Raw genomic sequence first — 56,049 nt, forward strand, 5'->3', positions numbered from 1 at the left:
GGTGGTGGTGGTGGTGGTGTTAGTGTGTGTTGTGCTGGTATGAGTGGATCAGGCACAGCAGCGCTGCTGGAGTTTTTAAATACAGTGTCCTCTGATTGTCCACTCTATTAGACACTCCTACCTAGTTGGTCCACCTTGTAGATGTAAAGTCAGAGACGATCTCTCATGTATTGCTGCTGTTTGAGTCGGTCATCTTTCAGACCATCATCAGCGGTCACAGGACGCTACCTACGGGGCGCTGTTGGCTGGATATTTTTGGTTGGTGGACTATTTTCAGTCCAGCATTAACAGTGAGGTGTTTAAAAACTCCAGCAGCGCTGCTGTGTCTTATCCACTCATACCAGCACAACACACACTAACACACCACCACCATGTCAGTGTCACTGCAGTGCTGAGAATGATCCACCACCTAAATAATACCTGCTCTGTGGTGGTCCTGTACTTCGCAGCAATACATTTCCCCCTCCCAACTTTTTTGGAATGTCTTAAAGGCATCAAATATTATATGCCTCTGTGTTGTTTTTTTGTCAATCGTTTACACCGAGTTCTGTATTTATCTGCATTGTATTAGTGCAGCTTTTTTAGAAATGGTTATGTAGCATTTATTCTTTGAAAAAAAAAATGGTTACATGCCCATCCCTGCTAGTAGTTTTCCCATGTTGTTCATCTTGAACCTTGATCCTCTCACACTGTTTCATTGTTTTAAATAATGGAAATCATGACATTTCTAAGGGGAAGGGAGTGTATCACATAGAATCAAATAAAGTAAATCTTACAAATCTTTGTATGTTGTTGAGTGCAATAAACCGGTATCTGTGCAATAAAACTATTATGTGTACATTTTACTGAACAAAAAAATCACAAAGATGTATTAGTACTTTCACCTCTATTTCTAGACGCTTTACAGCATTAAGTACCTGATCGATGCAACTATCCTGCTTTGTTGTATCTGTGATAAACTGTTTAAAACCAGATCAAAATCTGGTGCTGTATTTTCCATTCGCTAGTGTTTTTATTTAAACCACTAATCTAACTGTATGGTCACTTTATCATCACCTTCATGACAACTACTTGATGATAATGATTAAAGCCTCTTTGGGGCTAAAAACAAAACCCATGTAATAATAGTGTTTCCCCTGCAATTTCAAAATCAAGTGCCAATAGTGCCAAGTGCTTTAAGGATCTAATCAAATTCATAGACTGACAGAAGTGAACAACTAGCTGCCCAGTCCATCATACACATTGTGTCACTGGAACTCACGCTTGGTGAAACCTAATCTTTCCCAGCCATCCTTTTTCATCCAGTTTAATCTTTTATAAATCCCCATTGCAATTACTCTGCCACATGCACCACTTCCAGTGGGCAAAGAGAGCCACAGACTAGCACCCACCCCCTCTTGAAGCCTCTGGTTGCTTCTTCAGCTTCAGCTCCTTTTTCATCAACAGATTCTTACAAAGACACTTACCCACCAAGACAACATGAAACACTATTAGGGAAGAAGGGAGATCAATCGTCATCCGCCATTCCCTCCTTTAAACACCCTTGTGTCGGTTGGCAATGCTGAGACTCGAACCTTGCAGTGATGTGGTGGCATATTTGACTGCTGTGCCATCACTGCTCCATTTATTTATCATTTTAATTGATTAAAAGGGTGGCACGGTGGGTAGCACTGTCGCCTCACAGCAAGAAGGTCCTGGGTTCGATCCCCAGGGGGGGCTGTCCGGGTCCTTTCTGTGTGGAGTTTGCATGTTCTCCCCGTCTGTGTGGGTTTACTTTGGGTGCTCCGGTTTCCTCCCACGGTCCAAAGACATGCAAGTGAGGTGAACTGGAGATACTAAACTGTCCGTCCATGACAGACATATATCACATGTGTTCGATATAACCTTGTGAACTGCTGAACCTTGTGTAATGAGTGACTACTGTTCCTGTCATGAATGTAACCAAAGTGTAAAACATGACGTTAAAATCCTAATAAACAAACAAATTGATTAAAAAGTTCCCAGTGCACAAGACCTTACCGTTTGTTACCCGGCCTGGCGCCCTTAAATGCTGAGGTAACTTGTTTACAATTCGTCGTCGACATAAACGGATAATTTATCAGGATTTATCTACTTTTTGATATTACAATATTAGTTTTAAGATATTAAATGAGTATTAGTATAATATATTATACTAAATGAATTTCTAAATTGTAAGATATTTACTTGTTTTTGGGAAGATAAACGTAGGCGATAATGGTTTCTTTCATCACGCGCGGTTAATACATTTATTAAGATAGCAGCGACATCTTAAGGTGGAACGGAAATAAACCGAAATACTTCAGTAAATAACAGCATTAAATATGAAGTAAAACGAATGTTTGTTTATTAGGATTTTAACATCATGTTTTACACTTTGGTAACATTCATGACAGAAACGGTAGTTTTTTATTACACAAAATTCATCAGTTCACAAGTTTAATGTTAAACACAGTCATGGACAATTTAATGTCTACAATTCACCTCACTTGCATGTCTTTGGACTGTGGGAGGAAACCGGAGCTCCCAGAGGAGACACGGGGACACGCAGACACGAGGAGAACATGCAAACTCCACACAGAAAGGACCTAGGGGTCGAACCCAGGACCTTCTTGCCGTGAGGCGACAGTGCTACCCACTGAGCCACCGTGCCGCCCAGTAAAACGAATGTATCGGTGTTAATAGACTGAATAAATCATAATGTGACATATCGGTCACATTTTACACGTTATTGTCACACCATCACAAGCCTGATAGACATATTCTAATCACAGGATGCTATTTTGTTGGAGCACTGAACTCACCAATTGAGAGGCATAAATAATTGATGAGTTCATCTTTCAGTTCACATCACTTGTTATAACCTTTGTTAGAGATGTTATTTTTACACACACGCACACACAAAGACACACACCTCTTGATCGTGACCCTCTGATCATGCAACTGATGGTGGAAACTTCCTCATCTGGGTCTGCTTCAGCTGGATCTGCATCAACAATTGAAAATCAAAATCTTTGGTAGTGCCCATCTGTTGACCCTTGCACTTTTGAAGTGGACGAAACAAACATCTGTCCATTCTCAAAGACCCGGCGTAGGCTATAGGTAGTTTAAAATAGATTAATATAACATCACAAAAGATATGAAGTCTGTTAACAGCATCATGTTTGATGACTTTTACTCTTCTGAACAAAATGCAAAAGGACCCCTCTCTGACCACCAGGCGGGTCATTTATTACCGGGCTGCACAAAAAGAATAAATAATTAGAGATTGCTACAAGAGCAATTCAATTTCCAATACTTTTCAGGTGTTATTGCCCCCAATCACCACTAGGTGGGAGCAGCTCAGGATTCACACTGATTTTCCATTCTATAGTTATTCTAATTTTAAATCCCCTCGCCCCCACCGGTCCTTGAAATTATATCTTATATGAAACCGATCCGTGGTGCAAAAAAGGTTGGGGACGACTGCCCTAGTGGACTGACCACAGCCCCCTGGTTAAGAACCACTACTATAACAGCCTATACAACTGAAAACAAGAAAAGGTTTTTATTATTATTTATTTAGGTTCGTTTTTATTTGAAGGTTAATCCCATGCTGTGTTTCAGTAAGAATACAGACGGTGCTATTTGGCTCCGATCAGAATATCCAGTAGTACAAATCAGATTCAAGTTACACATAATGAACAGTTGGGATGAGAAAGAAAATCGAGAGAGCAGGAGACACAAAAGCATGAGGCAGGCCAAGCAGAGAGCAAGGAGACTGAATGGATGTCACATGAAAGGTTAATTTCATTTTACAATTGCAAAAAAAGAACCCCACAAACAAACAATAATGCCTGCTGACTAGTGTTCTGCATGAGAGTGTGTGCTGAACAATTCCGCTGGGTTTCTAGCTCAAAGTCAAAAAGAGATGGACAGGTGTGGTGTGGTGTGTTCACATTCACTGTCGAACTGACATTATGCATAGAGGACCGCGTGTGCAAAGCCACAGGAAGGAGGACTGAATATGCGTTCAAGACGTCAAGCTGTTCGCGATAGATCCGAGAGCCTAAACCTGCTTTAAAATACAGTAAGAGACAGAGGGCACTTAAAAAAAATAGCTATCCCTTTAAATCCAAGCAAGGCCCTTTCCAGCTTGTTGCATCTCCCAAGAGATACGCGATAACACGTGATGAAAGCAGAAATAAACCCTGTCAATCACATGCCAGAGCAAATGATGCCGTACCACTGTTGCACACTGAATTAAAAGCAAAGCGAGTAATAAAATATGCCCCTACGCAGACAAGACTGGCAACTCAACGACTGGTAATACAACTAAACCGGCAGGGGAAATTCTCCGTTTTGGACGTCAGATCATGTCTAGGAAAACAAACAAAAAACATCTAAAAATGCCCAGGGCATAACCCGAAAGAGCACGGAGAGAAAGAGAGACATACAGGACAAAGAAAGATGGACAGAGCACGTGCCAAAGAGGGTGGGTTTGGAGCTCTTTTCGGTGGCACCACAGAGACCTGAGAGGGGAGGGACGAGACTTGAAGAAAGACAGAGGTAAGAGAAAAGGGTTTCGTGACGGCTGTGCCGTGTCTCACTGGTTTTCATCTTCAACATCCTGCAGTGCTTCTTTATTCTGTTCTTCAGCTGTGGAATACAGAACAGAGATCAGAGCCCAATGAGCATTAATCTCATTATTATTAATACTGACAATGTTATTGACATCATTGTTTGATTTAATTTTATTCGCACATGCCCATACACACCATATAAAGAAAAAAAAAACATGGTGCAAAAACAACTGGTGCATGTGCAAAAATAAAAACTAGAAATTAAACTATAAAGACAACATTAGTTCATAAATCAATGAGTATTTCTGGGTCACTTGCAGCTTGGCAATGTGCACAGTGACTGCATGACTACCGTATTTTCCGCACCATAAGGCGCACCGGATTATAAGGCGCAGTCTCAATTACGGGGTCTATTTCTGTACTTAACCCATACATAAGGCGCATGCAAACAAATGTTGTTTTGCAGCATACCAGTAGTATACCTACCGGAGGCGTGGTGGAGGTAAGCGTATTGCGTAATGTTCTCTGATTGGTTTATCGCTGCCAGCGTACGTAGTGTACGTATTACGTCCCTGTGTCAGCGGGAAATGGTCCGATAGTCAATCATGCGGAGCACTTACCAAAGTCTCACAACAACATTTTTACAGATTTTGGAACTCAGTGCACACATAAGGCGCACCGGATTATAAGGCGCACGGCAGATTTTTGAGAAAATTGAAGGCTCTTAGGTGCGCCTTATAGTGCGGAAAATACGGTAACTGCCATGTGCTGGTGCGGTAAAGAATTTGCAATGGGCGACAAAAAGCCTATTAACAAAAGAGACAAAAATAGCCCCTGGTGACAAAACACACACTTGGCTAAACCGCTTGTTTAGTAAAGTGCTAGGCTGCCCTTCAATGCAACGCTGCTCAGAGTACAAAGACCAAATCAACAAACGCAGGATTACAAGGAGCAAAAACTCAGGTGGGGGAAACAACCCTGCAATGCGATTGAATCGGAGAGTTGAGTGAGGGTGCAGATATACACTTGGAATGTTTCCAACTGAACGATTAAATAAAATGTGATTAAAATTCTGAGGTAGACTCGGTGCGAGTGGCATTGTGAAAGCATAAAGGTAATCAACACGTCTTCATACGCAGCAGGATGCAGTGTAGTTAGTGAGAAACAGAGGTGAGGTAAACGGGTAAGAAAAAGCACAAAGGACATGAGCACTTACAAAGAGGAGTTCTACAGGGAATTGGGGGAGATGGACTGTCCTTATGAATCTACACCAGTAGGATGGAGGAGAGATGTTAGAGAACTGTGGAGTACAGGTTAGAAATGCAAAGACAGAAAGCAAACAGCGAAAAGAAAGAAGTGAAGAGACAATGGAAAAACAAGAACGTGAGAAAGGGCAAAAATGAAAAAATGTTTAAAAAAAAAAAAAAAAAAGTAGTCGTGTAATGAAATTACTAATTTAACTAAATACCATTATTTTAAAAGTACTAACCAAGAAGAAGAGTGTTAATAATAAAAAAAAGAGGACCGTTCTCATTAGGGTTTAAAATAGAAGAGTGACTAGATGGGAAAAAGGATGGTTGAAACATGGGGGGGGGGTTATGTATGAATGGATAAATATATGTGTATGTATGTATATGAATGTTTATGGAAGGATGAATGTATGTATGAAAGGCTAAATGTGTGTGTATGTGAGTGTGTATGGATGTGAATGTGTATGTATGGAGGGTAAATGTATGGATGTATGGATGGATAAATATATGTGTATGTACAGTGTATCACAAAAGTGAGTACACCCCTCACATTTCTGCAGATATTTAAGTATATCTTTTCATGGGACAACACTGACAAAATGACACTTTGACACAATGAAAAGTAGTCTGTGTGCAGCTTATATAACAGTGTAAATTTACTCTTCCCTCAAAATAACTCAATATACAGCCATTAATGTCTAAACCACCGGCAACAAAAGTGAGTACACCCCTAAGAGACTACACCCCTAAATGTCCAAATTGAGCACTGCTTGTCATTTTCCCTCCAAAATGTCATGTGATTTGTTAGTGTTACTAGGTCTCAGGTGTGCATAGGGAGCAGGTGTGTTCAATTTAGTAGTACAGCTCTCACACTCTCTCATACTGGTCACTGAAAGTTCCAACATGGCACCTCATGGCAAAGAACTCTCTGAGGATCTTAAAAGACGAATTGTTGCGCTACATGAAGATGGCCAAGGCTACAAGAAGATTGCCAACACCCTGAAACTGAGCTGCAGCACAGTGGCCAAGATCATCCAGCGTTTTAAAAGAGCAGGGTCCACTCAGAACAGACCTCGCGTTGGTCGTCCAAAGAAGCTGAGTGCACGTGCTCAGCGTCACATCCAACTGCTGTCTTTGAAAGATAGGTGCAGGAGTGCTGTCAGCATTGCTGCAGAGATTGAAAAGGTGGGGGGTCAGCCTGTCAGTGCTCAGACCATACGCCGCACACTACATCAAATTGGTCTGCATGGCTGTCACCCCAGAAGGAAGCCTCTTCTGAAGTCTCTACACAAGAAAGCCCGCAAACAGTTTGCTGAAGACATGTCAACAAAGGACATGGATTACTGGAACCATGTCCTATGGTCTGATGAGACCAAGATTAATTTGTTTGGTTCAGATGGTCTCAAGCATGTGTGGCGGCAATCAGGTGAGGAGTACAAAGATAAGTGCGTCATGCCTACAGTCAAGCATGGTGGTGGGAATGCCATGGTCTGGGGCTGCATGAGTGCAGCAGGTGTTGTGGAGTTACATTTCATTGAGGGACACATGAACTCCAATATGTACTGTGAAATACTGAAGCAGAGCATGATCCCCTCCCTCCGGAAACTGGGTCGCAGGGCAGTGTTCCAGCATGATAATGACCCCAAACACACCTCTAAGACGACCACTGCTTTACTGAAGAGGCTGAGGGTAAAGGTGATGGACTGGCCAAGCATGTCTCCAGACCTAAACCCAATAGAACATCTTTGGGGCATCCTCAAGCGGAAGGTGGAGGAGCGCAAAGTCTCGAATATCCGCCAGCTCCGTGATGTCGTCATGGAGGAGTGGAAAAGCATTCCAGTGGCAACCTGTGAAGCTCTGGTAAACTCCATGCCCAGGAGAGTTAAGGCAGTTCTGGGAAATAATGGTGGCCACACAAAATATTGACACTTCAGGAACTTTCACTAAGGGGTGTACTCACTTTTGTTGCCGGTGGTTTAGACATTAATGGCTGTATATTGAGTTATTTTGAGGGAAGAATAAATTTACACTGTTATATAAGCTGCACACAGACTACTTTTCATTGTGTCAAAGTGTCATTTTGTCAGTGTTGTCCCATGAAAAGATATACTTAAATATCTGCAGAAATGTGAGGGGTGTACTCACTTTTGTGATACACTGTATGTGAGTGTGTTTGGATATGAATGTGTATGGACTGGTGAATAGATGTATGGATGTATGTATATATGAATGCATGTGAATGTGTATGGAAAGGTAAATGTATGTATGGGTGAATAGATGTATTGGTAAATGTGTACATACAGTGGGGCCAAAAAGTATTTAGTCAGCCACTGATTGTGCAGGTTCTCCTACTTAGAAAGATGAGAGAGGTCTGTAATTTTCATCATAGGTACACTTCAACTACGAGAGACAAAATGAGAAAAAAAAATCCAGGAAATCACATTGTAGGATTTTTAAAGAATTTTATTTGTAAATTATGGTGGAAAATAAGTATTTGGTCAATAACAAAAGTTCAACTCAATACTTTGTAACATAACCTTTGTTGGCAATGACAGAGAACAAACGTTTCCTGTAAGTCTTCACCAGGTTTGCACACACTGTAGCTGGTATTTTGGCCCATTCCTCCATGCAGATCTCCTCTAGAGCAGTGATGTTTTGGGGCTGTCGCTGGGCAACACGGACTCCACAAATTTTCTATGGGGTTGAGGTCTGGAGACTGGCTAGGCCACTCCAGGACCTTGAAATGCTTTTTACGGAGCCACTCCTTCGTTGCCCGAGCGGTGTGTTTGGGATCATTGTCATGCTGGAAGACCCAGCCACGTTCCATCTTCAATGCTCTCACTGATGGAAGGAGGTTTTGGCTTAAAATCTCACGATACATGGCCCCGTTCATTCTTCCCTTAACACGGATCAGTCGTCCTGTCCCCTTTGCAGAAAAACAGCCCCAAAGCATGATGTTTCCACCCCCATGCTTCACAGTAGGTATGGTGTTTTTGGGATGCAACTCAGCATTCTTCTTCCTCCAAACACGACGAGTTGAGTTTTTACCAAAAAGTTCCATTTTGGTTTCATCTGACCACATGATATTCTCCCAATCCTCTTCTGGATCATCCATATGCTCTCTGGCAAACTTCAGACGGGCCTGGACATGTACTGGCTTAAGCAGGGGGACACGCCTGGCACTGCAGGATTTGAGTCCCTCTCGGCGTAGTGTGTTACTGATGGTAGCCTTTGTTACTTTGGTCCCAGCTCTCTGCAGGTCATTCATCAGGTCCCTCCGTGTAGTTCTGGGATTTTTGCTCACCGTTCTCATGATCATTTTGACCCCACGGGATGAGATCTTGCGTGGGGTCCCAGATCGAGGGAGATTATCAATGGTCTTGTATGTCTTCCATTTTCTTACAATTGTTCCCACAGTTGATTTATTCACACCAACCTGCTTGCCTATTGTAGATTCACTCTTCCCAGCCTGGTGCAGGTCTACAATTTTCTTCCTGGTGTCCTTCGACAGCTCTTTGGTCTTGGCCATGGTTGAGTTTAGAGTCTGACTGTTTGAGGCTGTGGACAGGTGTCTTTTATACAGATAACGAGGTCAAACAGGTGCCATGAATACAGGTAACGAGTGGAGGACAGAAGAGCTTCTTAAAGAAGTTGTTACAGGTCTGCGAGAGCCAGAAATTTTGCTTGTTTGTGGGTGACCAAATACTTATTTTCCACCATAATTTACAAATAAATTCTTTAAAAATCCTACAATGTGATTTCCTGGATTTTTTTTTTCTCATTTTGTCTCTCATAGTTGAAGTGTACCTATGATGAAAATTACAGACCTCTCTCATCTTTCTAAGTAGGAGAACTTGCACAATCAGTGGCTGACTAAATACTTTTTGGCCCCACTGTATGGGAGTGTGTATGGGAGTGTGTATGGATGTATATATGTGAATGTGTAGAGAAGGGTGAATGTATGTATGCATGAAGAGTAAATGAGTGTGTGTAGATGTATGGATGATGAATGTGTGTATGTATGTATTGATGGATGTCTGTTGGGTGTCTGTGTATGTATGGATGAGTGTGTGTATGTAAGAATGGATAGAGGAGTGTGTGTATGTAAGGATGGATAGATGAGTGTGTGTATGTATGGATGAGTGTGTGTATGTAAGGATGGATAGATGAATGTGTGTATGTATGGATGAGTGTGTGTATGTAAGGATGGATAGATGAGTGTGTGTATGTATGGATGAGTGTGTGTATGTAAGGATGGATAGATGAATGTGTGTATGTATGGATGAGTGTGTGTATGTAAGGATGGATAGATGAATGTGTGCAGGTATTTGTGTATGTAAGGATGGATGTGTGTATGTATGTATGAATGTATGTATGGATGAGTGTGTGTATATAAGGATGGATAGATGAATGTGTGTATGTATGGATGAGTGTGTGTATATAAGGATGGATAGATGAATGTGTGTATGTATGGATGAGTGTGTGTATATAAGGATGGATAGATGAATGTGTGTATGTATTTGTGTATGGATGGAGATGTGTGTGTATGGATGAATGGGTGGATGAATAAAATTAATCCTGAAAAAGAATAAAGTTCAAAAATGTTGTCATTTTTAAGTTTTTCTTGGGCAACAATGAACACTAAAGATAAAAGGTAAAAGAGGGAGTTATAAAAGAAAGATCACTTAGTGTGGCAGTTAACTGAAGTTATAAGAAAAGAAAAGAAAGAAAAATAATACAAATCTTGTACACTTTGGCTGTATGAATGAATTAATTTGCGACATAGTGAAGACATAGTGATTTCTGTCAGCCCTGACCAATCAGAGGGAACAGTTTGACTGAAGTTAGGGCTGGGCGATATCGATCAAAAATAATATCTCGATATTTTTTCGCTGAACGGCGATATACGATATATATCTCGATATTTTTTTATCCCATAAGGTAATAACAAAAAGACACTTCTGAGACAAAGCTACATGTTCCAAATTTTTTACAGGCACTTTTATTAAAATTCATGCTGGGAAAGCTTCACACAAGAACAAGAAAAAACAAGAAAAGAGCTATTCTAAGAAAAAGAAAGTTGTTTCTAAGGTATCTCCTGTTGTGTAATGTAAACGTTTTTTCAAAAATCCACCCAAACGTTTTCTCAATGATCCACCCAACCATTCCCAACAATCTACCCAAACGTTCCCTCAACGTTCCCCCGAACGTTCCTTCACGAACGTTCCCCCAACGCTTCCACACGAACGTTCCCCCAACGTTCCCCCACGAACGTTCCCTCAACATTCCTTCACAAACGTCCCCCCAATGTTCCCCCACGAACGTTCCTTCCCGAACGTTCCCTTAATGTTCCTTTACGAACGTTTCCACACGAACGTTTCCACACAAACGTTCCCTCAATGTTCCCCCCGAACGTTCCCTCAACGTTCCCCCACGAATGTTCCCTCAACGTTTCCTCTACGCCCCCCCAACGTTCCGTCAACTAATCATTAATGTTACTGTGTAACTATTACAACATTTCATGCATTTTAATCAGCGTTCTGCTTCATGCACTTTATTATTATTTAACAGCTTTATTTGTTGTTTAATTGCTGTTTGCTCCTTGTTTACTGCAGTTAGTTCATGCAATTTTATTAATTTTTGGTTGTTTATTGGGCAAGAACAAGAAATACTATTATAGAAGATAAATAAATAAATGACGTGTCGGACGTCGAGCGATCATCCAGTATAAACTAACACGACCACTTACAACATCCAGTACAGAAATCACTCCCCATAATGTTTTTTACAGATAGAGCAAATATCTATACATGCACATCACATATACATACACAAGAGTCAGAACAACAGGAGATGCCCCGTTACGTTATTATTACTGTTTATAACACTTGTGCATAATTTACACTGTTTAAATATGAAGTAAACACGTGCATGTCAGCGCGTGCATGCGCTTGTATGTATTTCCCTTTTCCAATATTGGTTTTTGAAATGAATAACGACTCGTTTTCTTGTTTTTCAACTTTGGGATTTGAAGTGAAAAACGAATGAAGGTACACGAAGCTGGAACCTTTCGTCTGGACTTGTTTTCAGAATTCTCTACAGAATACATTATTCTGCTGCTCATCTGACACTTGAATCCGAACCATCTCCAAATAACTGAGCCATTATTATTCTTTTTACTAACCAGCTCCTCCACCGTTTACATGCTATCATGGGAGTTTTACTTACAGAAATGTGTTCTGAGGGCAGAAAGAATTGGCGGTGGGGAGGGAGGGGCGAGTTGTGTTCAGTGAGGGAGAGAGGCGGGGCAGGTGAACATGTGCAGAGACTAACTGGGAGAAGAGAAAGACGAACTGTCGGATCTAATTGGAACGCAACATCTATATCGATATACGCGATATTGTCTTATCTTAAATCGCGTATGAAAATATATCGATATTTTATAAAATCTCGATATATCGCCCAGCCCTAACTGAAGTACTCACTGGATGTTGAAGGTTAAACTGTAGAAGATCAGGTAGAGTCAGTGGTAATGGGTGGGTGTGGTGGCTTACCGTCTCCCTGCATGTCTGAAGTCCATAGCGTCAGGTTGTCACGTAACAACTGCATGATGAGTGTTGAATCCTTATAGCTCTCCTCACTGAGCGTGTCCAGTTCTGCTATCGCATCATCAAACGCCGCCTTCGCCAACCTATGCAGCAATCAAATGTAGGTTAAAGGTCAGGGTGGTGTGAGCTCAATAAGACCATGATTTCAACATACACTCCTACCAAGAGGAATGCAAGCAAACACAGACGATACGTAGATATGCATCAACATTATACAATTTTAATGCTATACTGACTCTGAGAAACAATGAGAAACAAGCCAGGGTCGATAAAGGGTTTTTCAAACCCTGGGTCGCGGGTCGAGCCAAAAAATGGGCCACAGGCCGCTCAGGTGGCGCAGCGGTAAAAACACATGCTGCAACCAGAGCTGGGATCTCGAATACATCGTATCGAATCTCAGCTCTGCCTTGCCGGCTGAAGACTGAGCGGCCAGATGAACAACGATTGGCCGGTTGTTCAGGTGGGTGGGACTAAGTCGGATATGGGTCTATCTATGTCAGACTGGTGCAATTACGACCTCTGCTGGCTGATTAGAGGCGCCTGCACAGAGATGAGGAAGGAATGCTCTTAGGGTGTGTCTCTCCATACACAACGCTAGGTGGCGCAACACTCATCAATTTGTGGGTGATGAGATGCATACGGCTTGCTGCCCACGCGTCGGAGGGGGCGTGGTTTAGCTTCGATCTCCTCGGTCAGAGCAGGGATCGGCATAGGCGGAGAGGAAGCACGATGCAATTGGACGTGCTAAAGGGGGAGAAAAAGTGGGTCACAGAGAAAAATAATCATTAAAAAAGCTTGAATGCGAACGCATCCTTGTGGAGGCTTTATGTTACATCTTGTAAACCAGAGTGGGACCAGATTGTACAGAGCAGATGCATTTTTTGTTGCCTGGGCCACGTAAAAAATCATGGACAAAATGTAGGGCTACACTGTCTCCTTTCATCGTGCTTTGTATAAATGCTTTGTTTCTGAGAACTGCTGCTAAGCATGTGTATCCCTTCACGAACAAGTGATATAACGGCTACTTCCTGCATTATAAACACACATTACTACACACTATGGCGATCACGGTTACCATAGCAACAACGAGAATACGAGTAGAAGAACCACTTCACAGCGTTTCATCGAACTTGTATTGGGATAAACATGCTGATGCCAGATAGCAATTCTGTTCTTATCTGATATAAATGTCATTGTAGTATTTTTGTTTGTGTGCATGTCTCTGTGTACATACAACACTTCTACAGAGTGAAAGGGCAACAGCAATTAATTTGATAAGTAATCTGCTTGCTGTCGTGTAATATTTACCTCATTTCATAAGCTTATTCTTTAATTTAAAATTTAAGACAACAGTGACAACAACAAAAAATCGAACTCATTAATGGACACTACAGTCTTTCAGACGTTCATTCAGGTGACATCCAACCAAAGCACTTCTAATGAAGCATAAACCAGCCGTTACTGTCATGTATTAGCTAGTTAATTGGACAGCGTGCACAGCGAATGGTTTACAAAAACACGACAGGTTGGTTTGATGTTTCATAGCTCGCACAGTAAAGTGGAGCTTAGTGGATCTTTTTAATAGCACCACATTCTATTCATCAATCACCTCAGCTACTTTCATCTGTGGTCGTCATGGAGATATGCCCGAGTACCCTTACAATCTTTTTTTTTTTTAATTAACACTGCTGTAGTTTCTAATCTACCAAAAAAATGTAAAAGACAGGTGGCCCTGATATTAGACATAGCTTTTATTGATATTTAAAAGACCAGACTCATGTGGTTTGTGTTATAAGACCGGCTCAAAACTCAAAGCCGAAATGTCACTTGGTGTCATTACTGAGCAAATTTAGGTCCCATGATAAACAGTACAATTATCAGTTGAGGACAACGTACATGGAACAGTGGTCTCTGCACCCAGATTAAAAACGAAAACCCAAATGTCAAGATGGTCAGATTTAATAAACAAGTGTGCCATTTACTAAAGGCTGCTGGAACTCCAGTGTCTACAGTCAAGCAAGCTTAACATCGACATGGTCTTGGAGGCTGCCGTGCAAGTAGTAAGCTCCTCCAGGATCAGCATCTTAAACCTTTCTATTTCAAAGGTGATCACCTGGGGGTTTGGTGGACGTTTTGGAGCCACAATGACCAAACATACATGTTATGCAAAGGTTTGGACACCCCTGATAAAACTCCATAATCTGTTATTTTTTAGAGATATGAATTTACCAGGGTGGTCAGATGGCGTAGTGATAAAAGTAAGCAAGCCAACGACTGCTGAGATATGGGGTTTGAATCTCAGGGATGGTACTCAGAAGTGGTACTCGAATAAATATAAAGGTGTGGAATAAATGAATGAGAATATATTGGAGACCTTTCCTGACACAACCTTGTTTACTCACTCACTGTCTTAACCGCTTATCCAGTTAGGGTCGCAGGGGGGTGGGTGCTGGAGCCTATCCAGGCTTTTCAATGGGCACAAGGCACACAGTAACACCCTGGGTCCATTCACCTATAGGCCAATTCAGTGTCTCCAATTAACTCGATTACATGTTTTTGGACTGTGGGAGAAAACCGGAGCTCCCGGAGGAAACTCATGCAGACACGGGGAGAACATGCAAACTCCAGGGGATCGAACCCAGGACCTTCTTGCTGTGAGGCGACAGCGCTATTCATCCAATGTATAAACTATGGCAAATTAGGTATGCGGACCAGAACGTTCGGCTGTGGAGACGCCCAAAAAATACAAGGGCAGCATTGACATTTTTTAATATTAAATAAGCACACGCAATTTCCCAGTACATTATACTGAGCAAATAGAAGTCAACTAAAAATATTTATTAAACCATAACACTAGTGCCCAAACCTTTGCATGTAATAACAGCTACTGTACCAGATGGTCGTGTATAATTTGCTACCAGTGGAAATGGTGCATTGCAAGTGAGAAAGTAATGAAGGACGACGACCTTAAAATGCATTCATGCCAACAGTCACAAGATTGAATCTTGGAGGCAGTTGGGTGTTCCAACAGAACTGTGGCCCAAATCATAGCACGCAAACTTACAAAAGAAAAATGTGTGTGTATAGGCCAACTGCAGCAATAATAATGAATTCGACCATTCCTCCCAACAGACACAGCCAATCGCTTCTGTGTATGTGAGATTAGAACGTTGTTGTTTCAACTTTGACCTCAACTTGTACTAGAACAATACACATTCTATAGCTCCCTCCCTATAACCACACACACCACTACCCAAACCATGGTGGCTGTAAAACTGACACTAAAGTGAGTCACAAGTGTTTCCACACGAGACCACAAATAGACCACCAACCTTTCACTTCAAAGTAACAGAGCATAAGAGGAACAAAAGCAATGATACAGTAAGTTGCTTGTTTATTAGTACACCTACCGCGTAGCTACACTCACTGACTGTTTTACCAAACACACCAACCAAATAGAATAATATTGATATAATAACCTTCTGAAAACACGTGTGTTGCTAAGAAGAGCATGTTAGCTACTGTCTACCATGTAAAGCATTTAGGTGGGCATTTAGAATACCGAATCACTATTGGGTTCGAAATATCCCAGCTAAATGTCCTCGCGTGACAACCCGTGAAATGAGCCGTTTTACTGTCAATTTGCAATACGAGGTGGTCCTAGCAATCCTACGGCAATTCGGTTAGCAGTCGGTTAGTCAAGATGTCAAAGTCTAAGGCAGCTAAAACACTCAGGTAACTGAGTTTGCAAAATCCCCAACTGATCCTGTGGGGGGGGTATTTTCGCATTTTAGACGAAGCCTCGCACCATCACTGGATGTCCTAGGTTTACATTCAACCATTAAAGTTGGCTGCGGCTTCCATTTCCATTACATTCAATTTATTGCACATCAACACAGTTGAACAGTCCTGTAGAACATCTGTAGGAATGAAGTGACCAAGCTAACCTGCAGGCTCGGTCTGGAGAATTGAGGATCTCGTAATAGAAGACGGAGAAGTTGAGAGCCAGTCCGAGGCGGATGGGGTGTGTCGGTGGCAGTTCGATCATGGCGATGTCGCTGGCTGCTTTGTACGCTACCAAGCTGTTCTCGGCTGCTTCCTTCCTGTCGTTGCCCGTGGCAAACTCTGCCAAGTACCTGTGGTAGTCGCCCTTCCTGCACACACACAGACAAATCCGTAATGTTAACCGGCTGGGAAGAATTTTAACTTGAATTTGAATTATTATTGATTACATATCACATACAGAGATGAAAAGTATGGCTAAAATACATTTTAATAGTTGCCTAGTACAATAATACCCAGAACTTATGGATATTTATTATATGCTAATGTGGAAACAAACCCTTACGCCTTCCTGCTCTCCCAAGCTCCCTCTTTTCTCCACTTCCCTCATTACACCATGATCTATTGCGGTGTTTATAAAACTTGGTCCTGAACCACGTCCGCTATTCATGCTTAATTGTTTTTCCTGATCTAACACAAGCAGTCTGACCCGGTTCACCATGTTCAATAATTAATCATATCGTGAGATGAATTGTGTGTGCTGAAAGCTGACAAATACTCGAGACTTGGAAATACTGACCTATTGTTTACCAAAACGGGGCCACACTGGGAAAATCTAAACGTTATGCACAGTCAGTTAGAAGAGAATATTCCAGGGAGTCAATAATCAGAATATCAAATTTAAGTTTTATAAGAGGCTTAGGTAATCACCGTGCTTGCACTGTTAGAACGCCTGCTTATCCCTGATTATTCAAATTTAGCTAACAAGTATATTATTAAATAATAATGTATAATATTGACATGTTTTACAATGTAATTCAACAGGAGCAGCCATGATTTAATAAATAAGTGTAAAATATGCAAAATCTATTTTTTAAACCACAGCTTTATCACAGTGGATCAGAAACACACACAAAACAGGACACCAATCCAACCCGGGCCTCGGCCATCTCCCCTCAGACACAGCCAATCTAAATGCCCGTGGGGGGGTGGGTGGGGGGGTGTTACTTTACTGCTTGTGTTACTTTAGTTTCGCCCTAGGTCGGAAAAATATGCGCTCTGCCCACTGCGCTAATTAAACAGTGGAGTAAAAAATAGGTTGTTATGCTGATATAACCTGCGCACACACGGCGTTACTAAGACTAAAAGTGAATACTACTTAAAATAATAACCAAATGCTTTCTAATTCCCACGGTAGCGGCAGAAGGCGCTTACCCTGTTACAGGTTCAGAGAGAATTTTTTTTTTTTTAAACAGCGCTGACCCTGTCAATGCACAGTGATTTTATTCATGATAATTAAGTAACATTGTGGAACCTGACAATTAATTGCACTCCTCTCAAATAAAAATGATTAGCTTGGAAACAATTGCGAATATAGACAATTGTGGGGGATGTACACGATGCCTGATGGCCGAAGCCCCGTGGTGAATTGGCGGCCAGGATATTCCTGTACTGAACTGGACCCACCAATCCTGACTAGGATAAAGTGGTTGATAAAAATGGAAAAAAATCTACTTTACTTGTCAAAATTCACAATTTCTGATGCTCTTTGGTGGAGGGGAACATATTGACCAGATTGCCAGTCCCTGCTGCCACCTGGGAGTAATGTACAGTAGCCACTTGTTTTTTTATGAGGGGGTTATGGAATTTTTTTGGACATGGAAAGAAATCACAAGGACTAAGGGACAGTGCCGAACCTGTCAATCAGTAAAGTCCATCAGGATTCATACTGCTACGCAGCACCATCACTAATTACTGTGCCTGCCTTGGTGGATTTTAACTAATGTAAAATTTATTCACTTGAATTTATAAATAAATCACAAAATAAAAACATATATTCTGATTTTTGCTGTGTTGGATAGATGCCGCCACTGCCGAGTGTTAATGCACTGTATTTCATGCTACTTTGCTGACAGACTAAACTTCAACAGCTAAAAGATCACACCAAGTTTAGCTTAAAGCTTCAAAATCAAAAGAATCGAGCCGATATGAACACGCACATTTTGTAGTAGAAAACCTTCGACTCTCCCGTGTTGGCTGCTGGAATGAGGTGTTTGTCCAGTACATCCAGTATGTCGTTACAGATCGATTTCAACTCTTTCTCTACCTGTGTGTGTAAAGGAAACATAAATGGTTACCAAACCTTCGGTTAAAAAATGGCAAAGAACACAAACAGAAGTTCCAATCTGTAAATCAGAGACGATTCGTCTCACCGTTTGCCTGTATTCCCGGATCATTTTGAGTTTGTCTTCGCTTCCTTTGCTCTCCTCCTTCTGCTCGATGCTGCTGATTATCCTCCATGACGCTCTCCTCGCACCGATCACGTTCTTATAGGCCACCGAGAGCAGATTCCTTTCCTCCACCGTTAGCTCGACGTCCTTTCCTGCTACACTCTTCATCGACTCTACCATTTCTGCAACAAAGACCAAAAAAAAAACATTCATGAGACGATCAGCTCTAATGAGAAGTACAATTTAAAGTTCTTGGACTTCACAGATGTACAGTGAGGTAAAAAGCACTTTGTAGTTCTAAAATTACTGACTGTAGTCCATCTATTTCTCTACATACCTTTTTAGCCTGCTTTCATGCTGTTCTTCAATGGTCAGGACCCCCACAGGACCCCCACAGGACCACTACAGAGCAGGTATTATTTACGTGGTGGATCATTCTCAGCACTGCAGTGACACTGACATGGTGGTGGTGTGTTAGTGTGTGTTGTGCTGGTATGAGTGGATCAGACACAGCAGCGCTGCTGGAGTCTTTAAATACCGTGTCCACTCACTGTCCACTCTATTAGACACTCCTACCTAGTCGGTCCACCTTGTAGATGTACAGTCAGAGACGATCGCTCGTCTATTGCTGCTGTTTGAGTTGATCATCTTCTAGACCTTCATCAGTGGTCACAGGACGCTGCCCACGGGGCACTATTGGCTGGATATTTTTGGTTGGTGGACTATTCTCAGTCCAGCAGTGACAGTGAGGTGTTTAAAAACTCCAGCAGCACTGCTGTGTCTGATCCACTCATATAAGCACAACACACACTAACACACCACCACCATGTCAGTGTCACTGCAGTGCCACCTAAATAATACCTGCTCTGTGGTGGTCCTGACCATTGAAGAACAGCATAAAAGGGGGCTAACAAAGCATGCAGAGAAACAGATGGACTACAGTCAGTAGGAGGTGGTTTTAATGTTATGGCTGATCAGTGTATATAACAATATTTAAAACAATCGAATTATTGACCACTGATAAAGCATGTAAACCTTTTTCAACACCGAACGGCCATTCAGCAAGACCGCCTTAAACACAGAACTGGACCACTTTAAGACATGAAATAAAGGAACCTAGTTTCTACAGGCAAGTGCTGACACAGCGCCAAAAAACTAGTGGCCAATGGTTATTTCTAAACCCAGTGACCTGTGACCTTTCCCACTAAGTAGTTGCCGGGCAACCCTTGAGTTGGGGAAAATTCTTTCCCATTAAGAACGGCTGATTGGCTATTCCGCACAAGTACAGAAACTGCAGGTTAAAGAATGTCCTCTGGCTATTTGCCGGGTGTCAGCAGTACACGACCAAACCCATTATCCATACACGATGTCAGCAGATTCAAAAGGAACTGCAGGTACATGCATGCACCTAAAGAACGCTGGCCAAGAGCACTGAAATACAACCACCTACCAAGTGCAATAACATTATTACAGCTCGAGCGGCTCCTGCACGACTCAATTGTGCTTCTGAACCAGTTGCCGAGTGACACGGCTCTCTGGCCGCTCATAGAGCTAAATTTAGCTTCAAGAAATGTAGCCACACCACAATGATACTCCCCTCCCTATCAAATCCATTTCTACCCTACAGGATTTATTACCTACGACATCACGCAGAAAAGCAAGTCTGCAACAATGCCAGACATCCCAAGTTGCAAAAACTCATTTCAGGGAGGACCCGGACCCCGACCCCCAAAGCCCAGGAAAAAAAAAGAAAAAAAAAAAAAAAAAAAAAAAAAAAAAAAAAAAAAAAAAAAAACATAGATAAAAACATACATAGTGCACTACAGAGTGTGAAAGATAATACATTTATATTCCCTACATAGTGCACTAGATTGTATATTAGAAAATAATTTATGTTCCTTAGTGCACTAGATAGTGTACTACATAATAAACTTATGTTTCTTACATAATGCTTTAGGTAGTGTATTAGTTAATGGATTTAGGTTCCCTACATAGTGCACTAAATGGTATATCAGATAACAGATTTATGTTCCCTACATAGTGCACTAGATAGTATTTTAGATATGAATTTCTGTTCCCTACGTAGTGCACTAGATAGTGAATTAGACAATTGGTTTATGTTCCCTACACAGTGCACTAGATTGTATATCAGATCACGGATTTATGTTCCCTACATAGTGCACTAGATAGTGTATTAGATAACGCATTCATGTTCACTAGATAGTGCACTAGAAAGTATAACTAGATGATGATTTGTGTTCCTTACATAGTGCACTAGATAGTGTATTACATAATTAATTATGTTCCCTACATAGTGCACTAGATTGTATATCAGATCACGGATTCATGTTCACTACATAGTGCACTAGAAAGTATAACTAGCTGATGAATTGATATCCTTACACAGTGCACTAGATAGTGTATTACATAATTAATTATGTTCCCTACACAGTGCGCTAGATTGTATATCAGATAACTGATTTAATACGCGTGCGCGTGTGTCGCTCTTGGCCGCTCGTTCTAGATTCCGGGAGATTTTATCTGACTTCCGGGCATCAGGAAGCCGCTATGTATATGCGGGAGACTCCCGGAACTTCAGGGAGACTTGGGATGTCTGCAATGCATACATACATACATACATACACTGAGACGTGCTAAAAGTCTTGACATAGCAGTATGTAAATTGCTTATGAAGTGGAATTACCTCAGGGGACAGCTTGGGAACGCCACACACCTGTATGTTGTAAGCTGTGAGGTGTTATCTTGTGAGTGAGGCTGAACACTGGCCAGCTTGCTCATGGCAATGCAACATGAATTATCGAAGTACAAACGAGGCATTATAGAGGGTGCCAGATAGACGGGACATTCCATTTCCGAAGTAGTGCAGGCATTTAACATTCCTCGATACACAGAGTCAGGTCCCACTCTTACATAGTGCAGGTCATCCATGGGATGTGTGAGCAGAAGATCCATCAGAGTGCCCTTGCTAACTGGACCCTAGAGGACATGCAACTCGTGGACTTGTGAAGTAATGGTACCAATTGTTTTGGGCTGATGCTAGGGTTCAAGTGTGGCGCAGACCCCATGAAGCCATGGACTCCAGTTGTCAACAAGGCACTGTGCACACTGGTGGTGGTTCCATACTGGTGTGGGGTGTGTGATCACGGCATGGGTCGTGTCCACTGGTCCATCTAAACATTTCACAGACCAATGCACGCTACGTTTCACTGCTTGGTGACCATTTGCAGTCCTTTATGAACATTAAGTATCACGACAATTATGGAATATTCCAGTGAGATAATAAACTGTGCCATCGGGCCCAAGCTGTGCAGCATTCTGGAGGGTTCTGACAAATGGTCTGGCTGGCAGGTTTGCACGATATGAGCTCACTCAAAAATGTATGGGGTGTGATGGAGGGTCCATTTGAATCCGAGATCTGCAGGCCTACAAGGACCAAGGAGCCATGGATGGCTATCCAGTCGGGTTGCGTTCACTTGTGGAATCAATGAAAGGTTGAGTTAGTGTACTTTGCCAGGCAAGAGGGGGTCCTACACAATACTAGTTCCTGTACCATGACCTTTGGTATGTCAGTGTCTTGTCTGGATCTAGTGACCTCCAACAATGACTTTGCAACACAGAAGACATGTGCATTAAATAATTAATTCCTTAGACCGTCTGTCAGACTTTAAAGAGATTAGAAGGAGGAACCCTGTAAAAGTGTCATTCTTCCTTCACTTCCTTTCTCTAATGGAGATTCTGGGGGAGCGCCAGCTTGCTTTCTGCAGAGTTCAAGACAGATGCGAGCATCTCATTTATGCTCATCTAGGACCTGCTTCTCTTGACTATATTTATAGTGACAAAAACTGAAAAAAATTATTTCTTATGCCAACAAGACTGGGAAAAGCTGCAGTACTATGGCTGCCAGCCATTTCCAGTGCAATTTGTATGCATGGGGCGAGCCCGGGCATGCAGTGAGGGGTTGATTTAACACACTGGGAAGCAGTCGGTCAGTCAGACAGGAGCACTTCGTGTATATAGGAAAAGCTTAAACGGAGGGATGATGTCACTGGAATTAGAATCCTGAGCCGCACGCTGTAGCGGAACTCGGGTACGAGTGGCACAGCGGTAAAATACACTAGCCCACTGTGTGGAAGTCTACCAGGCCAATAGCACAGCTGAGATTTGAACCCTGTATCTCAGCTACGCTATTGGCCTAGTAGACTTCCACACAGACATCAAGATTGGCCTAGCCAGTGGGAGGTGCACTTGTCAGTGTGCTCTCGGCGTCAGTCCCAAGCCCGGATAAAACAAGTAGGGTTGCGTCCAGAAGGGCATTTGGTATGATTACCTTTAGCACCACGGACCGGTTTCATATCAAATAAAATTCCAGTGACTGGCAGTGGCAGAGTGACTTAAAATAGAATATTACTATAATGCTCACAAATGAGCGTTTTTCGCTGCAACGAGACGCTGCTTCCACCAGGGGGTGATATGAGATCATAAACACCCATGTGTTGGAAATAAAAGCAGTGTTTTCCTGGCTGATGTAGCGTCTCTATTTATTCTTCCTGTGCGGCCCGGTAATAAATGATGGTTGGGGACCTCTGCATTACAGAATGGTCCCATCTTACATCATATTTTTACAACCTTTTGCTGAGCTCAGCGGTGCTATTGGCTGGCTAGACATCTACACAAACAGAAGACCAGATTGGCCTAGCCAATAGGAAGTGCACTTGGCAGTGTGCTCTCAGTGACAGTCCCAAGCCCGGATAAAATAAGTAGGGTGGCGTCCGGAAGGGCATCCGGTATGATTTTTTTTTTTAGAGAAGGGTCCCATCTTACATCATATTTTTACAACCTTCTGGTGAGCTTGTGAGGTGTAATGATAAGAGCCACACTGCAGGTAAGTACCTAAAGCAGTACCTGAGTTCCAGGGGTTCAAGGCTGGGCTCACAAATACAGAAGGCACATGGCGTTATTTGAACCAAGCCAGTTCACATAAGCCAGTCAGTCAGTGTGCCATTATTTATTATAATTTTATAGCAAAAAAAAGAAACTCTGCAGGTCTGGCAACCCAGTCTGATGTACGACTTGTTCTTTATAGTAGACTGCATGTCATCGAACTGCATAGCGTGAAGGGGGGAAATGGAAAGGGGGCATCACCATTACAACACTGCACTGGAATTCTTGCAGGTCAGGCCCTCCCACTACACCCAGAGTGGAACCACCAATCCACTTCTTTATAGTAGAAACAAAGCATGGTTGGGAAGAAGACAAGCAAGAGTTCAAATTAGGCTCAAGAAAAAATCTATAGAGAGTTAAAGACTTTTCTATAACTTTTTGCTGACAAGACAAGCATATAAATGGACCTGACCAGCCCGTTCTTCTCTTCTCAGTGCTTATGTAAGAGAAAGAGAATCCCCCCCTCCCCTGTACACTCTTCCAGACACACTGGGGCTGCATTCCTCCCCCTGTGAGCTCGTCTGGCTCGATCCCAGCTGCACTCGATGCCTCATGGGCTCCGGCCGGCCATGCGGGGCTGAGCCGAGAGCCCAGGAAGCCTTCATCTCAGGAGAGAGTACGATGATGTAAAATGTGGCTATGTAGAGAGATCACTAGGTTTTCGGACAGACCCTGGATCTAGAAAGACTAGAGAGCTTTATACAGAATTCAGAAAAGCAGGTCAAAGATATTTATTAGACTGGGGTGTCACCAGACCAGAAGAATTTTTACATATTTTTGTTTATGCATTTTCTCCCTTTTTGCGCATCCAATTGCCCAATTGCATCATGCTTCCTCTCCACCAATGCCGATCCCCGCTCTGATTGAGGAGAACGAAGCTTGCCGTATGCATCTTATCACCTACACTTTGACGAGTGCAGTGCAGCTCAGCGTTGTGTACGGAGAGACACACCCTGAGAGCACTCTTTTCTCATCTCTGTGCAGGCGCCATCAATCAGCCAGCAGAGGTCGTAACTGCACCAGTCATGGGAGAGAGAGCCCCATCCGACTTAGTCCCGTCCATATCTGAACAACAGGCCAATCGTTGTTCATGTGGCCGCTCAGCCTAGCCGGTAGGCAGAGCTGAGATTCGATACGATGTATTCGAGATCCCAGCTCTGGTTCCAGTGTGTGTTTTTACCGCTGCGCCACCTGAGCGGCCAGAAGATTTTTTATAATGGGCATTGTCCCAATACAACTTAACAGATCCCGGGACCAAAACCCCTCTTGAGCGAGCCCATGTGAGGCGCTGTGTCCAGTGTTGGGGTGTTGACAGAGGCACTCTGATGTCTCGCATATCCCATGGAAGCTAAAGAACACGGCACTGATCTGCAGGATATAAGACTGACTATAAGAGTGCATTGAATGTATAATGGACAAGTGCTTTGTATACTGGTCCCAACCCCTTTTGAGCAAGCTGGGGCCCCACTAGCAAAAAAACAACCTCCATAAATAATACAAGGAAGAAACCTTTAAAGGAACCATACTCAACACGGACCCATCCTGCTTAGGTGACCTGGAAGATACTTTGGATTAACTGGTTTACCATTAACCAACAACTAATCAATGTTTGATAAATCAATTTCCAACAACTCGCAGTTGATATGATTTGAAAGCGAAGCTACAGTATGTACAATATATGAGTTGTGCCAATCTGTAACGAACCCTCACCCACCCTCAGTGCCATCATGTGCCAGTTTTGTTTACAGACGCGTTCTGAGATTCGAATCCAAACAGGAAAACTTTCTAATGCGTTTATATTAAATCATGAACAGAACTATTACACATTACAATTACAGTGAAGCTATTTTGAGTCAGTATGGTGTCTGGGTGCATGTTAATCTCTGCACATGTCGATCTTGTGTAGCTTTTTTGGGTTTTTGTTTGTGAAAAATGATGTGCATATTTTGCATCATTTTGCGACAAATTGCACATTACATGGGAAAAGGCCGTGAATTAGGTAGGGTCTTAGTGATAGAGCTCCACTTGCAAGTTCTAAGATCCCTTGGTGGACATGTGACCATCATGCCATAAGCAAACCTAACAAAGCTGATCGACAAATCGTCTTTCTGGTTAAGCTCACAGCTGACTGGTCAAAAGTAAGCAGCCACTTTTGAGTACAAGGAGTATGACAGGAATGACACGTAAAGGAGTCTGACAGCACAAGAGAAAAGATCTTACGGCCTGACAAGACAAACAATCTCATAAGAAATCTTTTTTAGGCTGAGCGGCCACATCAACGATTGGCCTGTTGTTCAGATATGGGTGGGATTAAGCCGGATAGGGTCTCTCTCTCGTGACTAATGCAGTCGCGACATCTGCTGGCTGATTGATGCCGCCTGCACAGAGATGAGAAGAGAGTGCTCTCAGGGTGTGTCTCCGTACACAGTGCTGAGCTGCACTGCACTCGTCAAAGTGTAGATGATAAGATGCATATGGCATGCTGCCCACGTGTCGGAGGGGACGTGGGTTAGCTTCGTTCTCCTCAATCAGAGCAGGGATCGGCATGGGTGGAGAGGAAGCATGACGCAATCGGGCAACTGGATGCACTAAAAGGGAGAAAATGCATAAATAAAATGTGTAGAAAAACAGGCACGGCACATCACCTGGCTATTACCATCCCCGTGGTTCCCTCGGTGTTTTACAAATTAATGAATCAAGGGTGTGAAGACTTGTTAATGTAAATTGATGGGTAAAATGGCTTGAGGACATGGTATTGCATTATTTTACTAGATCAACCCTTTCATAACTACACATAAGTATGATGGGCAGTTGTAGCCTAGTGTTTAAGGTACTGATCTAGTAACCGAAAGGTCACTGGTTCAAGCCCCACCACTGCCAGGTTGCCACTGCTGGGCCCTTGAGCAAGGCCCTTAACCCTCAATTGCTTAGACAGTAAACTGTCACAGTACTGTAAGTCGCTTGGGATAAATGCAGCAACTGGACTCAGGTTTTTAACACCGGGAGCAGGTCTCACCTGCATTTCAATCTCTTGATTCATTCCACTTCTAACAGCCAAAATGAAAATCAAATATCCACAGGCTGCCTTGCTGATTAAAACACCCAGAACGTTATAAGTAATCCATACAGCTCTCATGAACATTAATTATAAAATCCCTTCCCTGCTGCTCTATTTCACTGATTATACAGGCTTCAGTGTTTGTTCTTATTAAACCTGCAACTGCACACTGATTCACATCCGAGTGGTGGAGAACAAATGAGAAGAAACTACGTGTAGGTGCATTAAATAGAACTATGTAAACTGGATTGTAAAATTCAACTGCATATAAAAGCTATAAAAGTTATAACCACCATGATTGTATGCACCTTAAAACCATGTCCCAATTTTTCTTATTTTCCATTTATTCATTATCCTTCCAGTTTTGTCGCAGTCAAGTTTACCCAATCAGTCAATTACCCATTCGTAACTCACCTCTACTGCTGCAGACCTCCACTCCTTACCAAGGATCTCAACCGTCACATGCACCCGCCGACATGTGTGCAAGGGGTTCATATAAGGATCAGTTTCACGCACTGAGAGTCACGCACCGATCCCCATTATCCCCCGTCTCATTGTGCAGGTGCCATCGAACAGCCAGCAAAGGCCACAGGGTAAGCAGTTATGAGGAAATCCTGCCATTGTCACGCCCCTTACAGACACACAGCCAATCATGTCTGTGTAAGGGCCTGGCTGGCTAACAAGTCCCAACTTTTTTTACAATCAGGCTCGTACATTAAACAGTCAATTGAATGAGCAGATGTACAGAATGTACCACTATATAACAAATATATACAGTGTATCACAAAAGTGAGTACACCCCTCACATTTCTGCAAATATTTGATTATATCTTTTCATAGGACAACACTATAGACATGAAACTTGGATATAACTTAGAGTAGTCAGTGTACAGCTTGTATTGCAGTGTAGATTTACTGTCTTTTGAAAATAACTCAACACAGCCATTAATGTCTAAATAGCTGGCAACATAAGTGAGTACACCCCACAGTGAACATGTCCTAATTGTGCCCAAATGTGTCGTTGTCCCTCCCTGGTGTCATGTGTCAAGGTCCCAGGTGTAAATGGGGAGCAGGGCTGTTAAATTTGGTGTTTTGGGTACAATTCTCTCATACTGGCCACTGGATATTCAACATGGCACCTCATGGCAAAGAACTCTCTGAGGATGTGAGAAATAGAATTGTTGCTCTCCACAAAGATGGTCTGGGCTATAAGAAGATTGCTAACACCCTGAAACTGAGCTACAGCATGGTGGCCAAGGTCATACAGCGGTTTTCCAGGACAGGTTCCACTCGGAACAGGCTTCGCCAGGGTCGACCAAAGAAGTTGAGTCCACGTGTTCGGCGTCATATCCAGAGGTTGGCTTTAAAAAATAGACACATGAGTGCTGCCAGCGTTGCTGCAGAGGTTGAAGACGTGGGAGGTCAGCCTGTCAGTGCTCAGACCATACGCCGCACACTGCATCAACTCGGTCTGCATGGTCGTCATCCCAGAAGGAAGCTGACGCACAAGAAAGCCCGCAAACAGTTTGCTGAAGACAAGCAGTCCAAGAACATGGATTACTGGAATGCCATGTGGTCTGACGAGACCAAGATAAACTTGTTTGGCTCAGATGGTGTCCAGCATGTGTGGCGGCGCCCTGGTGAGAAGTACCAAGACAACTGTATCTTGCCTACAGTCAAGCATGGTGGTGGTAGCATCATGGTCTTGGGCTGCATGAGTGTTGCTGGCACTGGGGAGCTGCAGTTCATTGAGAGAAACATGAATTCCAACATGTATTGTGACATTCTGAAACAGAGCATGATCCCCTCCCTTCGAAAACTGGGCCTCATGGCAGTTTTCCAACAGGATGACGACCCCAAACACAACCTCCAAGATGACAACTGCCTTGCTGAGGAAGCTGAAGGTAAAGGTGATGGACTAAACCCAATTGAGCACCTGTGGCGCATCCTCAAGTGGAAGGTGGAGGAGTTCAAGGTGTCTAACATCCACCAGCTCCGTGATGTCATCATGGAGGAGTGGAAGAGGATTCCAGTAGCAACCTGTGCAGCTCTGGTGAATTCCATGCCCAGGAGGGTTAAGGCAGTGCTGGATAATAATGGTGGTCACACAAAATATTGACACTTTGGGCACAATTTGGACATGTTCACTGTGGGGTGTACTCACTTATGTTGCCAGCCATTTAGACATTAATGGCTGTGTGTTGAGTTATTTTCAGAAGACAGTAAATCTACACTGCTATACAAGTTGTACACTGACTACTCTAAGTTATATCCAAGTTTTATTTCTATAGTGTTGTCCCATGAAAAGATATAATAAAATATTTGCAGAAATGTGAGGGGTGTACTCACTTTTGTGATACACTGTATGAATACTGGACCATAAACTTGTTGGGCATCTCATTCCAAATTCATGGGTATGGGTACAATGTTAGCATCCCCCTTGCAGCCATTACTCTTTGGATAAGACTTTCCACAAAGTTTTGGAGCATGTCTGTGGGAATTCGTGTCCATTTAGTCAAAAATAAAAAGCATTTGTGAGGTCATGCAGGTCCTGGCTCGCAAGCAACATTCTAATTCATCCTAAAAGTGTTTAATGGGGTTGAGGTCACGGCTCTGTTAATGAATTAACACTAACATCAACACAAGCCAAGTTGAACTGGCTGTTTAAGCTGCAGCTCCATGATGTGCAACAGCTTCTCTGTTAACAATTTGAGTAATTAATAATCTTCCAGTTGATGATTTTGTTGCGGTGCTCGGGTGGGGGAGCGGTCTATCATGCTAGTCCACCACCACTGAGACCCAGGTTTAGGGCTGTCGCGCTAACCGCAATTTTGAAATACCGCGGTATAGACCAGCCAACCGCAGGGCATGCCAAGCAACCGCAACACCGCGATGTTCACATTTTTTCTTTCTTTTCTTTTTTTTTTTGTTGCAGAGTCCATCTTGTTTTACGCTTACATTCGGGCGTAATAAATGTTAAATAAATTCATAATGAAAATGAGCTAAGAGCGACATTTTCCCGCAAGTGTCAGGCTTTGTGTTTTAAAATGTAAACAATGGCAACATTAATTATAGGCAAGTTTATTAATGATCAAATTTAATTCACACTCAATAAAATACTTGTAATTTAGACTATATTCAAACAGCCTTGGCGTACTAAAACACTTAATGACGGTTAATATGGCATTGCAGCCTGCAAATATTCTCTTGCTGGCTTGCTGGAATGATTTAAATGTATTTTTTCGTTGAATAAAAATGTACTGAAACTAATAAATAACTTGAAATGTAGTATATATTGTTATGTTAATTATATCTACTAAATAGATGGTTAATAGTGGCGCGATAACCGGGCTAGGTTTCCTCTGCTCTCTAAAGTCGCATGCAGGTTCAGTACGTGTGTATTAGTGTAACAAACACCATCAGAGAGAGTTTTAGTGCCGTCGGGAACATCGCTACCCCACTCAGATCCTCTCTAAACCACTTCAGGTGAACATGTTGGTTTTTCTAGCGCGCATGATAACGCAGGTTTAAGGTCTTACAGACTTTATTCTTTATTCTATTTTTTTGTACCATATATTGATGAGATGCGCATTTAAAATATTTAGCCTAAACATTTTTTTTTTCGTTTTACAGTGTATATCGATCCTAGGCTAGAAGCTCAATTTAAACCTTTTTTTAATAGAGAAAAGACGTGCATTCTTATTGCGCATCTTAACTATGTTCTGTATTTAACAATAAACACGCATTTGATTTGTCCTAAAGCTGTCTCATCTTTGTCATTATAAAGCAATAATATACCGAATCATAGCCTAACAATAAAGCTTGTTTATAGCCGCTCAGGTGGCGCAGCGGTAAAAAGAAACGCGCTGCAACCAGGGCTGGATTCTGAGAAGCGTGGTATCGAATCCAGCCTTGCTTTACAGGTTCGAAGCTGTGCAGCTATATGAGCAACGATTGGCCGGTTGCTCATGTGGGGGGTGGGACAAAGAACCGGATGTGGGTCTCTCTCTGTCAGAATGCGATTGCGTTCTCTGCCGGCTGATTGGAGGCGCTTACACAGAGATGGGAGAGGGTGCCCTTGGGGTGTGTCTCTCCGCATGCAACGCTAGGTGGCGCCAAACTCGTCAATGTGTGGGTGGCAAAGATGCATCTGGCTGCTGCTCGTGTTTCGGAGGGGATACGGGTTAGCTTCAATCACCTCCGTCAGGGCAGGGTTCGGCATAGACAGAGAGGAAGCACGATGCTAATTGAACAATTGGATGCGCTAAAAGGGGAGAAAAAGGGGGTAAAAAAATAAATAAATAAATAAATAAAAATAAATAAAGCTTGTTTATATAGCTCTAAAATCCAGATAAATTAAGTAATTTTCAAAAAAAATATATATATATATATATGGCGATAATATCGCATAGACATAGACATAGACATGATTGGCTATGTCTGAGGAAGTTAGAATGGAAAAGGAGAGAGGGCAGGGCAAGCCCTATCCATGTTAACGCTTTGCGCCCAATGATTAAAAAATTAAAAAGACAGAATAGGTAATTTTTACTAAATACATTAATAAACCATAAAAGTGGAAGCAACCTATCTTGATCCGGCACAAATCCACCCTAATCATGTTCTGCACTCAGTAATCTTCCCTCATACTCATAAAGAAACTCCTCTGCAAACAACTTGCACCAATATGCAACTGCACCGGATTAGTTTTTGGCTCTCCACAGGCAGTGATGGGTGTTGTGCAGCATATATGTCCAACAGCTGACCGCTGATTTAAATTGAGAATAAAAATGCAAATACTATACACACATCGGGAGCATAGAAAGTGCTTTCTGTGTCAAGCCTCTCCTCACTGGGTCTGACATGTTGTGCATTGCGAGAACCTTTTCTGCTCACTACAGTTCTAAAAAGTGATTCTTCAGAATACTATAGGCTTTCTGTCAGCTCAATCCGGCCCAGTCATTCTTCTTGACCTCTCTCATGAACAAGGCTTTTCAGCTCACAAAGCTTCCACTAACCCAGATGGTAGTACTACTGTTCTGTCCTACCGAACAGAAAAACAAAACCAAAAAAACAACAACTCTGGAACGTCCACTGGCATTTTTATTTTACAGTGTTGGGACGAGACTTTAAGGTAAGCCGTGTACCACATGGGGCAGTACAGTGGTCCTGCTGGTAGGTGTGGGTACAGCACAACACTGGTAGGTGTGGGCCCTGAGTGAGGATCTGGCTTCAATGCTTTTCTAAGGTCACGGTTCGTGAGCAGTTTCACTTGTTCCTGTCGTGTCTGTTTGGGTTTCCTCCAGTTTCGCCTGTTTCTCAAAACATGTAGATGGTGGATTGACTTCTCTAAATTGCTCCTAGGTGTAAGTAAATGTTTGAGTGTGTATTACGATGTAATAGATTGTCATGCTGTACCTTGTGTCCTGTGTTTGTGTGTAGTGTTGGATTTAACTATACCTGATCACTATGAAGTGGTAAGTCAAATGAAATAAATTAATAAATGAATAAATGAATGAAGGAATTGATGGGACACTAAGGTGCTCTCAGCATTTGACCGTAGTCTCCACGTTACATTTTATAGTATTCTAAGCAATAACATGAATAGAAAAGTTGGAACTCCTACAGCTGAGAAATACAGGCTTTCAGAAGCACTAGATGCTATAATCACATTGGCTGCACTTTAATACCGGTGATGGGCAGTCCTGCTATTTAGTGAGTCATAGCAATTGGCTCAAGCTCAACGAGAGAGTCGGTTCTTTGTTTAGAAGCATTGCCAGTCAGCCTACAAATTGAATAATTACTTTGGATTATTACTGTACAAAACTAAAATGAATGAGATACTGATTAAACTTCTTAATAAAATTATAAAAACAATATTACACTACATATACTACATATACAGATAAATACATTTAATTCGATTCGACTTTGCTGTTCATAAATGTGTTCATCAAGTTGTGTGGATTTTTGCACCATACACGTATCTATTACGATATTTATATACACTGCCTGGCCAAAAAAAGGTCACACACTCTAATATTTCGTTGGACCGCCTTTAGCTTTGATTACGGCGCGCATTCGCTGTGGCATCGTCTCCACAAGCTTCTGCAATGTCACAACATTTATTTCTGTCCAGAGTTGCATTAATTTTTCCCCAAGATCTTGTATTGATGATGGGAGATTTGGACCACTGCGCAAAGTCTTCTCCAGCACATCCCAAAGATTCTCAATGGGGTTCAGGTCTGGATGAATTCTGGCATTGTCATCTTGGAATATGCCTGTGCCATCAGGGAAGAAAAAAATCCATTGATGGAATAACCTGGTGGTTCAGTATATTCAGGTAGTCAGCTGACCTCATTCTTTGGGCACATAACGTTGCTGAACCTAGACCTGACCGACTGCAGCAACCCCAGAGCATAGCACTGCCCTCACAGGCTTGTACGGTAGGCACTAGGCATGATGGAACAGGGTAAATCTGGACCTATCAGACCACATGACCTTCTTCCATTGCTCCAGAGTCCAATCTTTATGCTCCCTAGCAAATTGAAGCCGTTTTTGCCGGTTAGCCTCATTGACAAGTGGTTTTCTTAAGGCTACACAGCTGTTTAGTCCCAATCCCTTGAGTTCCCTTCGCATTGTGTGTGTGGAAATGCTCTTACTTTCACTATTAAACATCCCTGAGTTCTACTCTAGTTTTTCTACCATTTGATTTCACCAAACGTTTAAGTGATCGGCGATCACGATCATTCAAGATTTTTTCTTAACCCGATTTTAGTAGTTTCAGCTTCTCCTAGACGTTTTCTCTGCTTGATGCCAATAATTTGACCTTTCTGAAACAGATGAACATCTTTTGCACGACCACAGGATGTGTCTTTCGACATGGTTGTTTAACAAATGAGAAGCTACTCACTGCATCAGTTACGGTTAAGTAACTTGTTGCCAGCTGAAAATCACCCATGCAGTAATTATCCAATGGGAGGCTCTTACCTATTTGCTTAGTTAAATCCAGGTGGTGACCTTTTTTTGGCCAGGCTCTGTGTGTGTGTGTGTGTGTGTGTGTGTGTGTGTGTGTGTGTGTGTATATATATATATATATATATATATATATATATATATATATATATATATATATATATATATATATATATATATATATATATATATATATATACACACAGGGGTTGGACAAAATAACTGAAACACCTGTCATTTTAGTGTGGGAGGTTTCATGGCTAAATTGGACCAGTCTGGTGGCCAATCTTCATTAATTGCACATTGCACCAGTAAGAGCAGAGTGTGAAGGTTCAATTAGCAGGGTAAGAGCACAGTTTTGCTCAAAATATTGCAATGCACACAACATTATGGGTGACATACCAGAGTTCAAAAGAGGACAAATTGTTGGTGCACGTCTTGCTGGCGCATCTGTGACCAAGACAGCAAGTCTTTGTGATGTATCAAGAGCCACGGTATCCAGGGTAATGTCAGCATACCACCAAGAAGGACAAACCACATCCAACAGGATTAACTGTGGACGCAAGAGGAAGCTGTCTGAAAGGGATGTTCGGGTGCTAACCCGGATTGTATCCAAAAAACATAAAACCACGGCTGCCCAAATCACGGCAGAATTAAATGTGCACCTCAACTCTCCTGTTTCCACCAGAACTGTCCGTCGGGAGCTCCACAGGGTCGATATACACGGCCGGGCTGCTATAGCCAAACCTTTGGTCACTCGTGCCAATGCCAAACGTCGGTTTCAATGGTGCAAGGAGCGCAAATCTTGGGCTGTGGAGAGTTACGGTGTGGAGAAGCCCCAAAGAAGCGTACCACCCAGACTGTTGCATGCCCAGAGTGAAGCATGGGGGTGGATCAGTGATGGTTTGGGCTGCCATATCATGGCATTCCCTTGGCCCAATACTTGTGCTAGATGGGCGCGTCACTGCCAAGGACTACCGAACCATTCTGGAGGACCATGTGCATCCAATGGCGGTGCCGTGTATCAGGATGACAATGCACCAATACACACAGCAAGACTGGTGAAAGATTGGTTTGATGAACATGAAAGTGAAGTTGAACATCTCCCATGGCCTGCACAGTCACCAGATCTAAATATTATTGAGCCACTTTGGGGTGTTTTGGAGAAGCGAGTCAGGAAACGTTTTCCTCCACCAGCATCACGTAGTGACCTGGCCACTATCCTGCAAGAAGAATGGCTTAAAATCCCTCTGACCACTGTGCAGGACTTGTATATGTCATTTCCAAGACGAATTGACGCTGTATTGGCCGCAAAAGGAGGCCCTACACCATACTAATAAATTATTGTGGTCTAAAACCAGGTGTTTCAGTTATTTTGTCCAACCCCTGTATATTTATATATATATATATATATATATATATATATAAAATCTTAGTCTATATTTTATTTTACATAAAAGCCTAAAAAAGAAATAAAGTACAAGTAAATGGTTCATCACAGCGAGTCGATTCGATGAGTCATAAGAGTCAACAAAAAGAACCGACTCATTCACGGACAACCCATCACCATGCAATACCGAGGCCTTTACCATGGCTACTTAATAAGCTGTGTATTTCACCTACCCCCTAACAAAGCACGACCGTTTACTAAAATAAATACTACAATATGCTTGCAAATAAAACGGGAAAAAAAAATCGTAACTCGCCATTTTCCAAAGAACCAGCTAGAACCAAACCACACTGCCAACTCATTAAAACCCTTAAAGACTAACGTTTCTCCATAAGGGGCCTGTGCTGCTTTCCAATTGGCATGCTATTCCACTACTTAGTGTGCCTAATATAGTACCGTGTCCTTGGAGGTGCACTGTATGATTTAGTACAGTGGCATGCGGTTTGAGACGCAACCCAAGAAGACAATTGGAAAGGGCCTGAAATAGAGCAAAGACGCAGGAGAAAGTGTGGAGTAAACACCGCAGTACCTTAAAGTAACTCAGTTTTAACTTACCGTCGTATCGCTCTGCTTGTTCAGCAAGTTTGGCTTGGTATACATAGTGGTCTCTATCCAGGGTGGCCATGGCTGCGGCTGTTGTGTGCGGGCAGAGGGAATGAAAGGCTTGAAGGTGGGCGAGTCTGTCTAGCGGAGCAACAGCAGCTCGGCTTCCCGCTCTACCGGTGGCAAGCTGTTTTTTTCCTCCACCCGTTTTCCGACATGACCCGCCTTCTTAACTCGGATTGGATAACACTAGCCATCCGCTTGGGAATATTAACTTATTAGCCAATTGCGACAAAGAAGAATGGCACTTCTAACCAATCCCAATACAAGAGGCGGTGCTTGCGAAGTCAGGTTTGGAAAAGACAGCTACCATAGAATAGACTAGGAAAAATGGCGTCGGGAGTCTAACTGGGACGTTTAGCGCTTAGCATATATTTTTACACAACTTTATTCACCATAAATGTAGCGTATGCACTATGAACACAATTGTTTATTTTTAAAATGTCACTGTACTAAAATAATGTTATCTTAAAACTCACCTAAACATTTCTGGAAAGCCATTATAAACCCCATTTTACTTTAAATTTGTGGTCACTATGTACAGTGAGGGAAAAAATGAGGTGTTCAACTGTACTACTGTAATACTCTTCCAAATGTATATATTTACTTACATTTTGTAATCATATTACTCAGGTGTTTTATCTTTAAACAATTTAATACAATTAAATATGTATTCATAAGCATAAACAAATATATAAGGTTCTTCCCTGTGAGTCGACAAAAATATAAAACCAGCAGCATTCTGCAATTAGAAATTGTCCAATTATAACAGACAACTTGATGAATAATGATAAACTGCATAAACAAAGTGCTATAGTGTCTAACTGTACATCTACGACGAGTAGGGTTGCCAACTTTCAGAAATGGAAATAAGGAACACCCTGGGCTGGCGGGTTGGCGGGTTGGCGGATAACATAGGGTAGGGGGTTGGTTGGCGGGTGTTTACGTGAGCGGGGGGTAGGAGGTTAGGGTTGCACCTATAAAAAATATAACAGGTCTTACAACGTCATAGGGTCATTATCAAAATGTTTTATTTAGGCTGTTAACATTAGTTATTTTCTTTCTTTATAATAATAAATCAGAACCATATTTTAGGCAAAACAACATGCATAAAGAACATCACGTAACTTTTTTTCTCAATAGTGCAAACAACATTTTTACATAATCCATCTTCACACTGACATGCAGCCCCGGTTCTGGATGCCCACCTCAGCGCCCCCATAGCGCCGGCCCTGCTCGTGTTACTTTAGTTTCGCCCTAAGCCGGATTCGAACCTGAGGCTGAAAAATATGCGCCATGCGCTCTGCCCACTGCGCTACTAACAGTGGTGTAATAAGCAGGTTGTTATGCTGATATGCCTGCGCACACACGGCGTTACTAAAAGTGAATACTACTTAAAATAATAATCAAACGCTTTCTAATTCCCACGGTAGCAGCAGTTTCTTTCTGTTCAATACATATCGGCCTGTCTCAGTCTAATCTGCAGCATTTCTATCCAATCGATAAAAATACGGAACAAAGCGCGTCCCGTATCAGTTCAATACGGAACACCACGTTTAGTTTCCAAAGAAGGAACGATTCCGTATTTTATGGGACGGTTGGCAACCCTAACGACGAGTGTTAATGGTATGTCTTCCTAATAAACAGTCCCAACAACACTGCTGCACCTGATAGACTATGACAACACACACTACCATGCGATCACTGTTGTTTGTTTGGATTTTAACGTCATGTTTTACACTTTGTTTACATTCATGACAGAAACGGTAGTCACTCAATACACAAGGTTCAGCAGTTCACACAAGGTTATATCAAACACAGTCATGGACAATTTAGTATCTCCAATTCACCTCACTTGCATGTCTGTACACTGTGGGAGGAATCCGGAGCTCCCGGAGTAAACCCACGCAGACTCCACACAGAAAGGACCCGGACCGCCCCAGCTAGGGATCAAACCCAGGACCGTCTTGCTGTGAGGCGACAGTGCTACCCACTTAGCCACCGTGCCGCCCTGCTATTACAGTATTAGTGTCATTGCAGTGCCTAAAATGGTCTACCATCCCAATAACATCTGGTCAAAGGGGTCCCTTTCAACTGATGAATAAAAAATGGGATTGACAAAGTGTACAACTCAACATATGGGTTACAGTCAGTAATTGTGTGCAGATAGGTGTATGTAATAAAGTGCTTGGTTGAAAGTATAATCCTTATCCTAACAAATTATTTTTAATACAAGAATGTGACAGAGTCAGCAGAGACAGTAAGAGATTGGACTGACACCCTATAGGCCCAACTGTCTTTGTCAATCCGTATTGCTTTATTTACCTGGATACACCTACCAAACACACAATGGTACTAACAATCTGAAAGTAAAACCCTGATGCAGGTGCTTCAACTTCGGCATACTGCAACGTGGATCATCCTACACTGCATCCTGGTGCCACCTCTTCTGTGGGTAAACAAATTTAGGAGAAAACAGGATTTGCCAGACCAGTCATTCGTCTTTCTTTGTGACGTCCAGTTTTGATGCCCGACTATCCACTGTAACTGGGTTTGATGGTGGACTGGGGTTAGCATAGGCACTTTAACTGGCGAGCAATACGTGAGGCATCTCATTATTAGTATTAAAATTTAAAGCTGCAAATTAAGCCACATTAGGTCTTTTGTTAATCCATACCAGAAACCACAGCATGGTGGATCATTCTCAGCACTGCAGTGACACTGACATGGTGGTGGTGTGTTAGTGTGTGTTGTGCTGGTATGAGTGGATCAGACACAGCAATGCTGCTGGAGTTTTTAAACACCTCACTGTCACTGCTGGACTGAGAATAGTCCATCAACCAAAAATATCCAGCCAACAGCACCCCGTGGGCAGCATCCTGTGACCACTGATGAAGGTCTAGAAGATGACCAACTCAAACAGCAGCAATAGATGAGCGATCGTCTCTGACTTTACATCTACAAGGTGGACCAACTAGGTAGGAGTGTCTAATAGAGTGGACAGTGAGTGGACACGGTATTTAAAAACTCCAGCAGCGCTGCTGTGTCTGATCCAATCATACTAGCACAACACACACCTGCTCTGTGGTGGTCCTGACCATTGAAGAACAGAGTGAAAGCAGGCTAAAAAGGTATGTAGAGAAACATATGGACTACAGTTAGTAAGTGGAGCTGATAAAATGGACAGTGAGTGTAGAAACCAGGAGGTGGTTTTAATGTTATGGCTGATCGGTGTGTGTGTGCATTATATTGGATTAATCTGTTCATGCTTTTTACATTTAAGAATCCAACTAATTAATGAATCGATCCGAATACTAACTAGTTGCAGCTGTATTACTATTTTATTGTCATTTAATTGGAGGGTCCAACATCATTTCTTCTCCAATAAACTTAACAAGCCACAGTTATCTTGTTCTACTGAGATGTGTAATGCAAAGTTTGAAAGTCTTGCACAAAAAAAAAGAAACAAAAGCATGTACAGTAAAAATGTCTATGCGTTTTAATCTGTATTTTGTAAAACCCGACAGATCATATACAGCGGTTTACCTCCTTACCACCCACGAACCGAAAGGAGCTTTGAAGCAACGTGGCTCAATCATGCAGTGTACAAGAAGCCTGACGGGAAATGACTGAGTCTTGTAGTGTGAGTGGTACAGCGGTCTATTGTACAGTACACCAGGCTTTACTAACACTTGACTGAATACTTACATTTGTTTTAAAACAGTTTTATATATAATAAAAATGCGCTTCTATGAGCATGAACTGTCTTCGTGGCACTGGAGACAATAGAAACACCCCCAACCCCCCCCAAAATAAAAACAGTACTAGACCTCCGAGTCTTAGAAAAAAATACTTTCATTCACAAATCTTAAGCTTGTAGATTTTCCTCTGTGTGAACGGAATGCGGATTCTTAGCCTTTCCTCAGGAAGTCCATTTCCCCCCTGCACAAGCGTACGGTCCTATATTCCTGAACAAATCCTGGTAAAAAAAAAATGGTTATGATCAAAGACATCGAGTACGATAAATAGGTAATTTGGAAATAAAACAAGAAATTTAAAAGGGCATATTTAACATGTAATAGTGTGTATATAAAGATATTCATATATAATTTCACATCATAATATTTCCTATTTCTTTCAGTACAAAATCAGGACGGATAACATTGGCTGTACCACTAAAAATTTCCAAATGACGGCGGTGCAGATCTGGCTGACGGTCATAAAAATAATGGATATGCAGATCTGTCAATTTCTCTAGGCTTGTAGCAGTCAATATCTGTTCCAAACGTTCCAGTCACAGTTCTGGTTAGACTGTATGTACAAATGTGTGCATTTCATTTCTTTTCATGATCCTCAATGTAGAACGTGTATGTAAACTCTACAGTAATCCTATATGAATCTACGTGCATGTAAAGCTCTATATCAGTTTGCATTAAAATGTGTCAGGACAGTTCAATACTGATGAGGTCAGTGAAAAATCATCTGCTTTATAGCTTCAGCAATTTGGAATGGACACAAAGGACAGACTCGACAGCTGGACGCTCACGTAGGAGTCGGTGCTGGTGCGACTCGTGTCTCAGCTCTCGTCCTCGGGTTGTTGCTGGTCGAGCAGGCGGACGTGTGTGAAGGGGAAGTGACCTTTCTTGCCCCGGCACTCTCCCTCCCACTGGCCGTTAACATTGATCTTGGTCACCGTCACCATGTCGCCCACCTGCACACACAAAAAAAAAAAAATCACACTGCTGCTTAATGGAGACCATATGCACTGAACATGCTCTGAAGTAACACATAAACGGAAGATACATTGGGATTTTTCAATGCTGAATTCCCAATTCCTGCTACAACAGCCTCTGCTCCTCTGAGCTGTTTTTTTCCCACCTCAATAACTTTATTGAACACCACTATTCGCCGTTAACACACAACATTCTGGACTAAACACTGGACCTATTATTTATATTTATCATTGCACCTTCTGATTACACACTGGACTGTGTTACTATTTATCATTGCACATTTCTCATTGCACAAGTTGCACCTGCACTTTACCATCACCCTGGACTGCACACTGGACTGTTGTAATTATTTATCATTGCACCTGCACTTTACACAACTGTCATTCATATACAGGGGTTGGACAATGAAACTGAAACACCTGGTTTTAGACCACAATAATTTATTAGTATGGTGTAGGGCCTCCTTTTGCGGCCAATACAGCGTCAATTCGTCTTGGAAATGACATATACAAGTCCTGCACAGTGGTCAGAGGGATTTTAAGCCATTCTTCTTGCAGGATAGTGGCCAGGTCACTACGTGATGCTGGTGGAGGAAAACATTTCCTGACTCGCTTCTCCAAAACACCCCAAAGTGGCTCAATAATATTTAGATCTGGTGACTGTGCAGGCCATGGGAGATGTTCAACTTCACTTTCATGTTCATCAAACCAATCTTTCACCAGTCTTGCTGTGTGTATTGGTGCATTGTCATCCTGATACACGGCACCGCCATTGGATGCACATGGTCCTCCAGAATGGTTCGGTAGTCCTTGGCAGTGACGCGCCCATCTAGCACAAGTATTGGGCCAAGGGAATGCCATGATAGGGCAGCCCAAACCATCACTGATCCACCCCCATGCTTCACTCTGGGCATGCAACAGTCTGGGTGGTACGCTTCTTTGGGGCTTCTCCACACCGTAACTCTCCCGGATGTGGGGAAAACAGTAAAGGTGGACTCATCAGAGAACAATACATGTTTCACATTGTCCACAGCCCAAGATTTGCGCTCCTTGCACCATTGAAACCGACGTTTGGCATCGGCACGAGTGACCAAAGGTTTGGCTATAGCAGCCCGGCCGTGTATATTGACCCTGTGGAGCTCCCGACGGACAGATCTGGTGGAAACAGGAGAGTCGAGGTGCACATTTAATTCTGCCGTGATTTGGGCAGCCGTGGTTTTATGTTTTTTGGATACAATCCGGGTTAGCACCCGAACATCCCTTTCAGACAGCTTCCTCTTGCGTCCACAGTTAATCCTGTTGGATGTGGTTTGTCCTTCTTGGTGGTATGCTGACATTACCCTGGATACCGTGGCTCTTGATACATCACAAAGACTTGCTGTCTTGGTCACAGATGCGCCAGCAAGACGTGCACCAACAATTTGTCCTCTTTTGAACTCTGGTATGTCACCCATAATGTTGTGTGCATTGCAATATTTTGAGCAAAACTGTGCTCTTACCCTGCTAATTGAACCTTCACACTCTGCTCTTACTGGTGCAATGTGCAATTAATGAAGATTGGCCACCAGACTGGTCCAATTTAGCCATGAAACCTCCCACACTAAAATGACAGGTGTTTCAGTTATTTTGTCCAACCTCTGTATATGTATAGTTATAGTTTTTTTCACCATCCACCATAGTTATAGTTACAGCTCTATAGTTACTATTTACTCATCCTTTATTACTAGTACTGTTATTACTAATATACACCTAACTAATCTTTATTATTATTATTACTGTTATTATTATAATACATATTCATTTTTTTATTAATATGCCTATTGTTACTATTGCTATTATTGTATATAGTACTATGTACATAGATATAATTCAATATATGTAAATAGCTATAGTTATAACTTTATATTAATATTAATCATAGGTATATGTTACTAATATTCTCTGTTTTTCCATCCATCCATCCATCCATCCATCCATCCATCTTTGAATTACAGTTTGAAACTTTATTTAGGATTTACTTCCATTCAACTGCAAAATTATTACTGAACTGCAGTGATGCATTTAGGTGGTGAGCTACATTAAAATCATTGACATCTACAGGCTAGATGTACTGTGTGGGTTTTCAATTACTGACTGTAACCCATCTGTTAGCCTGCACACTTTGTCAACCCCCACACACTTCACACCACACATTATGAACAGGGACCCCCATAGGACCCTCACTGACTAGATGCCATTCAAGTGGTGGATCATTCTCAGCACTACAGTGACACTAGGTTATAACATGGCCATCTGTGTTCTAGGTGCAGCAGTGTTGGTGGGATTTTTCAGTGATGAATTCCCAATTCCTGCAACAACAGAACTTCAGTGATGCATTTATATGACATTAAACCCACAGATGTACTGTGTGGGTGTTCAATTACTGACTGTAACTTATCTGTTAGCCTGCACACTGTAACCCTCCCCCCCCCCCCCCCCCACACACACACACACACACCATACATTACGAAGAGGGACCTCATAGGACCCTCACTGACTTGTTGCCATTCAAGTGGTGAATCATTCTCAGCACAGCAATGGCACTAGGTTATGACGTGGCCATGTGTGTTCTAGGTGCAGCAGTGTTGGTGGGAATTTTCAATGCTATTTACACTTGCTTTTTATTGTTTTTATTAGGTAGGCATTTCTAATTCCAGCTACAACAGCCTCCACTCCTCTGAGCTTTGAATTACTTTCACTCAACTGCAAAATTATGTAGTGTGGGTGTTCAATTACTGACTGTAACTCATCTGTTAGCCTGCACACTTTGTCTACCCTTCCCACTTCATGAAGAGGAACCCTATAGCACCCTCCCTGACTATATGCCATTCAACCTAATGACACTAGGTTATGACATGTCTGTTCTAGGTGCAGTAGTGTTGGTGGGATTTTTTTAATGCTGTTTACACTTACTGGCTTTTTATTAGGATGGCATTCCTAATTTCTGCTACAAGAGCAATAAGTGGGCTACGGTCAGTAATTATATATTCAAAGTATGCAATGTACTGCATATTGTTATTACTGCCTCACTGCCCATCCCACAATTCCCCACAATTAAATGTATCTGCTCATGTATGCATAATGAAAAGATTGAAAACAATGATCTGCACACACAAGATCTGTGTAAAATGGTTCAACAGTAATGATAATACCTCCAAAGCAAGAGCAGTCTTGTCATAGGCGTTGGGCACCCTCTTCTGGATGACCCTGGCATACACAGGCCCATTCTGGAGATTTGGCAGTGGTGTGTTAACCATCGGCTGTGCATAGTCTAGCTTGGTGGGAATGAGAGCTCCGGTGCCATCCACCGTGCCAGTAGCAGGCGCTACCTGGCCTACAGAGGTCGGCGAGGCCGGTCTGTATTTTTCCACATAGGGCACAGGAATCATGCCCGTGCGTCCCTCGGCATTCTGAGCGTTCCACCACTGATCTTCCGGCTTTTCCAACACCCGTAGCACATCGCCTTTGCGGAACGGCAGGTCCTCGTCGTCGTTGCCCAGAAAATCGAACAGCGCGCGGACGAATTCGCCGTCGTCTTGCTTTGTGGGTGCGGTGGTCGACCCCGGACCGACCGAGCTGGCGTGCTTGGCACGGCCGATGGGCTCGATGAGCGTTGTGGTGTCCAGGTAGTGAATCTTGTAGAACTCCAGCAGGCCTGTAAGCGTGTCGAACTCTTGGTCACCGATGCGGAACCGAGAAGGAACCAGACCTGTTTTAATCAGACAAATCAGGTGATGGATTAAATATTGTTGTGGGTTAACTGGTCCATTACAATCAGGAGAAGACTCAAGTTTTGAGCCGTAAATATTTTAAATGCAGAACAAAACATCAAGGAAAATCTTGACCTAAACTGAAAGGTCTATTTGACAGGGCGTGGGTTGGCTCATGTCTTTAATAGGAGGCAGGACATTTTTTGGTCATTTTACTTGCTGAACAATAAATTATATCAGCTTTTCAGCTCAGGCGGGTTAGCTTTGCAGAATTAGACTCCCCTGCCACACACACACACACAAACACCCAGAGGGGAAACAAAACAGGGGTTGAAGTAAACAGAGTAGCTTACCTCGACAGGTAAAATCATCCCCAAATCTCACCATTCCATTACAGACCTGAGCCAAACCACACCCCACCTGTTATAAGCAATTTATAGCTTATGTTTTTGCGTATACACCTTAAATACACACCTTAACTTATTTACTTTACTTGTTACTTTGAAATACTTCATGTTTTTACACTTTATTTGGTCGAATACCCACCTGTGACAGTAAAATGCACTGCATATTGTTATTACTGCCTCATTGCCTATTCCAAAAATACAGTTTTCCCACAATTAAATGTACCTGATCATGTGTACATGCTGGAAAGATTGGAAAAAATTATCTGCACACACACAGTACAATGATAATACCTCCAAAGCAAGATCAGTCTTGTCATAGGTGCTGGGCAACCACAGTGTTCTAAAGTCAGAGATTTTAATTAAACCTTTAACACCAAGATATACTAAGAAATTCCTAAAACACATAAATAAAAATAAAATAAAAAAACAGCAGATGTGTGACTCTACAAGTCACTACAATATTCAAATTATTATTCAACGATGGAAATCCCCTCGACTTTTCTACCTATAACTACATTAAAAGCTAGGCTGGCTATCCGGCCTGCTAACCATGTGCCGTGTATTTTTCCATATTTACCTACGAATAAGTAAATTATCAAAAGTCTGATGCAAATCGAAACTACAAGACAAAAAATTCCACTTCTTTACATGCAAACGTGGTCTATCTTACTTTTTGCAATTCGTTTCCTGTCTCTTGGTTTCTGACTGCTAAAATTCTGCTGCTGCTTCCTAATGTGCAAATGTTACACACATACACCGATCAGCCATAACATTAAAACCACCTCCTTGTTTCTACACTTACTATCCATTTTATCAGCTCCACTTACCATATAGGAGCACTTTGTAGTTCTACAATTACTGACTGTAGTCCATCTACACAGGACCACCACAGAGCAGGTATTATTTAGATGGTGGATCATTCTCAGCACTGCAGTGACACTGACATGGTGGTGGTGTGTTAGTGTGTGTTGTGCTTGTATGAGTGGATCAGACACAGCAATGCTGCTGGAGTTTTTAAATACCGTGTCCACTCACTGTCCACTCTATTAGACACTCCTACCTAGTCGGTCCACCTTGTAGATGTAAAGTCAGAGACGATCGCTCATCTATTGCTGCTGTTTGAGTCGGTCATCTTCTAGACCTTCATCGGTGGTCACAGGACGCTGCCCACGGTGCGCAGTTGGCTGGATATTTTGGTTGGTGGACTATTCTCAGTCCAGCAGTGTCAGTGAGGTGTTTAAAAACTCCAGCAGCGCTGCTGTGTCTGATCCACTCATACCAGCACAACACACACTAACACACCACCACCATGTCAGTGTCACTGCAGTGCTGAGAATGATCCACCACCTAAATAATACCTGCTCTGTGGTGGTCCTGTGTAGATGGACTACAGTCAGTAATTGTAGAACTACAAAGTGCTTCTATATTTTAAGTGGAGCTGATAACATGGACAGTGAGTGTAGAAACAACGAGGTGGTCTTAATGTTAGATAAACTGCTGCACAAACCCCAGTCATTTTCTATTAAATACAGCTGTAGGGAGTTTTTAATTTGCATATTCCTTGTACTTGAATGATTGAAACTGTTAGAGCTGTTTCTAGAGCTATTTCATTATTACATTCAAGTAAAACAGCTCTTTAGAAGCATTTAATTATTGTTTTAATGTTTTAATCCACACTGGTATTATGACATGCGCTTTCCACCCAGTTCAACTAAAGAAATATTGATTTAAACTGATTACGGTCATTAAAGAGAAGTCAAACAGGAAACAGCAGAGCTCTTCTTCAAAGTGAATTGGACCTGACAAGGCAAATTGAGGTTGATGTGCATCACTGCACACTGCATCAACAGATAAATAACTGCATTACTCCCTGTAAAAGTCACAAATTACAGCAGCACAAAAATGCACCTTATATTATACAGAAATACAAACAAAAATATAATAAGTGAAGTAATGATAGCAGAGTGTCATTTTCTCCTGATTTAATGTAGCCAATTAGTCTTCCGCCCATACTTCGATGGATTCACGCATTAGGCCGGATATCGTGCATAGAGAGACCCTGAACAGGCGCCTCAGGCTGCTAACCAGGGTCCTTAAAGAGCGTTTGAAAACCACACCCACTTATTAATCCGGTCTTTCCCACCCAGCAGATTGGTGGCCAATTTTGTCTGCTGCAGGAGCTGCCAACTGTACCCATTAGACCGGTAGCAGAGCTGAGATCTCGCTGGGCCACCGGGGCACTGTCGTTTTTCTTTAATTTTTATTCATCGATTAATCCTGGTCAGGGTTGCGGCAGGTCCAGTTTTACCGAGAAACACTGGCCGCAATGCAAGAGTACTCGACAGGACGCAAAATTCAAATACAAAACCAGTCATGTCTGTGTAGACACCAGGGCCAACAGACGGCGCCCCTGACATCTCAGCAGTGGAGTGGTAACACTGCACACTGCTAACAACAAAGTGATAATTCAATAACGAACACATTTCTACGATCAATCAGAATATGGCCATTCTGTTCCTTTAGACCAAGGATTTTGACCCAATCATCAGGTTACCTTTTATAGATTTAACTAGTAAATCAGAGATGTGATGTAACATATAGACAACTAATATGGGCATATGGTGCTGACAGTATTAAAAATTGTCAAATTTGATCTCACAAACTTGCTTTAGAATAAGGCCTCAGGTGCTTTGCAATCACTTCGGTCACCACGTAACTCGGCACGCCGTCCAGCTACATCTTGGGTGGTGTGAAAGAAGCTTGTCGTGCAATCAAAGTATTCTAGAGACCCGTATCTGTCTCCAGTTATATCATTCCTGGCAGAGTTGTAGAATTTACGTGTTTGTTGATGTGACGTCTTTTCAATATTGCTTTTCTTGAAAATGACAGGGGCTTCTCCAGAAATTATGCATATCGACTTTCCCTTCGCTTCACCAAAAAAAAAATCGTTTGTCTATTTTTCTTGAAAGACATTGAAAGAACTTGTCATTGACTTTACTGCTTTTGCATAACTGAACAGACAACCTACAATCACAGTTCTCGCAGCCAACTGGTTCATTTGAAATGATCAGTCATCAAGGGTGACTGCATATTGCCCAAACATATAATCACCAAAATCTAAGAAATATCAGGCAGCCAATTTAGGGTTGTGCAGGAAGGGGGTGGAGGCATATCACCCACACGCCGGAGGTTCCCCACCCCTTTTGTTAATTATGGCTGACTTTGATGCATTAAAATCACAAATGAGGAAACTGGTAATCACTTCAATCGTGTAGTCTGTCTGCATGGATTTCTGTGTAACTGAAAGAAGTCGCAGCAAACTGTCACTCAATTCAATTTAAACCTGGATTAGAATTCATGCTGATTTTAGGCAGTAGTTGTCTGCAGCTGCGCTGTTGAATTACAACTCCTATAAAACATCATTCACAAACCAACAGGAATCATCAGACTTTCAATTACACTGCTGCTCAGACTGTATCTTCCTTACTCTACATTCTGCAGTAGCAACGTACAGGGGTTGGACAATGAAACTGAAACACCTGTCATTTTAGTGTGGGAGGTTTCATGGCTAAATTGGACCAGTCTGATGGCCAATCTTCATTAATTGCACATTGCACCAGTAAGAGCAGAGTGTGAAGGTTCAATTAGCAGGGTAAGAGCACAGTTTTGCTCAAAATATTGCAATGCACACAACATTATGGGTGACATACCAGAGTTCAAAAGAGGACAAATTGTTGGTGCACGTCTTGCTGGCGCATCTGTGACCAAGACAGCAAGTCCTTGTGATGTATCAAGAGCCACGGTATCCAGGGTAATGTCAGCATACCACCAAGAAGGACAAACCACATCCAACAGGATTAACTGTGGACGCAAGAGGAAGCTGTCTGAAAGGGATGTTCGGGTGCTAACCCGGATTGTATCCAAAAAACATAAAACCACGGCTGCCCAAATCACGGCAGAATTAAATGTGCACCTCAACTCTCCTGTTTCCACCAGAACTGTCCGTCGGGAGCTCCACAGGGTCGATATACACGGCCGGGCTGCTATAGCCAAACCTTTGGTCACTCGTGCCGATGCCAAACGTCGGTTTCAATGGTGCAAGGAGCGCAAATCTTGGGCTGTGGACAATGTGAAACATGTATTGTTCTCTGATGAGTCCACCTTTACTGTTTTCCCCACATCCGGGAGAGTTACGGTGTGGAGAAGCCCCAAAGAAGCGTACCACCCAGACTGTTGCATGCCCAGAGTGAAGCATGGGGGTGGATCAGTGATGGTTTGGGCTGCCATATCATGGCATTCCCTTGGCCCAATACTTGTGCTAGATGGGCGCGTCACTGCCAAGGACTACCGAACCATTCTGGAGGACCATGTGCATCCAATGGCGGTGCCGTGTATCAGGATGACAATGCACCAATACACACAGCAAGACTGGTGAAAGATTGGTTTGATGAACATGAAAGTGAAGTTGAACATCTCCCATGGCCTGCACAGTCACCAGATCTAAATATTATTGAGCCACTTTGGGGTGTTTTGGAGAAGCGAGTCAGGAAACGTTTTCCTCCACCAGCATCACGTAGTGACCTGGCCACTATCCTGCAAGAAGAATGGCTTAAAATCCCTCTGACCACTGTGCAGGACTTGTATATGTCATTTCCAAGACGAATTGACGCTGTATTGGCCGCAAAAGGAGGCCCTACACCATACTAATAAATTATTGTGGTCTAAAACCAGGTGTTTCAGTTTCATTGTCCAACCCCTGTGTATTGATAAAATAGGGGTTAATCAAGAGAAGGGGCATGTAGAAGCTTGTAAGCTCGAACATCATGAATCAGCTCTGCTAGCTTAATTCATCCAGTCACAACCAGCTCTGTGTGTATGCGAAAGCAAACAGCACTCCGAGCACCAGATCACACACATTCCAGAAACACCGACCTGAACAGTCACCCTGACTCTGTGTCATCCGAACCATTCATTCTTAGCACGAGTCTTGCAGCGTCCCGCACTGTGCACTTCCGTCTGGAAATTCCACTTCTCCAATCTCCGCCCCTCCACCATCATTCCTTCATGTACACCTGGGCGAGGGCTAACGTAACAGCTATTCGAGCAACTTCCTGCTTTGACTAACATGCACAGAGACGGGGTGAATCAAGATTGTTTGTGTGTAAGGTCTAGTCCACTGGTCATTTATCAGATGGCTAGTTGATTGGTGGGATTGCCTAGAGATCTTGGGTTTTTATTGACTTTTTAAAGCTTTAATACTTCAGTCCGGTCACTTGCAGCAATCTGATTAATTAGGACTAGGAGTACTACTACATCTTCTTTATATCCATGTTTACTAAAGATGGAGCAATCAACATTTACTTAGCACAGCTGGCCAAAGGAGGTCGTGTGGAAATATTAGAACTAGGGCTGGCTCGATACCACTTTATTATGTCCGATACCGATACTGCAATTTGAGTATCTGCCGATACCGATAGCAATCTGATACCGTCATTTCTCCTCTCAAACAACTAAGCAGTAATAATACGTCTCAATGCACCATGGTTAAACTAGCTATCTAAGTAACAACGCTCAGACTGTGAAAGAAATATTCTAAAGGAATAAATACAGAACCTACAATATCACACTTATGCACAACTGCTGTTTTTATTTTCTCTTTTATACACAGAACGTTTAGCAGCATTTTTGGCTCGTTTAACAAAAGTGTCTACAATTGGAAGATGTGGATGTAAATCAAACGTGATGGACCGATTAAAATTGACGCAGAGTTGAGATTTTCTGTTCAAGTTATGTCACGTTTTTAGATTATTAAAAAACCTTGCTGGATTTTGAAGAGGACGTCTGTGGCTAAACGGGAAACGATGTAGTTTGTTTTATGTCATAACACTAATGGATTAATCGTTGGAGATGTAAGAAATCTCCAAGCGATCTAAAGCGATTTATCATCTATGAAGCAATTTTTATTGTGTTTAAACAGTGTTTTTAGATGTGGCAGTAGTAGATGATTTTTTAAAATGCTAAAAGTTTAAGTAGCTCAGTGTGTTTTGATTTCTGAATGGCTGTTGCGGATGAGTTGTAGATCAGTGGCACATGTTAATGATGACATCAAGCGTGAGTGGCAATAAACGGCACTCTGTTGGAACAGATCTTCATGTGTTATTTGCTTTACACACAAACAATGGCCTTATTTACATTCAGTGTTATTTACATTAAGCAACAGTATCGGAAGGGATTACGTGTTTTTTTTCCTTCCGATATCCGATGCAGTGATTTGGGCCAATATCGGACCGATACAGATTAGTGATCGACCGATATGGGTTTTTTAATGGCCGATGCCGATACCGATATTTAGACGAAAGAAGTGGCCGATGGCCGATATATAAAGCCGATAATACCATTTTTTTACAACTAAAAAATACAATAATAATAATAATAATAATAATAAAACAAAACAGAATTAATGATCTTAAATAAACATTTATTTATCACTGTATATTCTTGTTTGCTCTTTTGGCCGTTCAAAAAATTAAATAAAAAAAATAAAAACTTTAAATAAAATACAAATTATTTCAAAGGTTTCAGTGCACTTAACATACACAAGCAGATAGCAGTATCTTTTTGTTTTTAAGAATGAACAAACATGCTTAAACCTCCAGGCTGGAGGATTACAATCCTTGTTCTTGTGCATTCACTGATGTCTGCCTGGAGAGTGGCAAAATGGACACACGGGGCGCTCTAACAACAGCCAGACCAATGACTGTATACGGTCACTGAGCTGACGGAGGCAATGTTTAAATATCGGCCTTGTGCGCACATATATCGGCCGATGCCGATTATCTAAAAAATGCCAAAAATCGGCCCGATTAATCGGCCGGCCGATTAATCGGTCGATCACTAATACAGATACCGAGTATCGGATTGCTGCCAGCCCTAATTAGAACACTTCACTAATCAGGCAAATAACAGCAAACTGTTGCAATTACAACACGTTAACTGATTACTGGTTAAAAGAACTTGGCACAAGCTGCATGCCTAGTTATTAGTTTTAAATTAGCTCTCTTATAAAGGGCTAGGACGTTTACACACGACTGATAACTTTAGAGAGTGGAATATAACAAGTCTCTCACCAATTTACCTAACACAAGAACACATGACAGCTTGCAGACAGCTAGTTTAGACAGTGATTATTAACTGGGCTTAAAATCATGCAATATATGGCACATGATTTTGCAGGATCTGGTCAGGTTCTACTGGGAAACGCTGGGTGCAAGGCAGAAATACCCTGGCTGGGGCGTCAATCCATCTCAGAGCTGTAGCCCAACCCGGACATACCCGCGTGGACGTTTCACCAGCTGATAGCTAACCTGTAATAGGCTGCTGCCACACCCGTGTACAAGGTGATATCAACGATTAATGATTAACCAATAACTGACAAAGAAGTCATTGTTTAATGTTTATGTGATTAATTTAAAAAAGTCAGTCTTACTCATTTCCAACAACCGCTGGTGATTTAAATTTACTACACTGATGATTGATTCGTGCCTAACTACAGATCTCTAACACATGAGATAGAACTATAGATCAGTATCTCAGATGATAATGATTAACCAGTTTACCTATAACCTACCAATACATTCAATCCCATTAGTTTATTTCAATTAGTTTCCAACAGCTGACACTTGATTTGAACAAAGAGAGGAAGAGCTCATACTGCTGATTTGTAACTCACCTGTCCTCAGTGTGCATGTGGCAGTTTGGTGTACATACTCATTCAGCAAAAGTGTTCTAATCCATCCCGAGAGAAGCTTTTTCTGTGTTTGTTTGTTTGCTTATTAGGAGTTTAACATCATGTTTTACATTTTGGTTACATTCATGACAGGAACGGTAGTTACTCATTACACAAGGTTCATTAATTCACACAAGTTTAATATCGAACACAGTCATGGACAATCTAGTGTCTCCAATTCACCTCATTTGCATGTCTTTGGACAGTGGGAGGAAACCGGAGAACCTGGTGTAAACCCACGCAGACACAGGGAGAACATGCAAACTCCACACAGAAAGAACCCAGACCACCCCACCTGGGGATTGAACCCAGGACCTTCTTGCTGTGAGGCGATAGTGCTACCCACTGAGCCGCCGTGCCGCCCATTTTTTTGTGTAGTGTAGAACAACAGAACTATTATGCATTAAACTCACAAACAGAAGTCAGCGTGCCATTATGTTATATTGTTTTAATCAATGAAGCATGAAGACTTCATATGAAACTCAGATGTGCTTTATATTTTGACAGGATGCTGTATGCTTGTCTGTAACTCACACTCACCCACCCTTAGTGAGCATGTGTCAGTTAACTGGTAAACTCATTTACATAAAGAATATCGCAGTTCTAAATGAAAGTAAATGTTTTTATGCACTTGTATTGTTGAAACCATGAGAAACTAAACTATTATGCATTAAAATCACAAATGGAAGAGGTTTTGTGACAGTCAGACTGCATGTTAAACTCTGCATAAGTAAATCTCCAAGTTTAGTAAAGCTCTACGTAACGTACTTATTCACAATTCTGCAGTTCATCTTAAAATATGTCCAACTCATTTTTTGTAAAACTAAAATCAGTCAACTGATGACCAGTGTGCCTTTTAAAATATGTTTTTTGAAATAAAGAATCGACAAATAGTTCTTAAAGAATCGACTCAGGGAACCGAGGTTTTGTGACAGTATGAAGCCAGACTGCACACGTATATCTCCAAGTTTATTAAATCTCAGTGCTCAGCAATTCTGCTTTTATAGCATCTTCAAATATTTCTAAATCAATAAACTGATGGCCAGTGCGCCTTTCAAACTGCGTTTTTGAAATAAAGAATCGACAAATGGTTCTTAAAGAACCGACTCACGGAACCGAAACTATTTTTATCCCAACTCCAATGGCAGAAATGACACCAGAGTTCATGAATCAAGAGACTTTGGAGTTTTCTGACACACAGAGCACTCACCCTTACCCACCCTTAGTGAGCATGTGTCAGTTAACTGTTAGACTCTTTAACATAAAGAATATCGCAGTTCTAATTGAAACTAAATGTTTTATGCACTTGTAATATTTAAACCACGAAAAACTAAACTATTATGAAATGAAATCACAAATGGAAGAGGTTTTGTGACAGTATGAAGTCAGACAGCACGTTAAACTCTGCATAAGTAAATCTCCAAGTTTAGTAAAGTTATTTACAATTGTGCAGTTCATCTTCAAATATTTTTGTAATACTAAAATCAGTCAACTGATGACCAATGTGCCTTTCACACTACGTTTTTGAAATAAAGAATCGACATATAGTTCTTAAAGAATCGACTCAGGGAACCGAGGTTTTGTGACGGTATGAAGCCAGACTGCACACGTAAATCTCCAAGTTTAGTAAATCTCTATGTAACGTGCTTATTTACAATGTTCAGCAATTCTGCTTTTATAACATCTTCAAATATTTCTAAATCAATAAACTGATGGCCAGTGCGCCTTTCAAACTGCGTTTTTGAAATAAAGAATCGACAAATGGTTCTTAAAGAATCGACTCATGGAACCGACTCTATTTTATCCCAACTCCAATGGCAGAAATGACTCCAGAGTTCATGAATCGAACTGCTATCTTAAAAAAAAAAACCGAACAGCGGTTCGTTAGATTGAAGAAACTTTTAATACGAAGGATTTTCTGACTTACCAGAACTGGACTGTCGGTTGTTGCTGACGCTGTTGATAATATAATGCGAGACTTTGGAGTTTTCTGACACAGAGAGCACATAGTCTCCCTGACTGGTGGTCGAGTCCCTGACCAGAAACACCCCATGCCTCTGTCCCTGCAGCAGAGAAACCGCGTCTTTTCGGTTAATTTTCCCCCAGTACCAGCTAGCACGGTCCTCGGCGTCAAAATGCCCAGCCATTGCTTTAAAATTTTCAGTCAGAGGCTTTCTTCCAGGCCTCGCCTCGCCTCGCCTCTCCCTCTTTCTTTTCCAGTCAGCAGGACTCAACTAATACAGAAACTTTGGCTCCCAGAGAAACTCTCTCGACAGAAATAAAACCGCATTGGGGCCGCGTTACACCGCCAGTTTAAAACCGCTTTACAGAAAATATGTTCCAAAAATGAACCAACACTAAATTCTTCCCTTTTTAAAATGAAATAACCGAGTTATTTATTAACACTTCAGCTATTTCGGTTAACACATCCAACTCACAAACTGAAATGGCGGACGTTGAGACTTGTTGACCTCACACTCCGGATGTGAGGTATTGGTGTTCAAGTAGAGGGAGACCCACCCTGCAATGCTAAGAAGGTCAACTTTCTTAGGAACATTTGTCTTAATTAAAGAGTTTTCAGTCATTTTTAGTTCATGTTAACGTTATTCTTACGTTCTAGAAGCTGATAATAAAATATACGTTCACTTAAAAAACCCAAACATGCAAATTAAAGTAAAAACACACACATATATATATATATATATTTATTTATTATTTTGCTGGTTATTTTGACATTGTTCTTGTATTTATAAGTGCTGTAATTTAGTTTGAACATGACTAACAGGTTCAATAAAATAATATATATATATATATACACACACACACACACACAAACACACACACACACACACACAAACACACACACACACACACAAACACACAAATACACACACACACACAAACACACAAACACACACACACACACACACACACACAAACACACACACACATGGCGGCACGGTGGCACGGTGGCTTAGTGGGTAGCACTGTCGCCTCACAGCAAGAAGGTCCTGGGTCTGGTGTCCTTCCACAGTCCAAAGACATGCAGTCAAGTTAACTGGAGACATTGAACTGCCCTATAGGTGAACGTGTGTGTATGTGTGTCTGCCCTGCGATGGACTGGTGCCCCATCCAGGGTGTTACTGTGTGCCTTGCGCCCATTGAAAAGTTGGGATAGGCATGTGTCTGCATGGGTTTCCTGCGGCAGCTCCAGTTTCCTCCATCAGTCCAAAGACATGCATGTGAGGTGAATTGCAGATACAAGATTGTCCATGACTGTGTTTGGCGTTAAAAACTTGAACTGATGAATCTTGTGTAATGAGTAACTACCTGTTCTGTCATGAATGTAACCAAAGTGTAAAACATGATGTTAAGATCCTAGTAAAATAAATGAATAAATACACAAAGTGACTTGCACTAGTGACCAAATATGATGCAAACAGTTGAGTTTAATCTTCAAAGTGCGAAAACATGGACAGCTTTTAGTTTTGGGATGGGTTTTTTTTAGGAATTGGAGAAAGAAATACCAAAATGTATATAATGGACATAGAATAAACATGCCAAACTCCATGAATATAGTAACCGAAAGCTGCACCACATGGCATTCATTTACATCAGTGTTTCATTATTAAACATGACTTTACTCTGTCCAATTAACT

At 42.0% G+C, this 56,049-nt stretch overlaps 2 protein-coding genes across 3 annotated transcripts; both read right to left on the reverse strand.

Annotated features, from left to right (window-relative positions):
• Nucleotides 1–3,550: 3,550 nt before the first annotated feature.
• On the reverse strand, nucleotides 3,551–35,824 carry LOC134303042 (14-3-3 protein epsilon-like). The gene is made up of 6 exons (XM_062988292.1): nucleotides 35,669–35,824; nucleotides 18,654–18,853; nucleotides 18,441–18,547; nucleotides 16,386–16,592; nucleotides 12,385–12,521; nucleotides 3,551–4,656 (listed from the first exon to the last, which is right to left on the reverse strand). Exons 1-6 carry the CDS (start codon nucleotides 35,736–35,738, stop codon nucleotides 4,604–4,606), a joined length of 774 nt encoding a protein of 257 aa, XP_062844362.1. The 5' UTR covers nucleotides 35,739–35,824; the 3' UTR covers nucleotides 3,551–4,603.
• Nucleotides 35,825–39,058: 3,234 nt separating this feature from the next.
• On the reverse strand, nucleotides 39,059–54,821 carry LOC134303250 (adapter molecule crk-like). 2 transcript variants are annotated; one of them, XM_062988600.1, is made up of 4 exons: nucleotides 54,318–54,821; nucleotides 43,640–44,196; nucleotides 40,263–40,427; nucleotides 39,059–39,695 (listed from the first exon to the last, which is right to left on the reverse strand). In XM_062988600.1, the coding sequence occupies exons 1-3, from the start codon at nucleotides 54,535–54,537 to the stop codon at nucleotides 40,293–40,295; spliced, it is 912 nt and encodes a 303-aa protein (XP_062844670.1). In that variant the 5' UTR covers nucleotides 54,538–54,821; the 3' UTR covers nucleotides 39,059–39,695; nucleotides 40,263–40,292. The 2 variants fall into 2 exon arrangements, with proteins under 2 accessions (XP_062844670.1, XP_062844669.1); XM_062988599.1 differs by having other exon boundaries at nucleotides 39,059–40,427.
• Between the last annotated feature and the right edge of the window lie 1,228 nt (nucleotides 54,822–56,049).

This window comes from Trichomycterus rosablanca, chromosome 26, assembly GCF_030014385.1.
Source record: "Trichomycterus rosablanca isolate fTriRos1 chromosome 26, fTriRos1.hap1, whole genome shotgun sequence".
NCBI lineage: Eukaryota > Metazoa > Chordata > Actinopteri > Siluriformes > Trichomycteridae > Trichomycterus > Trichomycterus rosablanca.

Coding starts and splice junctions, on each gene's coding strand:
- LOC134303250 (XM_062988600.1), bottom strand. CDS start 54,537: ATGGCTGGGCATTTTGACGCCGAGGACCGTGCTAGCTGGTACTGGGGG. Junction 44,197..54,317: donor CAACCGACAGTCCAGTTCTG/GTAAGTCAGAAA, acceptor TGATTAAAACAG/GTCTGGTTCCTTCTCGGTTC. Junction 40,428..43,639: donor AGACTGCTCTTGCTTTGGAG/GTATTATCATTA, acceptor TTGTGTGTGCAG/GTGGGCGACATGGTGACGGT.
- LOC134303042 (XM_062988292.1), bottom strand. CDS start 35,738: ATGGCCACCCTGGATAGAGACCACTATGTATACCAAGCCAAACTTGCT. Junction 18,548..18,653: donor TCCGGGAATACAGGCAAACG/GTGAGACGAATC, acceptor TTACACACACAG/GTAGAGAAAGAGTTGAAATC. Junction 12,522..16,385: donor TCTCCAGACCGAGCCTGCAG/GTTAGCTTGGTC, acceptor ATTGCTGCATAG/GTTGGCGAAGGCGGCGTTTG.